The sequence below is a fragment of the Monodon monoceros genome, unplaced genomic scaffold (assembly GCF_005190385.1).
Source record: "Monodon monoceros isolate NGI ecotype Baffin Bay Population unplaced genomic scaffold, NGI_Narwhal_1 Super_Scaffold_9, whole genome shotgun sequence".
NCBI classification, from domain to species: Eukaryota; Metazoa; Chordata; class Mammalia; order Artiodactyla; family Monodontidae; genus Monodon; species Monodon monoceros.
Window position 1 is genome coordinate 27,294,811 of NW_021703786.1, and position 71,029 is coordinate 27,365,839.

The 71,029-nt window shown below is 52.2% G+C and overlaps 2 non-coding genes across 2 annotated transcripts; both read right to left on the bottom strand.

Moving 5' to 3' along the window:
• Positions 1-19,893: 19,893 nt before the first annotated feature.
• Positions 19,894-19,969, bottom strand: LOC114889825. The gene has a single exon (XR_003792127.1). It is a non-coding gene; the product is annotated as a small nucleolar RNA U2-30 (small nucleolar RNA).
• Positions 19,970-20,142: 173 nt separating this feature from the next.
• Positions 20,143-20,221, bottom strand: LOC114889827. The gene has a single exon (XR_003792129.1). It is a non-coding gene; the product is annotated as a small nucleolar RNA U2-19 (small nucleolar RNA).
• Positions 20,222-71,029: the final 50,808 nt, after the last annotated feature.

Here is a 71,029-nt window from a genome sequence, read left to right on the forward strand (position 1 = left end):
GGTCTTTTTTTTTTTTTAAGCGGACCTCTCACTGTTGCAGCCTCTCCCGTTGCGGGGCACAGGCTCCGGACACGCAGGCTCAGCGGCCATGGCTCACGGGCCCAGCCGCTCCGCGGCATGTGGGATCTCCCCAGACCGGGCCACGAACCCGTGTCCCCTGCATCGGCAGGCAGACTCCCAACCACTGCGCCACCAGGGAAGCCCTGAGTGAGGGGTCTTTAATGGGTTCTTGTGCACAGGCTGGTAGTCCTCTTCCCCGAATCTGATCATCTGCCTGCTTCCGCTACCAGGGCCCCTCGAGGTGTGCGTGGCCTCGGGGAATGTCCCTGAGCAGCACGCTCTCCACCTCCTCTGAGGGACATTTTCCCCTCCCCCCAAAGAGCTGAAAACACAAATCACACCCCCTTATTGCATTCAAGCTTCTCAAGTACAGGACCTCTGGTCATCTGATGTGGCACCGTCCCTCCTTCCCGGATTTCCTGTGCTCAGCAAGTATCTTTTTCAGGCTGGGTCTTCTTCTCTCTTAGACGAGTGTTCACAATTTTCCCTCAAGCTGAATCTCAGTGTATTTGGGAACCGCTTACCTTCCCTCCAGGTCATTTCTGCCACCCCCCATCCCCCCCGACACAAACTGCAGCGCCCGCCTGCCCGTCTCTCTGACACATCTTGCTCCCGACCTGCCTGCTGTCTTCCAGATCATTAGCTTGGATATTAAACAAGATTGGGTCCTTGCAATGGCCCGGGGGAACTCCCCTGAGACGCCCCCTCCTGCCCCACATGCTGGCCTCTGCCTTGGTCTTTGTTTATGGTTTACAAGCCTCCCTTTGGCCTTGTGACTATGTTTATACTGGAGCCAACCTCGTTCGGTTTCGCAAAGACAGTTTCTTCAGACTCCTTTGAAAATGCTTCACCGATGGCCACTCATCTGGTGGTGTGTGTGTGACAGTGTGCTGGCGGCCAGCAGCTGAGACTCATCCCAGTGGTGTCTCGGCTGCCATAGGCCCTCAGGTGCTGTCCCTTAAGGAATGTCAGGAGGCCATGTGTGGCCGGACTTCTGTCTTCTCGGTGTTTGGAGGGTGGTCCCATTCAGCATTCCCTTAGGGGAGAGGATAACAGACCACACAGTGGCTAAGAGCTTGGGCACCAGGGCCACACTGCCTGGGTTTGAACACCAGACCCATGGCTCACTCTCTGGTCCCAGTTTCCTAGGTGGGCTCTCCAAGGATGATGGAGACAGTCATGGAAAACCTCAGTTCCGGGCTTGGCACAAAGTGAGCCCTCAATGCACAGCAGCCCCTGAGGACAGAAGGCCTTGGTTCCCTCCCCTTTACCATCCAGCTGCTCTGGTAGATTCTGTGCCTGCAGAAGGAAATGAATTTCCTAGGGAATTGCCACCTGAAGGCGTTTATTTATGTGCTACACGCTTTTCAAATATTTTCCTATTTTGCCTTTTGTCAGTAAATATTTTGCCAGTCTTTTCTTTCTAGTTCATTTTTTTTTCGTGCTTACAAAGATGTTAAATTAGCATGCGTTTTTTAAAAGTAGCCATTAATTTCATATCATCCCTAATTTGTATACTTAATTTCCTCTTTCCACCCGCTCTGGATGTGTTTACAACTCCTACTTCTGTCACTCATTTTTGTTAAACTTATCTTGTACTGACTGCTCTTGCATTTTCCCTCAGCCCTTACGTTGGGCAGCCCATGCTGTGCTCTCTCCCACCAACTTCACGTCCACCCTGGTCTTGCCCCCCTGCCTGGGCCCTGAGAGCAGTGCTCTGTGATGCCAAGTGGGGTGGCTCCTCCCTCCTCCCTGCACCGAATGGAATTACTATCTGTTGTGCTCTGTGTGATGATGTCCCTCCTGTGTTCATCTCTTTGGGTTCTAAACTGGGGCCCCGCACAGGGTGAGTGCTCCGATGGTGTTTGGGGCAATGGCGGGGAGTAAGCATGGATCAGAAGATCCGTACCTAGTCTCAGCCTGGCCATAAACAGGTGTGAGACCTTGGACAAACCACTTGCCCTACTCTGGTCCTTGCTTTCCCCTTCTGTAAAATAGCGTGGTTGTGAATGGTCTTAAGAATCCTTTCCTGTTCTGAAATTTTATGATTTTCTATTCCTTCAACTCTGTGGGCATTTATTTGTCTTCCTAACGGGGCCTGTTTCTACTGTATGATGTTGGGTTTTGGTGGCATTGTGGTAACCGGAGGACTGGATGATACAATTGTTGTCACTTTCATCATCACCATCTCCACCACCATCTCCAGCGTCACGATCATTATTACCACCACTAGCTCCTGAGTGCTTACCACAGGCCAGGCATTATGCTGGGTGTTTATTTCTATCATCCCATGTAATTTTTACAACAGTCCTGTGGGGGTATGGGTGTTTTTCTCCATTTTAGAGATGAAACCACTGAGGCACAGAAAAGTTCAATTATTTGCCTTGAGTCCCACAGCTACTAGTGGTAGATCTGGATTCATACCCAAGCCTGTGCTCTAACAGGCTCATGGGCTCTCTCTGTTCCACACAGGCTGGTGTCCTTTGCTTTTTGTGATCAGCACTTAGTTAGGGGCACAGGCTTTGCGTTCATGAGTTCTGAATGATGTGACTTGGGGAAGTCCTTGACTGCTCCGAGCCCTGGTTTCCTCACTGTGAAAGGGGGAGAGCAAAACCCACCTCATGGAGTTGACTGAGGATGAGAGAAACTGATGTCCGTTGGGCATCTAGCACTGTGCCTGGCATAGAATAAATGCTCAAACGTGGGTTTTACAATTATCACCATAAAAATTTTTACCACTTCATAATGTTTTCCACATTTACTGATGACCTTTGATGTGTCAGACACTTGTGTTAAGTGCTAGACGTCCAGAGCTGCAGAGGAGTCTGACTCTGAGGAACCCAGTCCAATGGGGCAGACACACTGTCAACAAATACATCACAAGAGGGTCAGGCTCCCAGAGGGGTGTACGAAGCACCTACAATAAAGGACCAGCTGTGCCTGGCAGTGGTGAGGGTGAGGGGGGTAGAGAAAATTCACAGCCTTAAAAACTCAGTAAATGAGAGAGAATTAGAAATAAATGAATTAAGTATATGACTCGGAAAATGGACAAAAAATGATAAACTGAAGGAAAGCAGAAAGAAGGCATTAGTGATGTTAATAGATAATGAATAGGAGTCACAAAATGGAAAATGGGACTGATAAATAAAAAGCTGGTTTTTAAAACAGTGAATAGCTGAACTACTAGCTAGCGCAGGCACGGTTAAGGGGAAGAAGGCATAAGAAATACAACATAAGAAATAAGAGAGAAATATAATTTACCAAAACTGACCAATTGCATGGAAGATAGAAAGTTTTTAAGCTACTCCCACACAAAGGAGGAAGTCTGGATGGTTCCATGGGGGAATTTAAACCAAACGTTTAAAGAGCAGGTACTTCCAATGCTTATCAAACTGTACAACAGCAAACAAAAAGAAGGAAAGCATCCATGTAATTTTCTTTTTATTTATTTATTTGGTTGCACTGGGTCTTAGTTGCAGCAGGCGGGCTCCTTAGTTGCAGCGTGTGAACTCTTAGTTGCAGCATGCATGTGGGATCTAGTTCCCTGACCAGGGATTGAACCTGGGCACCCTGCATTGGGAGCATGGAGTCTTATCCACTGTGCCACCAGGGAAGTCCCCACATAATTTTCTTAAATAGAGGATAACAGTGTTTCTTAATCCGACAAAGACTGTACAAAAATAAAACTATAGGCCATTCTCACTTACGAATATTGATGCAAAATTTTAAATAAAATATTAGAAAGTAGGATTCAAGCATTACGTTAACAAGCATTACGTTAAAATAATAATACCCTATGTCCGTTTGGAGTTTATTCCAGGAGTGCAAGAATGGTTCAATATTAAGAAATCTATTTATGTAATCCATTATATTAATCAATATAAAAAGAATTATCACATGATTATCTTTTTTGATACTGAAAAGGCATTTGAGAAAAGTCAATATCCATTCTTGATAAACACTCAATAAAAATAGGTATTGATAGATACTTCCTTAACATGACCATGTGTAGTCATGTCCAAAATCCATTCTTCTTCTTAATGTGGAAACACTAACATAAGAACAAAGCAAGGATGCCTGTTATCACTAACTACTATTTCATATGGTAGCAGAAGCATCAGCCAATGCAATCAGACAAGAGAAAGAAATGAGAAGAGTGAATATTAGAAAGTAGGGAATAAAAATATTACTCTTTTGTAGATGATACAATTGTATACTAGGAAAATCTTAGAGAATCAATGAAAAACTACTACAGTCAACAAGAAGATAATCATCATTAGCATCATCTAAGGGCTTATAAGAATTACAGATGTCTGAGTCCCACCCTAGACCTGCTGAATTTCAGAATCTGCATTTTAACAGATTTTTGGGTGCTTCGTATGGACATTAAACTTCCCATCTTATTCAGCAGAAATCTAAGGCTGGAGGAAAACGGAGCTGCCCTGCTCATGTTGGTATCAGTTTCTCAAAAAGTCACCCTTCCCAACTGCCCTCAGGTAGCGCATATTCCAAACAGCCACTCAGGGAGGATCAGCATATACAAAGGTGTGTTGGAAAACTCTAGAACAGTGCTGTCCAATATGGTAACCACGAGCTGCATGTGACTGTTTAAATAAAACTAAGTATTCAGTTGCTCAGCTGCGCTAGCCACATTTCAAGTACTCAGTAGCCACATGTGGCCAGCAGCTACCGTATTGGAGGGCGCAGGTGTAGAATATTCTCATCATCCCAGAAAGTTCTAATGGGCAGCACTGATATAGACTATATCAGGTGCTAGATTTTGAGAACTTTTGAATTGCAAAGTCATGTTCTCAATGCTCTGGATTCTGAGCTCCATTTGCTTCCTTTTATGTCAACAGAGCATTATCCACCTATCCATCCATCCATCCATCCATCCACTTAAGTGGATGGTCTGGTCCATCCATCCATCCATCCGTCCATCCATCCATCCACTTAAGTCATTCAGTAATTCCACAGATGGTATTGGCATATAGTGCTATTTCAATAAGTATGAAGTCCTCAGCCCAAAGCTGGGTGCTGGACTCGTATGTGCCATGCTTCCCTGCCATGAGCATGTGGACTTGCATTTGGAACTTTCTCCCCCGATCTCTGGGACCCTATTTTACTCTATTAGTTTAGCTTTACTTGCATCGTATCCACTCAGTTCCATCAATCCTCCCTTCCCCACTGGTTCATGAGCTGGCTCCTATGGAAGAGATCTGGCTCCATGAAGTCACCCCTTTTATGAGAGTTTGTCCTACTGTTCAAGCGTTCATGGGGATGCTTCTGGGTGTGGGGGGTGCCTTCGGACCCTCTTGTTTTCCTGGTTCCAGACCCCTTCATTCCAAGCACCCTGTGCCTGACCTCTCATACACATGGGGTATTTAGCTTCATAAGCCTAACTAGGCCCTGGCTGGGGGGAGGCCTGTCTCTGACCCGTTGTTCTGGTGTAGACTTTTCCTAGTGTAGACCCCAGAAGACAGAAAGAAGAAGGATTTGAGGAGGGGATACACGAGTGCTCTCAGTGGGTGCCCAGCAGGGGCAGTCCATGTGCCTTCATTGTGCCTTGGAGGCTGCTTTCCCACAGTTTTGGGTTTTTTTGGTGTGTGTTCTTCCCAGAACACTGGGACTTTTTAGGTAAACTGCTTCATCTGTCATGTCTCTGAGCCTGGAAAATTCTTACTTTTTATGATGATTCAACTCTTCTTATTTTAAAGTTAGCTCTGCCAGGCAGAGGCTTGTGCCCACAGCTGTGGGGACTTCTCAGCTGTGATATCGGGCCACATGGTGAAGGAATATTCATGTTGTCCCCTCTCCCTTCCTCTCCCTCCTGAGGGACAGGGATGTGGAATGCGGGCAGGAATCTGCTTTCTGTTTCCTTTCTCTGTCTCATCCTCCCCTGGGGGCTCCTGTCCCTCAGCAGCACAGGAAAGCCTCAGACCTGCTCTGCCGAGCCCCCCTCATCTCCCTGGGGTGTCCTCCAAAGCCTCCCTCTGGGCTGGAGGCAGGAGTCACTGCCCCGTCTCAACACAGACACAAACCATTGCCCTGATCTCCTTAAAGAGCCTTCTGGTTACTCTAACACTGGTGTCAGTCAGATAGATCATTCTCGAATCTCCACAGAAACCTGAGCTCTGCCTGCCTCAGAGCTGCAGTTGCCTGTAACTTCTGTTGAGCTGCATCCCTGCCTGTCTCCAGTGGAAAAGGGGGGAACTATCTGCTCATTCCCAGGGCTGTCTGGGGCTCCCCCTGCCCTGGAGGAGTGGGTGACAGCCAGCTCGACAGCTGTGCTTCTTCATCGCAGGCTCCCACCTGGAGGCTGAGCCCCGTCCACCTCCATGTCGTTCCACAGCCTCCCTTAGGACTTTTTAAATGAGACAAGCCCTGCGTGGTACAGCCCAGAGACCCTGGTGAAAACCTGAGGCTTTGTTTTCTCTTGCTCACCAGCAGCCTTTCCTTAGCCTTCCTGGAAAGCAGGCAAAGGCTGGCTGGGTTAAAAGTGGCGTCAGTTCTGATCTGGGGACAAGGGACCTCGGGCAGTGCATCTCCCCATGCTGAGCCTCAGTTTTTCCATCTGCAAAACAGCGATAATAATCGTACCACCTCACGGCTTGGAGGAAAGAAAGAAACGAGATCATGCAAACAGAGTGCTCCTACAGTCAACCACATCGGTTCCTGCAATAATGATTGTCCCCAGTAGGCTAATGAGGGCTCTTGCTAGCTCACAGGGTTTTTATGAGGATAAAATGAAATGCAACAAGGAAGCATTTCTATATTCATTTCACAAATATTTATTGAGCACCTACTGCGTGCCACGCCCTGACATAGGCACTGGGACTGAAGAGATGCCCAAAGATGTATGAAAGCTGCAGGTGTGAACAGGCTATATTCTCAGGTTTAGAGAAGTCCTGTGGAGGAACAATGCCATGCCAAAGAAGCTGGGTGTCCCCTACTTCACAGAGGAGAATGGAGGCCTAGGGAGCTGAAACCTGGGGATGGGGGGCAGATCCAAGCAGACCCCTTCTCCAGGAGCTAGTGCTGCTTAACAAGCACGTTTCTGTTGGATTGGTCTGTACCACCATCCCAGGTACACCTGTGGCTCTGGGGGTGGTGACAGAGCCATGTCACAGGGCTGTGCTGGCCCTTCAGAGAGGGAAGGGAACCGCTGCCTCCCCCCACCCCTGGCAAGATGCCTGCTTGGACTTTTGAGCTCTGGGAATCTCAAATGCAAGCTGGTCCTTCTTTTCTGGGAGAGTGTGGGAGAGAGAGGGGGGAGCAGTGGGTGAGGGTGGGGGCTAAGTGTGTCTCTGGGAGTGGGCATCCTCAGACCCAGGACCCAGCACTATGGCTGCATCTAGGACGGCCTCTGGAACGACACCTGCTCTGAGCCAGGCTGGATCTTCTGGGGTCGATTCCTGGGGCCCGCCCAGAGCTGGGAGCGCCCTGTGCTGCTCCCATTCCTTTATGGCAGGGGTGGCCCACTCCCATGCGGGTAGTGGCCGCCAGCCCTGTGCGAGGCTCTTTCTGGGAGTTTGATTTTTCCCTAAGGAATTTCCTGACTAGCTCCAGGCCGTTCAGACCACAGTGAGAGAGGAGGGAAGCTGGTTTTCCTCCAGGGTTGTGGGGAGGCAGCCACCCCATGGCAAAGCCTCCCTGAATGAATTATCGGTCAAGGGGAGTGTGGGAAAAGATCAGGGTCCTTCGCCACACGTCAGGGGACGTGGGGTGCTTGGAATCTGCACACATGAGCGTGTTTGGGTGCAGCCGGACACTCAGGCCTGTTCTAGGGGGAGCACCGTGGTGGAGCACCCCCACCCCCCACTATTCCCTGAACCTCCCTGGAGCCTCCTGTCCCATCTCTCCTTTGCCTTTCTCTGTTGGCCTCATGTGCGCTGTCGGTGCTGGACAAGCAGCTGCTCGACTGGAATAAAAAGACGTCTCTCTCTTTTTCACTGAGCGGAGGTTCTCTGAAAATGCAGCATGCGCATTTCCTGCCTGTGCTCCAGATTTGTTTTGGCAAGTGGACCCCCATTCCGAGGAGAGAGTGGGTGAGAGAGCTTGTCTGGGGACTTGCTCCTGGGGTCGCATGCCTGGTTCTCCCCTGCCCTCCTCCTGCAGGCAGCAGATTTTTAATAGAAAAGGGAAAACGAGTGATGTGGGCCCTCCAGATTCTGTGACCTCTGAGCCACTGGGCAGCGGGAATGCTCCTTTTCCTGTTCTGTCATCATTCTGTGCTGTTCTCCATCGTGGCAACGGTTTGCCTGTGAGGGTCTCCCTGGTGGGGGGACAGTGCCCAACATCCAGCTTCCATTTTCAGCCCTGAGCGGGATGCCTGCCACGTACTGAACCTTAACTATGAGGACAGGATGGCTGGGAGCGCCAGCAGGGAAGTAAGGGATGCCCGGCTCTTCGTGCACCTACTCGGACAAGCCATCAGTCATCCCTCTTTAGAAAGCTTGCTCTTTGGGTGCTGGGTATCGAGGGCTTGGAGCAGAGATTGGATGAGCTCAGGTTGCAGACAGGACCACACTGGCAGTTGTGAGACCTTGGTGACAACATTTCACCTGATGGAGCCTGTTTGTCCAGCCTTGTGGCTGAGAGGGGGAGACTCTGTGAAAGACCCAGTAGGTCCTCCATAAACGTGCCTTTCTAGGGCTGAATCCCTCTGTTTTGACAGGAAAGAAGCCTGGGGTTTGGGCTTTTCCCTGCCATACTTAGAATTGTCCATGAAGGATTCACACACTCATGGCTCAGCAGTGGTGACAGGTGGGAATTTAGATCCGGGGTGATGAGAGCCTCCTGAGATCCAGACAGCAGCCGTGACCTTCCTGGACCCACCTGTAGCCTCTTGAAGACTATTTGCTTTAAATATGTTGTTATGCACATCTGTAAATTGTATCCCACACATTTGGGATTTATCTAGGTTGTAACATGATGGTTTTTGCATGTAGTATACACTCATGTGCACACACACACACACACACACACACACACACACACAGAATTAGCTATATAGGAATAATCAAAGGAGAGCCTTCCATGCCCACTAAGACCCTCCAAAGACAGTGCAGTAAGCCGAGTGAGTGAGAGGGGGAGTGAGTGTGCACCCAGACGCTGGACCAGACGGACTCTTGGCTGCATCCGGGTGTGGGCATCCAGACCAGGGCAGTGAGGACACAGAGAAGCTGAGAACACACGGAAAAGGGAACCACAGTCTCAACTGTGAGTCTGAATTGGATAACGGGAAGTGGATTAGACAGAGTCTCCTGGGGAAGAATTACGGATTTCCCTCTTGCTTTCATGGAAGCGTTTGGAAGGGAAGGCAGCCATTTAGCGCTTGGCTGGCTGGAAGGACACAGGAACCCTGGCTCCCTCACTGCCTTGAGCTTGAGGTAGGAGTGGGGAGACGTGTGTCTCCTATGATGTCTCCCATCATGTCAGGGTTCCAACGATGTAGATCTTGGCCTCTTGATCCAAAACCAAACACGGCCCCTCCTCTGTTCCATTAGATGTGCTCCTTTGTAAGGAGGGGAGTGAGGACGAGGGCAGGGGAAACTGGGGCCCCAGATGCCACTTCCTGGTACTGAATTCTAATACCCTCCCCCCACACGAATGCTGTAGGAGCGCTGGGAGCCTGTGCTCGCACCTCTGTGGAGTTCTCTCCTTTCTTTTTTAAAAATAAGAAATATCAAAGATGATTTCAGCAATGGAGATGAAAAGGCAGAGCAGCCCTCGTCTGCTCCCTCCCTGCGTTCCGCCGCCCCCCCCCCACGATTCGTTACTGTTTTTCTAGAACAAGAAGGAAAGAGTTTTATTTGTAGGAGAGTTTTTCTTGCCCTTAATGATGTGGTGGGCGGCAGTGGTAGCATGTTTTTATTTTATGTTATTTTTTATCCCCTGCTGCTTTGGGGGAGGGTGACAGTGTTTGAGTTTGGGGTGCGGTGTGTGGGGGACGGTGTTCCCTTGGAGAGGAGCGAGCGGTGCGAGCAGATGTTCCACCCCCGTGTCTAGAAGGTGGGGGGACTGGGAGGACGGCGCTGCTCGTGGGTGGGGAAGGACCCAAGTTATGTAAGAGCATCGAGGGGGTGGCTTGGGGACGCAGACAGAGCCTGAGGATGCAGGCAGACACCCTTACAGGGGCCGTCAGGGAAGGCGGCCGGGCGCTATCTGCTGGGGGCCTGGCGGCCGTATCGTGGCAGGCGCGGTGCCCGCGGGTGGTTCTCAGGGTGTCAGGTCGGCAGGGCAGGCGGGAGGCCTGGAAGGTGGAGGAGCTCCGGTAGGAGGAGCAAACTTCTTGAAGCCTGGGGAGGACTCGTTCTCTCTCTGCTCTTTCCCTCCCCTCTCTCCTCTTCGTTCCTGCTCCCCTTTCTCTAAATCAGTTCCCCAGCAACCGAGGAGACAGACCTCTTCATTTCCCGCGTTTCCTCGAGGTCTCCTTCCCCCAGCACCAGTCATCACCACGTGACAACAGAGCAGCACACGTCCTGAGCTTTACAGCATCCCAGGGGCCGACGCTGGTGCTTTTTCCTGGTACAGGTAGGGCCCCGCCTGACCCACAAGGAGGGACAAAAACCTGAGCAGGTGATATTGAAACAGCAAGTGGCTGGGGTTGGGTCCAGGCACCACCGCCAACCAGCCACTGACGCAGTATCCTCAAACCTGCTTGTGGGGCCGCTGTGAGGATGACAGCCAGGCCGCTGTGGACCTGACCCCAACCTCAGCAGGCAGGAAGGAGCCCGTCAATGCCGAGGGCGGGGGTCTGGGTGGGTGTTTGGATACATCTGTCCCATAGTGTCTTCAGCAGGCTTCTTGGCGCTCCAGCTACCCCCGTGCCCCTTTCTGTGGACACTGGCTGTGTCTTTGCTGGTCAGTCAGTCGCTCTGCGTTTTCACTGGGTGGGAGCCGGGAATCACACTGTGCTGTGGAATTCCAGCTCTGTCTCTGCACTAATGAGCTGATGCGCTTGGTACCTAAGACCACGAGGCCGAGGCCAGTGCGAGCTCGGCATGCTTAATCTTCACAGCTTGTTTTATCTTCGTTGGTTGGTATTTATCTATCTGCTTGTTTGTTTATGTTTTCCCCTTGGAGGCCCTGGGAAAGGAGGGAACATGCAGAGGCAGGAGGGTCTCGGTTTCGCCCCATGTTGAGCTGCCCCTTTCGGCCGAAGGCTGCCCAAAGTGCGAAGTAGGGGAATCCCGTGCCTGTTTGGTTCTAAGTGGTTTCTCTTTGTCAGGACGGGATATTCTGCCCTTAGAGGTTGATAAACATTGATGTTTCAGCTCCCTGATGGTTGTTAGCTCACTGTGTGATTCTGCAGCAACCCCATCACAGCCTCTGCTACCGATGGGATGTCGCAGTGATGACAGGACTTGCCTCTCAGAGCGATGCAGAGGATGTAGCAGTACGTCCCCTGCAGAGTTCTTCGCTCTTGACACAGAAGATGCCCGAGGAGTCATGGGGGTGGTGATTTTTCATTATGGTCTCATTGCGGTTTTGGAAAGTCACTAATCATGAAGGTTGTAAACATGCCTTTCTGAGCAATGGGCATATTTCCCTGCACCGGTCGGCAGCCACATGCGGCTGCATGGTTGACTTTTAGGCTTGGGGTTGTTTGTAAGTGAGACGATTGTGACACGAAGGAGTTCTGTGCTGGCGTCGCCTGAGAGGGAAGCCACTAGCCCGTGGCCCGTCCGGGTGGAGATGGGCTGTGGGTGTAGAATGCACACCGGATTTCAAACACGCAGCGTGCTGAGAAAGCATGTGAATCATCTCGTTAGTAATTTCTTATGTGGATCACATATTGACATGATAATATTTTGGATATATTGGGTTACATAAAATATATTATTAAAATTAATTTCACCCACTTAAAACATTTTTTTAATGTGGCTGCTAGAACGTGTAATGACCCTTGTGGCTGGCATGATATTTCTGTGGGGCAGGCTGATGTAAGACCCCCCCCCCCCCCCCCCCCCCCCCCCCCCGCCCACACCCCACCCACACGGATGAGCTGGATCCCTCCTGATCTCTCGGAGCCTTTATATCCTTATCTGTGAAGAGGGAGATTCCGCCAGAAGGTGCCCCGGGACTGACATTCCAGGAGTCGATGACCTTTTCCTTGCCCTGTTGACAGCACCAGGGAGCCCCTTAGCGAGGCTGAAAAGGGGACCTCAGGCAGTCTAAAGCGCTGCCTTTGAGAGAGGTCCCGGAGCTGTGTAACTCCGAGTTCTTCCCAGCTACGCACCACTGGGGTTTTCGGGAGACACCCTCCAGCTTTGTAAATATGCATTAAAAAAATAAAAATAAATCCATTATTTTGTCAACCTTCACAACAACCGAGCTTCCACAACGCCTCTCACACGGAGGTTCCAGAGCATAGCACGGTAAACAGTGCACCGGAAAGAAAAAAACAAAACTGCACGCTTGGAGAGTTCGAAGGCAGCAGAGAACTTGTTTTCGCTTCTGGCAAAAGAAATGCTAAGGTGAAGGCTGGGCAACCGGTGTGTGGGGACCCTGGAGGAGACCCCGCGGGCACGGAGGTGCCACATCTGCCCCCCAAGCTGGGGCCACGCTAACATCAGGTAACTGATATGGAAGCAAAAGAACTGAGAGGGACTTCTGGAAAGGAGGGAAGAAAGGTTAGTGATGAGCACCAGCAGGGCTAAGATAACCCGGAGTCTTACTGCAGAAGCTCCTGCAGCGAGGTCGTCTCTGGAAGCTGGGACAGACTCGGAAGAACTGACCTCTGGGCCTGGGGCTCTGGGGGCAGATGTTCTGCACCAGTGTGCAGAGCTGCAGCGCTCCTTGTCTCGGGGAAAACCCATGTTCCCTCTGCCTATCCTGGCCTTGGTCACCCAGGGCACCAAGAAGAGAGATGCTGCCCAGAGGGCTACACAGACCCGGCACCTCTGGCGTTGTGCACGCAGCGCGGGAGGCATGTCAGACGTCCCTCTTATTTTTATTTTCCATTTTTGACATTGTCCTTCAGTTCCTCCTCCACGCTCCCCATTAAGCTGTTAAATCACTCCATTTATTTAGTGCGAGTGTTTCTGAGAGCTCATTTTTATCTTGGTGAAAACCAGGCTTGCTCATGGGCATATAATGAAATTGCATAAATATACCCTTAGCTTGGAATCTAATTTATTTTTCCTGTTCATTATGGGGTAGAAGGCCATTATGAAATGTATAACTTTTTTTTTCCAGTGCTGGAATTGAAAGGCTGGGGCTTGGGCTCTTTTTATTCTGATGATTTCGTCCTGATTCAATTTAAAGCTGGTTAGAGCTCAAATACTGGAGCGTAATTGACAAAGATCAGTGTGGGTTGTAATGCTAATGTCGCGTCTGCGGCTTCCTCAGCTCGACACGATGGACAGCGGGTTAAGCAGCGATTCCATCAGGATACCTGGGCCTGCAGAGCCTCCTGGGGCTCAAGGAGAGGGCCGAGGACTTTCCTGTGGCTAGCGGTCACATTCTCTGCTTTGGGCAAGGGTGGGCTAGTGGCATACTCTGGAATAGGAGGGCTGGGGACACGTCTGACCTTAAACCCAGAAGGCTTAGAAATCCCTTTAAGAACATCTGCCCAGCCTCCACTTGTACACGTGAGGAGTTTGAGCAGCCTGCAAGCTGGCCAAGGTTGCCCCGGCTCCAGACTCCCCGTCCTCAGCCCTGGGCCTCCTCGCCCTGACAGCAAGTGAATAATGTGGAACGAGATGCAAATATAGCCTTTGGAAGCATCGGCTTAGTCCACTGTGTATGAGGTTCATGCATTGTGTGTTCAGTGCTGGGAGAGGGGGGACAGAAGGCGGACCTGGCAGATAGAACAGGTTCCAAGATGCCCACCATGGCTAAGAAGTTGGGGGGCATGACCCAGCAAAGCAACTGGCCGGAAGCTGAATGCCACACACCTTGAAGAGGGGCACCATCCTCCCTCCAGGGCATGCCTGGTCCTCTGTTAATTGGCTTCCCCCAGTTTGCTGACTGTTTTCTGTGTGCCCAGCACTGCTGGGCTTGGACACAGAATGGGAAAGGCACAGATGCTGCTCTAGGAGACTTGACGTGACATCCTGACTCTCAAGTAAGAGCCGTGACGAACGTCAGTGCGTGCAAGTCAGAGGATGCTCTTTTGGAGGGTGACGAGTGATGATCAAAACATGTGAGTGTGTGTGCATGTGCGTGTGATCACTGGGAGAAAAAAATATCGTCATGGCTATGACAGGTTTTTACGGGGAGCTAGAAGAAATGGATTTAAATTAGAGTTGCAGAGATCTTCCTTTTCCCTCCCCCTGTAACTAGGGTTGCTAGATAAAACCCGGGATGCCCAGTTAAATTTGAATTTCAGATGAAAAACGAAGAATCTTTTTGTGCAAGTATGTGCCAAATATTGCATGGGACATACTTATATTTTTTTTAAAAAAATGTTGTTTATCTGAAATTCAAACTTATCCAAAGATCCAGTGTTTTTATTTGCTAAATCTGGCAATCCCACCTATAACAGCAGGGAAGGTAGAAAGGCTTCATTTCGAAATCATTTCCATAGTCATTAAAAAAATGCAGTCACATGAGTTATAAAAGTCATTATTTATTTATTGTATTAGGTCTTACAAGACAGAAGTGTCTAAAGTGAGACGATTAGTCTCCTTTGTTCCTCCCCAGATCCAGCTCTCCGGGGTGACTTCTGACTTCTGCTAACAGTTGAAGTGTCCCCTCCCCAAATCTCCCCTTTGCTCATACTGACCCACCCATGTGCATATGCTATGTATTTTCCCAGTACTTTCTGCTTTTTTGGAGAAAATCCCCAAAGTAGAATTATTGGGGCCAAGGGCATGTATATGTTAAATTTTAATAACTACAGCTGGATTGCTTTACAAAGTTGAAAGTATTTACAGATCTCTCCACACCATGTGAGAATCCTTTATCTTACATCCATACCAGTATCAGTTATTATTATTTCTTAAAGTACTTGCCAGTCTAAGGTACAAAATATCATTTTAACTTACATTTCCTCAACTTTAGGAAGGTTCATTATCTTTTTCTGTGTTTATTGTTCATTTGCATTTGACTTCTGTGAACTATCTGTTCATGTGCTTTGTCTGTGTTTCCATGGAGTCTTTTTTCTTTATTCATTCCAGGGTGCTCTTTACATATGGGCCACTCTCAGACTTTGACTATTACATGCAGTCTTGGAGTTGCTTCTGGACCAGCTGTGTTAAACCATCACCTGATCTCGAAGCCTTAGACCATGAGCTTCTCATGGTGGTGGCCTTCTGGGTCTAATGACAATGGTAGACCTCCAGCCCCACATGGGTGCCTAAGGTCTTCTGATCTTTTTGTCTGAAACTCCTGGGTTTAAAGGAATCGTGTGTGGCTCGAGAGCCTCAGTTAGTGCTTCACTGCCCTGGTACTGCCCCAAAGACAGCCGGAAGCCCTGGATGGCTTTCAAAACCCCACCCCCACTTTATTATCCTGCTTTCTCTGCACGCACAGGAAGCTCTGCTCCAGAGGAGGGAACTGGGCGTTGGGAGGCAGCACTGAGGGTGTCCTGCTCTGATCGTGGGCATCTCCTCAACAGCCACATTCAGCATGTAATTCCACAGGGAGGCATCTCAGGGGCTGCAAGGTGGAAGGGGGAAAGATGGGAAGTCTCCAGTTCCCCCAGTCCACTTCAGCCATTAACTCATTCACTAATTCATTCATTCATTCATTCATTCATTCATTCATTCAATAAGACTTTGTCAAGCTCCAGGTACACACACAGGACCTGACCCTGCTGTCAGCCTCTGGGAGAGAAGTCATCACGCAATCACACAGATTTTATCAACAGACTGGCTGGGACCAGCTCTTCTTCCATCTGTCTCCCACACTGGGGGCCCCATAGCCCGACCTCGGGTGAGGAGCTGTCCCCATCCCCACCCCACACCCTCAGCCAGGATCCAGAGTCCCTGAACCTTGCCTCTCCAGCACTCTCAGCCTTATGCCCACAGCACCCTGTGCATGTTTGGGGAGAAGCATCTCCTCGGGGCATTTGTGGTCGGTTCTGTGTCTTGCTTTAGGACAGTCAGTGGCCAATGGGGCTGGCTCAGCTGGGGTGTGCATGGATGCACACCCATGACAGGTGGGCCCTTGAAGCTACCAGGAGACTTGGAGAGGCAGGGTGGGTGGGGATGGGCCTGCTGCCGTGCTCCACTTATTCAAAGGTCTGTCGTGGTGGAGGAGGAAGTAGGTTTGTCCCTTTGTGTTCAAAGGTAGAAAAAGGATGTGTGGGTGTAAGCTCTAGGGAGACAGAATTTGGTTCTGTCTGAGAGATGCGAGCATCAGCAGGACTCAGGAGGCCGTGAGGACTCCGCCCCGGGGCACTGGAGCAGAGGCCGGCTGGAATGTGGGTGATGGAGGGGTGTGGGGAGACAACCCTGGCACTGGTGTAAGAGCCTGTCCACCCTTCACCTGCCAGGAGAGACCTACTCTGTGCACTGCTTTGTGTCCCCATACGTCCAAGTCCTAATTCCGGGGGCCTGTGAATGAGATCTTATTTGGAAAATAGGTCTTTGTAGATTTAATCAAGTTAAGATGAGGTCATACTGGGGTAGGGTGGGCCCTAAATCCAGAGACTGGCGTCCTTATAAGAAGAGGAGAGGACATACGAAGATAGACAGCCACGTAAGGGCGGAGGCAGGGATTGCAGTGACGCAGCACAAGCCGTTCCAGAGCGCAGAGCGCTGCCGACACCTTAGTTTCGGGCTTTTGGCCTCCAGAGCTGTTCAAGAGTAAAACTGGTGTTGTTTGAAGCCGCTTAGTTTGTTACGGCGGCCCTAGGAGACAAATACGTCTGCCAAGCAGGTCAGTGTCCCACCTTCTGGGCCCCTTAGAGGATGGAGAGGACAACAGGGGACTCTCTGTGCAAAGTGCTAGGCCGGGTGCGGCCCCAGGAGCCCACGGCTGGCTCCTCTTAGAGTCTTTGGTGCCTCACTCAGCAGGAAGAAGCCAATGGCTGGCAGCCCGAGAGTCAAGGGAAGCCTGGCTTGTCCATCTGTCCATCAGCACAATGGCGCACCTTTGACAGAACTGATGTGGCCACAAGCGCATGCTTATTGAGCTACACTTAAGCAGGGCCCCTCGGCTGGCAAATTTACAGGATGTGGTGGTGCATTTTACTGGAACGCACATGTATGTTACTGGTGTTGCCAGGACTATGTGGCACAAGACAAGGGTGTGAGTTGGGTGGTGATTAGTATAATGGGGATTCTGGGGTCAAACTGTCAGGCCAAGGGGATGGTAACTTTTCCTCCCTGTCCCCCTGTGGGGTCTCTGAATTCTAGCCATGAATGGAAGTGGGAAGGGCGAGGAGAGAGAGTCTCTCGGTGCTTAGGAAGCTGTGGAGGGAGGCGCTGTGCAGACGCACCTGCGGCGGCTACTACTCACGGGCAGAGGGGGCCGGGCTTCTTGAGTGGTCTGCACGGAGGGAACCAGCCCCTTCCCCAGAGGCTGGCTTGTGATTGGGGGCTCAACTGCTCCCAGTAGAAGAGGGGCCCCTCCTACTGCCTGGCGGACCCACTGTCCGTGTGGACTCTTCCAACTCTGCTCAGCCAGTGGCCCCACAAATGCAAATCCTGCAGGCCTCCCAGGGCCCTGGCACAGGCCATCCCTGTGTTGGAATGGTCATCCCCACCCAGGCGACTTTGTCCTTGGGAGTTGACCATCCTGTCTTGCCCTGTGCCCCCCCCTAGAATGTGGCCTGACCAGGCCCTCTGGCCATGCAGCTGACCTGTGAGCCCAGGAACCCCAGAGGGGCAGCTGGGCCATTTTCTACCCTCTGGATCACCTGTGGACCCAAACGTTGGGGTGAGTGCTCTGGGGGATGAGCGAGAGGGTGAAGGTATAGTGAGAGTGAAGACAGCCGGCTCCTGGTGACATCTCCCGAGGGCAGGCAGGGAAGAGCCTTGCTGGGGAGAGGGCCCCACAGGCTGACCAGCTCCCAGAGGCATCTGGGCCCTCCCCCTTCTTCTTACTGACCTGGGCTTGGTGCAGGTGTCCATCCTCCCACCCCGTCGGGCAGGGCTAGGGAGAGTGAGGCCCACCCTGACCTCAGGGCTGAGCACTTGGTCCATGGGAGATCCTGTGCTCTTAGCCGTGACTGGTTCTGCCTAATGAGACAAGAGGAGTATCTTCCAGCAGGGAGGGTCAGCTTCCGTGAACACTTCTTGGCTTCTAAGAGAGGCCTCAGGACGTTGTTATGGATCTACCACAGCCATCCTGCTTCCAGCCTGACGGGAGGGTGCAGAGCGGGCAGGGGGCAGAACCTGTGTCCTTGTGACACAGAGAGGTGCTGAATCACCCAGCCCTGCACCAGCCGTGGCCTGGACTTCCCGCGGTGTAGCATCACTCTAGGCACCAGGAGGCCTACATATCAGCCCCTGAAGCTGTGTCTCCCGGGGCCACCAGCACCCTGAGTCCCTGAGCCCTGTTCTCCCTGGGTTCAGCCTCTAGGGAGCCACTTGTTAAAGTGGCTCCCACCTGGAAAGAGATCCTAGCTTTATTTCATACGTGGCAGGTTGGCATTTCCCTAAAGCAGCTTCCCTAAAGTGCACAGAAAAGATAAGCAATAAACCAGAAGCTACTGGTGCTTGGCGCCCATGATGCTTTACAAGCTCGGATTTGGGTCACAGTGAATCTAAGGCTGGCACAGCTTATGGCCAGTCACCCTTGGTTCTGCCCCAGGACAATCTCGTCCTTGGATTTTCAACCAAGCTGCGGGGACCAGTGGTAGGAATAGCTGCTTGCTGGTCCTGAGGCTGGACTGGGGGGTGGTTCTCAGCCCCTCCAGCACCCGGGCTCATCCTACTCTGGTGAGGGCCTGAGTCTGTGCAGAACTGCTCTCAGTGCCCCAACCCCTGGTCCCTGGAGAGGAACCCCGTGTTTTTGGCCCCAGGATTTCTCCTGACCCTGCAGGAGCCCTTTTTGTCCTTCCTGGAGTTGGCCCTGGCTCTGGCCCTTACAAGCCTGCTGGTGTTCTCCGTTCATTTCCCCCTGTTCTGTTGGGCTCACGGTGGGAGAAGAAGGCCGCAAACACGGTGAGGCCATTGTGGGAGGGAGCCCGGGAGCTCTGCCGGAGCCTCGTCCGTGAGCAGCCCTGTTGGGCCGTCCCCAAGCTCTTTGCACTTCATCTGTCGTCATCGTGAAACAGCAGACCCAGCCTGAGCTCCCATTTCATATTTGAGGGACACACCTCCTTCTGGCAGAGCAGCTGTGAGTCCTGGATTCAGGTTCCTCACTCCTCCCACCTCTGTATGTGCCCCCGGTGGGTCTCTCCTTGGGGAATGGCTTGACAAAGTCCAGATGACTGCAATCTTACCGTCCCCAAACTACCCTAGACATCTTACCTGAGGTCTTAGCCTACTTTGGCTGCCATGACAGAATACCACAGACTAGGTGGCTTAAGGAGCAGAGATTTATTTCTCACAGTTCTGGAGGCTGGAAGTCTGCGGTCAAGATGTGGTGTGGTCAGGTTCTGGTCAGGGCCCTCTTCCTGGCTTGCAGACTGCTGCCTTCTTGCTGTCCTCACATGGTGGGGAGAGGACTCTGGTGTTTCTTCCTATTAGGACACTAATCCCATCACGAGGGCCCAACCCTCATGGCCTCATCTAACCCTGATCACCTTCCAAAGGCTCGACCTCCAAATACCATCACATTGAGGGTTAGGGCTTCAACATACGAATTTTGTGGGGACACAATCATTCAGTCCATTAAACCTGCGGTAAGAGGAAGTCAAGTCAGCCCTTCAGAGCTATGAGGTTGTTTGTTTCTGAAGACATCGCCAGCCAAGGGGAGCACCCCCTACTTTGAGCTCAGATCAAGGGTAGAAATGTTCATAGTTATAGTTATAAAGGTCAGTAGCAAAACCTTTTCATCGTTGCTCAGAACTGATTACCTTTCATACACACATCCCCACCCCAATCTCACTCATCCATCAACAATCCTCAGATATCCACCATCGCCTTTATACACACACACACACACACACACACACACACACACACACACACCCCAGACATAACCCCTTATTGTTTTAAACTACTCTATACTGTTGCTTCTCAGAACTATAGGGATCACGCATAGGTAGACTAGAAGGTTCTTAGATGCTCAGATCTGGCTATTTTCATCATTGATCCATTTCAGTAAGAGAAGATCTCAGAGAAGGGGGCTCTCTTTTGAGTGTCATGTCTTTAAGTCAGGGTTGGTTTTTTTAATATTGTAGAATTTGGACTAAAGAGGAAAATAACTTTAAAAAATCATATTTTTCTGTAACTGTAGAGCTGATTTGTTGACAAAGATCATTTTCCTATTTAATGCTTAATTGCAGTATTCCATGTTATAAAATTTTACTCTCCTGTCTTCAGCTGTCCTTTTAGTATCCTTTGGCCAATTCAGCCATTTAAAAATGATGTTGTGGAAGAATACTTAGTGATTTGTTATGAGACATAGTTAAATGGAAAAAAGTTACAAAATGGAATGTACAGTATGATCCCACTTGGTACCAAAATATATATTCTATGCATAGGAAGGTCTGGGAGGGTATATATGCTCAAAATGTTAACAGGAGTTATTTCGGGGTAGTGTGATTGTGGGTTATTTTAAATTTTCTTCTTTTTGCATATGTGTAGTTTCTAAATTTTCTGCAGTGAATATGTATCACTTTTATAATAAGGACACAATTATAACTACAGATCTTGCCAAAGGCTGCTCAGACTCCCTGACCACAGGGGGCTGAGGTCGCCCCTCCTGTGCTGTACAGCTCCCATGCTCAGCCCCAGGTGCCTTGGGGGTCACACACCAAAACCTTCCCTCCCACACTCCTGGGACTCTGGGCTGTGCAGAGCTGATGCTGGTTTTCCCTAGTATTGAAGGGACCTGGAGACCCCTCCCTGACAGGTGGGTTTATCACCACCCTCCCTGACGGGCCTCTAGTCCTCTATTCTACCCATGCCAGCCAATGGGTGTGCTGGGGGCATGGCCGGGTGAGTCCAGGGACATGGCCAGGGCGTGGCCTCGGGAGGATTTCTGAGGCCTGAAACCACCATTGCTGGAGGAGGGTGCTGTCCCATCGCTAGGGTGGTCCTGTGAGAAAAACAAAGGGCAGAGGCTGTGTGGTAGAGAAGGTCAAACCCCAGTTCCCCCACCAACTAGCTCGTGGTCGACTCTCTGAGCCTCAGCTTCCTTAACCTAGAAAATGAGGGTGATGCTGTGAAAATGAGTTGAAATATGAGGGTCAAGTACCTTGGGTGGGGCTTGAAACAGGACAGGTGCTGAGCACATATGCATCCTTTTTCTGTCCTTTAAGGAATGTATAATCCAGTTGGGGATACGCCCACCCTGGTATAAACCAGTAAAGTCCACTGGGAGAGCTTCTGCGTGTCAGTGGACATTGAGCTCCAGATTGCTCAGAGCTAGTTCAACAGCAGTCACCCATTCTTTAACACACACGCGTGCGTGTACATACACGTTTTTAATAGTCGCCTGACAGAAGAAATCATGGAGCAGGAACTGGTCCCTGTGGCCTTGCTTGTGTCCTCGGAGTCTACTGTGCAGGTGATTCAACAGTAGCCACCCCTGGACAGGGCAGCAGTCATGCTCTCCAGCATCATCAAGACAGGGCCCAGAGGCCAGAGCCCCAGGATTACTCCTGGCTGGTCTGTCCTGGACAGCGGCTGCAGGAGCAGAGGGAGGCTCCCTACTTTGAAGGCGTGGGCCTCTGTCACTGGCCTCTGTCACCTTCCTCTCCTCTGACCTCCCAAATGTAGTCTTCTGCCCAGTCCACTGACCTTGGACCTTGGATCTGTCCACTTCTGTCCATCTCCTCGGCCACCAGCACCATTGTCAGCTTTCCTGTCTGCAGCCTTGATGCTTCTGTCCTGCAGAGAGGCGTCTCCCCACACTGCAAGTCTGCTTATGCTGACCCCTGCCTCACCCGCTCTGTGCTGGCCAAGGGCTCTGCACGGTCCAGCCTGGCTTTGCTGCAGGCCACCCCAGCCTGCCTTTAGGGCCATCATGTGGTGGATGTTACAACCGGGAAACTGAGTCTACCTCTCCCCCTCCCTCCCCCACTCCTGTGCAGTTCTCATGCAGATCTATCACACAGCAGAGGACACCTTGTGATGTCCTGGCGAAGCAGGTGAGAGGTGTGAGGGTGCTTCTGGTGATACCTCCCTACAAGAAATCAGATGAGGGCTAAAGAAACGCTGAGGAGAGCGCTGTGCCATCTGCCCCGCTTCCTGGAAACCTGAGCCCTGACACAGCAAAATCGAGGCGTGAGTGTTCAGATCACAAGAGGACCCTCTCTGGCTGCAGCCCCCTCTTGAATTGGTGTTTGCTCGAGCCCATTGCTGGTGAGCATGTCTGTGTATGTGGAGGGAGCTGATCAGCGAGCTGGCCAGGAGAGAAGTGTTTCTGAGATGGAGGTGAATCACTGTGAACATGATTGGATTTACAAAAATTGGTTTGACACAAACTTTCAGGAATCCATCTGCGCTCCATGAGAGGTAGAGCTATTCCCTTGTCTAGATTCCCAGGAAGCTTATGTTCTGGGGAAACTGGGTGTATTTGCTGCCAAAAGAGGCTCTATTTTTAGCCAAATGTGAGAAAGGGAAGGGGAGCCCAGAGGTGGGGGCCGAGGTACCCTGGGTAGGGACATGCTGGTGGGAATAGTGGTGAAGGGAGCAGCCCTTGGGCTGGGGATTGCGACCCGGCCTCAGAGTGTCTGCTACCTTTTTCGTTTTGGGAAAGACGTTCCCTTCTGCAAGCACCTCCGTGGGCTGGGGTGTGATGGTGCGGCCATGAGTGGATCTTTCTGTCTCCTCCCCCTACCCATGCACTAAGATGAATACCAAAAGCTACCAGCCATCACGCGTTCTAAATTTACAGGGTGCTTGTCCTTCACTGGTTGCTTAAAAGTGAAGCTGCCTTAGATGACGAGGATGCTAAAGCTGGAGGAGCATGGCAGCTGCCAGCTTCCTGGGCCCCACCTGCTGGCCTGGGCCACCCTCTGAGTGCTGCGACCTCCTCACCCCACCTGGGACCTCCTTGGCAGGGCTGCGATCAGAGGCCACGGGGAAGGGTGGGCTTGCAGCAGGAGCCCCTCCCCTGAATGCAGGCGCAGTCTGTGCGGGGACTGAGAGGTAGGGTCTGGGGACTTGGCAACGACACCGATGTTTCTCTGTGCTGCACCTTCCAGGCGGGAGCCTGCTGTTCTCTTTTCTTCACTGCCAGAACCGGCCAAGTCCTCGGTCTGGTGGAGCCCCTGGACTGCAGGGGCAACGCTCCAGGAGAGCTTGGGGGGCACAAGCAGGCACCACCAACCCCAAGCTGCTTAGGGTCCACCGCTGAAAACAGACCCTCTTAAAATGCACACGCCCTTGGAGGAGCTGCCCCCCGAGCTCCCGGAGGTCCATCATCTGTGCTCCTTCAGCACTCTGCACACGCCTTACGGTTCTGTAATGATGATCCATATGGGCTTTATCACGGTTCCCCCAGCCCTGCTGTGGGCACCCTGAGGGCTGGGACAGAGTCTCATTGTCTCTGAAGCCCCAGGGCCTACACGGGCCAGCACCCAAGGCTAGAGTGAGTGAATGAACTGGGGGCAGACCACCACCCACCCTGGTTTCTCCTGGTCTGGCTTGTAGGGCTGGCTTGCCTCTTGGTGCTGAATTTCATGGACGGATTTCATCACAACCTCAAAATAAAAGACTGTCAACTGAGCCCCAGGTGAGCAATCACTGGGCATGGGCTGAGGCACGAAGATGGAGATGGCAAGATTCTGGCCCATATGCATCTCATACGCTCATGGGGGGCTGGCAGGTGTTTATTCACAGAGAGGACCGAGGGCCAAGGCGATGAGAAAGGGTGAGGAACACGGCATTTTCAGTAAATCACCCCCTCACCATCCCTGAAACACACATGCAAAGATTCATTGCAACTCTCCATGGCAGGAAGGGCTGCTGGCCTCCCGGATGCACAAGACCAGAGGGAGGAGGCCCAGAGGCCTGGGATGCCTGGACCCTTGCAGATGCCCGGGTTCAGGGGAGGTTGGGTGCGTGTGGGCAGGAGAATGATGTGGGATTCAGACAATGGATCTAGGCAGGCTCAGTGGATGGGGCCATTGGACTCCAGGGCCAAGAAGCCCTCAGAACAGGGCCGCCTGCCTGGGTGTGAACCAGTCACCCTTGTGAGCTGGCTGGACAATCAATTGTAGATGAAAGTTTCTCCCTAGGTTTGATTTTTGTCCTAAAAATGTTCTGGCCACTTGGGTTTTTATCTTTATTCTGGAATTCTCTTAGTTTGGGCTTCCTGTCCTGAATCACATCAGAAATACTCTACCACTTCACAGCATGTTCCCTTCTCTGAAAACACAGTTTACTTCCAGGTAACAGTGCAGGTGCTTGACCCTAGCTTGGCCTCTCCAAAGGTCACAGAGTGCCTTTGCTTTGCTAGAAATGAGGTTTTCCTCCAGGGCAGGTAAGAGGAGAACACTGCCGGTGGGTCCTCTCTCCATGGTGGGGTGCATTTTTGTCTTTGCATCCCATTAAAAATCCCCCCATCCAGGCTTTGTGTAAGTTCAAACCAGCTCTCATGGAGTTGAAATGCTCTGGAGCAGGGCTCTGCAAACTTGTTCTGTCATTGGCCAGGTAGTCAGTATTTTAGGGCCAGACGGTCTCTGTCACAACAACTTAACTTGGCCGTCAGCGTGAAAGCCACCTTAGATAATATGTAAGTGAACGAACGTGACTGTGTTCCAATAACTCTGTTTATAAAACAGGTGGCGAGCTGGGTTTGGCCCCTAACCTTTATTTGCTGACCTGTTCTGGAGCTTCCAGGGACACCCAGAAGCTATCAGGCCCATCTTCCTCCCTTTGGAGAATGAAAGGCTCTTCTTCCTTTTCTCCCTCCTTCCTCCAGCTCGCTTGGAGCTCCCTTGACTGGTAACGCCCCAGACGTTCCCCGGCATCACCTCCCATGACATGTGTGTAGGTCTAGCCCATCATCTCCTTTAGAAGGTCCCTCCTCTTGCACAGACTTGCATCTGCTACCTGGGTCTGCGGCCAGCTGCTTCCACATGCCTTCCCGATTACACGGGCCACCTCTGCCCTTCAGGACTGGCCAGCTCCTGCATTGGGCACCTCGCCGGTGGCCAGCTGCCCCACCCCCACTCTAGGTCCCTCCCTTCTTTGTCTGAATCCCACTAGGCACTCCTGGCCCCCAGTACCCCTCTCTCCTGGGAGCCACAGAACTGGTTCCATGGGTGTTTGAAAAACTTAGGTTCTAAGTGACAACTTTTCTCTGAATGCCTCTCTTTACCTCTTACTGGAAGTCAGACTTTGCTTCTTGACTGTCAGACCTCAAGCCCACCTGTGAGCCAGGTGATGTACGTGGGGTGGGAGGGGGGAGAGGGGTAAGCCCTTGTTGGGCTTTGCAGCATCTTGTCAAACAAAAAGAAAATGATCTTTTTTCCCCCTAACTTGTTTTTGGAAATAACTGTAGACTTGCAGGAAATTGAAAAATCAGTGCACAGAATCCTAGGTACCCTTCACTGGGGTGAGAGTGAGTTTTTGATGGCAAGAGTATCCTTTGGGTACTAAGAGAGGTCTTAAAAGAAACAGTTTGGAGTTGACTCCGAGTGATGTTTTCCTGTCCCATCTGCACCTGCTCACTGTGCTACCTGGGGGCAGTTACTTAGCCCTCCTACCTTCATTCTGCCAGGTAGTTTTTGAGCATCTACCCCGAGGCCCTGAAGCAGGGGCTGGGGGCACAACGGGCAAGGAAAATAAACACCACCCCAGTTACACCAACACCTATGAAGTCGCAGGTGGGAAGGAGAGGCCCTTGGAGGGGCTGTGATGGGGAGGTGTCTGCAGGGCCCCGTTCCCCTGAAACCTCTAGGGGAGAATCTTTCCTGGCCTCTTCTGGTTTCCGTTGGTTGCTAGCAGCCCTCGGCGTTTCTCGGCTTGTAGCTGCATCACTCCAGCCTCTGCCTCCATCGTCACATGGCCTTCTCCCTGACTCTGTGTCCTCTCTCTTCTTGTAAGGACACCCATATATTGGATTAAATGCCCTACTCCAATTATGACCTCACCTTAACTTACATCTTATTATATCTACAAAGACCCTGTTTTCAAATAAGGTCACATTGAGAGGTACCAGGCGTAGGGGCTTCAACATATATTTTGGGGGGGGACACAATTTGACCCACGACAAACACCGACCAAGCAGAAAGAGGGAGAGGCCAGGATTCCGTGTTCCACTCTGCTCCACTGGGACCCCGCTGTGCCCTCTCCCCTCTTCTTGGAGCCCCTCCCGGCTTGTTTTAATGAGGTGCTGCCTAACAGCAGACTCAGTGAGAGGCAGTAACAGGCGCACTCTTCTATTATTGTGGCTGCCAGCACTCCAGGACCAACTGGGTTTACAAAAATAAAGTTGTGTCATCTGCTGCATGTACCGCATCCCCTAGAACAGGTTATTAAGGGGAAGTGGGGAATATCGGAAGCAGATGGAGGAGTCTTTGATTTGCATAAGGTGCCATTTGCATGGCTCAGAAGCCTCCAGGGAGGGAATAATGTATAGAAATACACATACGTAAGCCCTTGGTTGGGAAACAGAGGCACACTGATCAACCACAAAAATAGATGCGCGAGAGACCGGGCTGGAGGGAGGGGGAGGCGGGCGGAGAGGATAACAAGCAAAACTAGTGCCCAGCACAGAACTCCAGGCGCAGCTGCGGGGCGGCCCTCCCTCCAGCTTCTTTTCCAGCACTGTGATTTCAGAACTGATGGATTTTATACATGCAACGGCAGGATGGTATTTCCAAAAGATCTGGCTTTTCTTCTCTCTCCCAGAAGGGCAATTGGTTAAAAAAAAAAAAAAGAAAGACAAGGAAAAGAAGAGCATAGTTACCAGCAAGCTGGCTGGATGACCCTGGCAGACAGGAGTTTGTGCGTGCTTTCCGGGTCCCCCGGTGCAGAAGAGAGATAGTCCTGTGCACAGAAGCCGAGAGTGAGGGGTTCAGAGAGCGGTGATCCCGCCAGGAGAGGAGAGGAGAGGAGAGGGTGGGCTCAGGATGGCGATACCTGACCTTGGGATTGGCCACTGGTGTGGAGGGCCTGGCAGGTGCTCTGTGGGTCTGCCACCTGTGAGGTCCTTCTGTGTCCCAGCCCCTCGCCGTCCTCAGCCTTGCTGGCCGCAGTGCTAAGAGCAGGAGGGGCTGGCTGGTGTCACACAGTGGTTTTGTTTCACACCTTCTCAAGTGCCTCGTTCTCTCACCAACACAGGTGTCAGGGGAAGATGGGAGGTGGGTCCCTGTCTGCACAGGGCCCTCTGCAGGCCTGGTTCATCTGCGCCTGATCTTTTATTTATTTATTTATTTATGGCTGTGTTGGGTCTTCGTTTCTGTGCATGGGCTTTCTCTAGTTGCGGCGAGCGGGGGCCGCTCTTCATCGCGGTGCGCGGGCCTCTTGCTGTCGCGGCCTCTCTTGTTGCGGAGCACAGGCTCCAGACGCGCAGGCTCAGTAGTTGTGGCTCACGGGCCTGTTGCTCCGCGGCATGTGGGATCTTCCCAGACCAGGGCTCGAACCCGTGTCCCCTGCATTGGCAGGCAGATTCTCAACCACTGTGCCACCAGGGAAGCCCCTGATCTTTTTTTGTGGTACGCGGGCCTCTCACTGTTGTGGCCTCTCCCGTTGCGGAGCACAGGCTCCGGACGCGCAGGCTTAGCGGCCATGGCTCACGGGCCCAGCCGCTCTGCGGCATGTGGGATCTTCCCGGACCGGGGCACGAACCCGTGTCCCTTGTATCGGCAGGCGGACTCTCAACCACTGCACCACCAGGGAAGCCGCCCCTGATCTTTTAATTGTATGTACCAGGGTGACAGAATTGAGAGCCAGTGTCCGTTTCATGTCCAGCCACTGGGACATGGTTTAGCCAGAACAGAATTACCCCCACCTCCCACCCACCTTTGATTTGTCAATTCCAGTGTCCTCCGCTCTGACCATTCTGAACTCTGCAGATCAGGCGCTTCCTATTTTATGACCTGTTTCAGTAGTGGGGCTGGGGGCCGCTCCTTGGCTGGGCATGTGGGCTGCTGTCCTACCCTCACTTTCTGTTAGTGCCTGTCGATGTGGGAGTAGCACCCACCTAACTCCGTGGGACTTAATACTATGACAAAGGTGACAAAAAATATGGACGACAGTTAGGGTCACCTCTCCTTTGGGAAGGAAGCCACTTGGCTCAATGCCACAGTCCAGTTTCATAGATGAGGCCGGCCTCCTCCCGAGCCATGTGAGTGCTGCCCACTGGCTCGCTGACCGAGGCGGCTGGCTGAACACCGTGGGGCTGGGCTCCCCTCTTGGTGCCTAGTTGTTGCTGGAAGGAGGCCGCCCAGCAGGGCTACACTCCCCAGGCCTCGCGCTCCTGGGGGTCACGTGACTAGTTCTCCCTGGTGGGCTGTGAGTGGAAGTGACGCCTGTCACTTCCGGGCAAGGGGGTGAATACTGGTGGGGGGGGCAACCTCCTTCCCCTGGGCTGTGGCTGAGAGACACCAGGGAGACTGTGGGTCCCTGGGTCCCTGCGTGGAGGCCAGGCTTCAAGCTGAGTCTGACTGCAAGGGGTGTTGGGACGTGAGGACCCTTGTACAGCAGTTGGCTTGTCCTGGTGAAAACAGCCACTTTCCTTGTGCTTTTCTACCAGGCTGGAGGTCAGCCATTTTCATCCTGGGTGGGCGACATCCCCAGCATTTTGCCAGTTATCTCAAGAGATTTTGTAAAAATTTTAAATAAAAACGAGTTTCCATGCCTTTTGGCTTGAAATTTATACACATAGGGTATATACTCAGACAAGAAAAGAGATTTCCATTACAATACTCCAAGCTTAGAAAAATAGATGGTGATGAGTGATATTACAATATACTTCTCAGAGAATTCCAGCCAGGTGCCTTCAGGTGTTGAGATCCTGACGAGCGTAAAAACTTCAATTTGCGGCTTCCCTGGTGGCGCAGTGGTTGGGAATCCGCCTGCCGATGCAGGGGACACGGGTTCGTGCCCCAGTCCGGGAGAATCCCACGTGCCGCGGAGCGGCTAGGCCCGTGAGCCGTGGCCGCTGAGCCTGTGCGTCCGGAGCCTGTGCTCCGCAACGGGAGAGGCCACAGCAGTGAGAGGCCCGCGTACCACAAACAAACAAACAAACTTCAATTTGACTTACACGTTTGTGATTAGAGAGAGCTTCAGAGGTACAGATAGTCCTTCCCCATTGGGGTGGAAATGGGGGTAAGAGAGAGCTCTGTCGTTAGAAATGAAACTGAAATTGCCAGGGCACAGCCCCTCTGGAAAGAATAGGAATCATTTTCTTGGAAATGAGGACAGCGGGCTTTCTTCCTTGTTGGGAAAGTCATTGGTGAATCCAAGTAATCGCAGTAGAGGGGCCTGCTGGGTGATGTGGAGGTCTTTGCCTTCTGGCTCACCTGGTCTGTGGCAGACTAGAGATTCTTGCCACCTGATGTACCTGTGGTCCTTTAATTTACAGCAGCCTTGTCAACCAGGGGAGGTTTTGCTCCCAGGGGACGTTTGGCATTGTCTGGAGACATCTTTGTCACAGCTTGGGGGGCAGTGGTGGTGCTCTGGCATCTAGAGGGTGGAGGCCACAGATGCTGCTCAACACCTTACTGTGCCCAGGACAGCCCCACCTGTCAGTGGTGCTGAGGCTGAGAAACCTTGATTTACAGGGGCAACTGGCAAGGTTGGGAGGTGCTGGAGGGTCCTTTCCATGCTAAAGCCATGAAGACAGCATTCTTTAAGCATCACGATGGGCACTTATCCGATGGTGAATTATATGCCAGAATCCTTGTTATCCAGTTATGTGACTATGTCGGTCCTGAGCTCGTGGTGCCTGGAGAGATTCTGTGGGAGGGGTGACTTCTCTACCTCTCAAGGCACGAGACAAAACAGGGCTGCTTTTACAGTTGCTCCTCCAGGAGAGGCGTTTGCTTCCAGATGTGATGCCCTTGTGCTCAGTCCAGACTCAACACTTCCCTGGGGGCAGCAGTCCTGGACCCAGCGTTCTGCACATTGTTGGGGGGAGCAGCTTTCACCACTTGAAGCTGACATCCCAGGGAGGGGGGCCTTGCTGCATATTCAAGAACACTGCTTTGCAATGGAACCCCAGGGAGGACATGCTGGGCAGGAGAGAGAAGCCGTTGTCTTTCTGCTGTTTCTCCTCTTTAAAACCACTGAAAGGCTGGAGCAGAGCTCTGGTGCCTCCACCAAGCTGAGCGGGGGGAGGAGAGGCTGAGTTAGACGCACAGGAAGCCGCTTGCCCACGTTAATGCTGAGACTGTTTGTAAATATTGGTTCTAGGGAACCGGCTCTAACCTACAGTTTGTCTGCCGTGTGTTGGTAAACCTGCCTGAACATCACCCTCTGCAATACCCTTCTGCCAAACTCTTTTTTTTTCCAAGTGGGGAATAGAATTATTTTATTAGCTCAGAACTCTCCAGAATCCTGGGCTCCCCTCCCTGGTGGGAGAGTGGAAGGTCCCCATCACAGAATGGGGTCCTGGGGATCATTTAACCCGACTTTGGTTTTAACGGAGGAGAAACTGAGGCCCAGAAGGGAAAATCAATGAGATGGTCCCAAGTGCAGGACTGAAATCCCAGCCTTTCATCTCCCAGGACAATGCCTACTCCCCCTGAGGAGGTGAAACCCCACGACCCCTTAGTGACGTCAACTCATTTTGGTGGCACTGAGGCTGGAAGGGGAGTAGGAGATTCAGGACACGGAAACTGTGGGAGGTAAGATATCAGGATGCTGGATATCCTGATGTTGGCAGCTTTGAAAGGTTTGACTTTGATTAGTTTTGCATTTCATCAAATTGCATTTAATTTGTGTGTTTGGGCTTCCCTGGTGGTGCAGTGGTTGAGAGTCCGCCTGCCGATGCAGGGGATGCGGGTTCGTGCCCCAGTCCGGGAAGATCCCACATGCCGCAGAGCGCTTGGGCCCGTGAACCATGACCGCTGAGCCTGCGTGTCTGGAGCCTGTGCTCCGCAATGGGAGAGGCCACAACGGTGAGAGGCCTTAGTACCGGAAAAAAAAAAAAAAAATTTGTGTGTTTGCCAGTCTTTCTCTCTCTCGTTGGGCAGACAGCTGTCCCACCCCTGGTTGTACTCCTGGCATCTGGGCTTGCCCAATGCTCGGGGCTCAGGCTCAGTAACTCCTGTTGAATGAACCAATGGATTCCTTGATCACCTCTCTTTGATCAGCTCATGGGGACACTTAACTTGGAAGAGAGAAACTCATTGACTAGAACTTTGGTCTTTTCACTGCGATGTTGTGACTGAATGTTTGCAACCTCCCGATATTCATGTCTTTAAAATGAATCCCTAGTGTGCTGGTATGAAGAGGTGAGGGCCTTTGGGAAGTGATTAGGTAGTAAGGGTGGAACCCCCACGAATGGGGTTAGTGCCTTGTAAAAGAGACCTCAGAGAGCTCCCTCGCTCCTACCGTGTGATGACACAGGAGAAGATGGACATCTATGAACCAGAAAGAGTGCTCTCACCAGATACTGAATCTGCCAACACCTTCATCTTGGACTTCCAGCCTCCAGAAACCGTGAGAAATAAATGTCCCAGTCTATGGTATTTTTGTTATAGAAGCCGGAGCTGACTAAGAAGTCATGGAAGCCTCAGGGCCTCTGTGAGCACAGGATGATCTTTCTTTCCTCCCAACCCATTTCCAGGCGCCCAAACATGCAGAACCCCGGTGGGGTTGGTGGTGCCTGGTGACATTTAGACAAGTTTAATTCCTATCATACTGGAAACACTTCAACTTAAAATTGTGGTAAAATACATGTAACGTAAAGCTTACCATCTTAACATGTGTCCAGTTCAGTGACACTAAGGACATTCATGTCGTTGTGCAGCCATCACCACCATCCGTCTCCAGAACACGTTTTCCTTTTGCAAAACGGAAACTCTTTGCCCATTCAACACTAACTCCCCACTCCCACTTCCCCAGCTCCTGGCAACCACCATTCTACTTTCTGTCTCTATGAATTTGACTAGGTATTTCACATAAGTGAAACCATGCAATATTTGTCCTTTTGTGAGTGGCTTATTTAACTCAGCATAATGTCCTCAAGGTCCATCCATGTTGTAGCCTGTGTCAGAATTTCATTCCCTTTTGAAACTGAATAATATTCCATTGTATGGATGGACCACATTTTGGTTATCCATTCATGTATCTATGGACACTTGGGTTGCTTCCACCTTTTGGTGATTTCGAATAATTCTGCTATGAACCTGGGCGTACAACTGTCTCCTCAAGATCCCACTTTCGATTCTTTTGGGCATATACGCAGTTATGGAATTGCTGGATAAAACATTTAAACTTTCTATTATAATCTTTTATTTCTGTGTCTGGAAATTGATTAATTCATCACGTGGGAGATACAAGTATCTGTACTTCTGGTTCAAACATTTACTGTGCGCCTTCTACAAGTCACTCTTTTGGGGGCTGTGGAGATGCAGAAATGTGGAAGAGGCAGTTGGGCCTCAAGCAGCTCAGCGTCTAATAAAAGAGATGAGACTCAAGCACCGAATGATGAATGCCAGGGAGGACACTGATAAGGGCTGGGATGCGCAGGGGCGAGCTGGGAGGGTTTCCTGGGCAAGCTGGCATTTCACATAGCTTCTGAGAGGAGGTGGGATTTGGACACATGAGGTTGGGTTGTCAGAGATCCTTCTCTAGAGCAAAAGAGCTTTCACTCAAGAAACTCTTTACATAGTGTATTTTCTCTTCTGGATAAATACTAACATGAGGACATTCTCTTCTATACTGTAGATGAGATTCAACATCCCCGAGGTGAGCTCCATAACCTCCCTGGGGTTAGGGGTGGAGTCTGTGTTCGTGCATGTGTGTGTCCGGACTTTGGTTAAAGACGACACTGCCTTAATATGACAGGAGATATCATAAGACACCTGGAAATGGTTGATGGGAGCAGATGGATAAAAGGTAACCGGGGCAGGGGAGGGGGGTATCTCAGTCAGCTCCTGCTGCTGGGACAAGAATCCCATAGACTCGGTGGCTTAAACAACAAACATTCTATCTCACAGTTCTGGAAAGTCTGAGATCAAGGTGCTGGCAGACTCTGTGTCTCGTAAAGGATTCTCTTCCTGGCCTGTAGACTCCTCACCGTGTCCTCAAGTGGCTGAGAAAGAGACCATCTCTCTGGGGTGTTTTCTTTCAAGGGCACTAAACCCATCATGAAGGCTCCACCCTCATGACTGACTCACCCTGCAAAGGCCCCACCTCCAGATACCATCTCACTGAATGTGGGGGGACACACACATTCAGTCCACGGGGTGGGGGTGGCCCCTCCTGGCCCTGGTGTCAGCAGGAGAGTTTCTGTGTCGGGAGACGGTTGCGGACTTGTAGCTACTGAGGAGTGGTTTCTAAGGAGGAAGAGACTCTTGGACTCGGGGCACGGCGATGCCTTCAGCGTGGCCTCACTACGCCGGGCCTCTGCAGTCAGAGCAGTTTTCAGGACAGGCGTCAGAGAGCAAAGACACCTGGAGACTGGGAGTCCTGTGGGGTACCCAGTGCCTCCTAAACTCCATTTTCCAGCCTTGGAGGCATGCACACTTCTTAGGAGCGTTTCCAGGTCCTCCTCTCCATCGTGGCCTTAGTTGATCCCTGTCTCCCCCTGTGCCTGAGATTGGCCCCCCAATCGTGGTGGGAGTAATAGGAGGGCTCCCTTCCCAGGTCCTGGAGCAGTAACTTTGTCGAAAAACCCGCATGTCTACTTCACCCTGAATGGGAATTTGTCAGGCTATACAGTTAAAGGTTAAACTATATAGAATTTTCAATGACCTGAAATAATCCACCTGTTTATATTAGCAAAAAGGTAAATTGAGAGTATATAAATATCAAGTTCCAGTAGGACTGTATAAAAATACTCATTGCTCAAGGTATCCTTTCAACAGTGGGTTCTGCCAGTATGTAATGGATTATAAACTGGATAATGCCCATCGATCCTGTAATCCCATTTCAGGAAGCACGGAGCACAGAAGTTGCTAAAAATGCCCAGTCTTACTTGTGCAAGGATGTTTATATCTGCAGTAACAGCGGGAAGAATTTAAACTGTTAATACTGCGTTGTTGTCAAGAATGATAAATTTGCTGATTATATATTTCATAGAAGAGCCTATTGAAATAATATCAAATTAAAATCACATCACATAAAACAGATTCCTGACAATTGCGAATGCAGGTCGATGATGGGAGAACTGGGAGCCTTTCTGTTCGTCCAGTGGCTTTTGTCTGAGTTGCTGCCATGGACAAGGCCCTGTGAGGCTGGGACACGGGACAGTGAGCCCAGAGGCAGATCCCTGCCCTGAAGGGCCTGCTGACTAGCGGTTGGCGGAGTCAGCTAAGTCAACAGCTGGAATTCCAGGGTGAGTGACCAGTGCTCAGCAGGGCGAGGACAGGGGGCTGTGGGCGCCCCTAGGAAAACTCACAACCTGTCCTGGCGATCATTCCTGGAGGGTGGATGGCTAGGAGAAGGGTGAGTGTGTGTGTATGAGGGCGGGACATGTGGGGTGCACAGACGCCCAGGGTGGGACAAAGGAGAACGCGTGGCATGATGGGGGGACCTGCCTGAGGGTTGTGTGACAGAGGAAGAGATGGGCAGTGAGAGGTGGAGATAGAGGCAGGCTGGTCATCCAGACCAGCAGTGGGCACCTGCTGCTTTTGCATTAGTTAGTTTGACTATCTCAAAAGAAAATTTTTTTGATAACAGCTTTAACGAGATATATACTCACACACCATACAACACACTCATTAAAAGCATACCATTCAACGGTTTTGAGTATATTCAGAGGTGTGCAACCATCACCGCAATCCATTTTAGAACACTTTGTCCCCCCCTAAAAAAACCCCATGCCCTTTAGCTGTCACCTTCCAATCCTCCCCTCCCCCCAGCCCCTGGCAATCACGAATCCACTTTCTGTCTCTACAGATTTGCCTGTTCTGGATTTTTCATGTAAATGGGATCATGTGACTGGCTTCTCTCACTTAACATAATGTTTTTATATGTTATTTTTTAATTGACACAAAAATCCAATTTGGTACTAAAGTGTTCTTCAGAGAAAAATAATATGAGTCCTTCCTGGCTAGGAAAAGGAAATTCAACTTCCCTAAATTAAAAACAAACAAACAAAAAAGTAGCCATGTATTAGACTGCGGGGGTTGCTGGAGAACGCTGTTGAAGATCCAGAGACTGAATTTTCTCCCTTCATTAGTCTCTCAAAACCGGTGCCCCCAGGCCTGTGACTTGGGGAGAGGTGGGAGGCATGGTGGGAGGGCTGCTCTGGAGCCCTCTGGCTCAGGTCATGGGAGGTCACAAGTGGAGAAGGGGTGTAGCTTCCTGAGTGAGGGAGCCACGCTGCTGCCCTCCTCCCCACCATTCCTACCTTGCACCCGAGCTCTCTGGTCCCTGCGCCCGAGAACCAGCATTGTCTATGGCGTGGCCGCCCCGCAGGGCAGGAGGGAGGGTGGATTCCAGAGAAGGGGGTGTCTGGGCATTAATTAAACACAGACCACCGTGTACCCCGTTGCCATGGGCTGTGTTTTTTTCTTATTTCCTCCCTGTCACTTTGCCCGCCCCCCTTCCTGCCCCCCCCCCCGCTGGTACCCCCTCCTGTGCTGGACCCGCAAGAGCTTGTCCCAGCGTCTGCGGGCTGCTCGCTACCCTCTGCTCATGCATTTCCTTTATCTAGCCATTTGCTCCTCCTGGTTCCAGGATGAAGATTCTAGCCTTAGCTCATTCCACAGTCCTGGCACCAGAGGTACAGAGAGGGGAAGTTACCTGCTCAGGGCTCACAGATCCCGAATTACGGCCCCACAACTGGAACCCAGCCCCTCTGACCTGCAGTCCTGGAGGCCTTACTGTCACCCCGCCCCCATCCCGGACTCGACGGAGCTCTTTTATCCCCATCCCAGTTTAGGGTACCTGCATGAAAAATAAAGCTCTTATTCTTACATTGTTTTTCCTATTAAGACATTATACTTATTGTAGAAAAATGGAACAATACCAAACATCAGAAAGAAAAGAATTCAGCTATCGTCCTGCTACCCCAAAACATAAATAAACGTGGATCTCTCTGTATTTATGCAGATTTTACACGTGCCTGTGCTCTCTCTTCCTCTGTGACCACAGAGTCCTGTTTCTGTTCCTGGTCCTGGTACTTGCTGGCTTTCTTCCTGGTCCTGTACTTCAGGAAGAGCCTCCGGCTTGGCCGTGATGGCAGGAAATGAAAAGCAACATTTTTCCTTAAAGTCTTTCAATAGTTATTTACCGAGCACCTACTGTGTCCCTGGTGCTGTTCTAGGTGCTGGGGGAAACAGAGGGATCTGGCTCACCCTGCTGGGAGTTCCGGCCATTGGCCGTGGTGGGCTCATGTTTTTGTGTGATGAACCAGACCAGGAGCTCCAGGCGCTAACACCCCTCACGTCTTAGGTCCCAGGTCAGGCACTTTCCTGCCTGGTCTCATGGACAGTGGGCTCCAGCATCCGTGTTGTTGGGTGCCCATGCCTCTACTTCGTCATGTGAGCTGGAGGCAGGGGCTGTTTTAGTCCTTTTACGTTCTGTAATTGCTGCAATTAAATGACGCCGTGAACTGACGTCCACTCGCCCAGAACTCTTTATTATGCTCCAAGCGCTCAAGTGCTCTCAAAGACCTGGGAGGTGGTTTTTTGTTCTTTTTTTAAACATTTCATGGAAGCGTAGTTGACTTACAGTATTGCGTTAGTTTCAGGTGTATGGCATGGTGATCCAGTTATTTTTTTGGCAAATTACTTTCCATTATAGGTTATTACAAGATATTGAATATAATTCCCTGTGCTATACAGTAAATCCTGTTGCTTATCTATTTTGTGAACAGTAGTTTCTATCTGTTAATCCCATGCTCCTAATTTGTCCCTCCTCCCCTCCCCCTAGGAGGTGGTTTTTAAGCTTCTGGTGCAGGAGGCCAATGAGTTCTGTTTTCGCAAGTGGTATCCCCCAGGGGTCGGGGGCACAGGCTTGGAAGGCCCTGCCCAGCCCAGCCATTCCCCAGCTCCATCACCCTGGACAACCGCATGCCCTTTCTGAGCGTCTTGGAAGCAGAAGAGCATGTCCTGCCCCAGGCCGGGCTCCAGAACCAGAGCACAGGGCACAACTGTGAGGTCCTTGCTCTTACTGAGACATGGGTCAGGGCTAGTAATACAGACCTGCAAGGAGAGGAAGGTCCTGGTACAGAACCTCCACTGTCCACTGAGAACCTCCTGGGGAGGGAAGTCCAGGCAGCTTTTTGGCCTCTCTTAGCCTTCAGTTCCTTCCCCATCTGCTAATGGAGGGAGTCAGACTAGCTGGTCTCCCAGCACCTTCTAGCTCTGGGACCTCAGGTTCTGGGCCAGAGGGCTGAGCCCATCTGCTCGCCCATCTTTTGGGGAATTGGCCCTCTGGGCGCTCTCTGGGACAGCTGCTCCTCGACGTCAGCTGTGCTGTCATTTCAGCCAACACTTACCTGGACTTAGTGTCTCCCGAGTGTCAGAGGGAGGCTCTGAGTGTGTGTGTGCGCGTGTGCATGCACTGAGTTGCTGTGTTGTTTCTTTCTTAAAAAGATTAATTAATTAATTAATTTTTGGCTGCGTTGGGTCTCCGTTGCTGTGTGCAGGCTTTCTCTAGTTGCGGCGAGCGGGGGCTACTCCTCCTTGCGGTGCGCGGGCTTCTCACTGTGGTGGAGCACGGGCTCTAGGTGCACGGGCTTCAGTAGTTGTGGCACGTGGGCTCAGTAGTTGTGGCTCAGGACCAGCTTTGCTCCTGTGCCACCTGGAAAGCTGTGCAGGGTCCCAGGCTCGGAAGGGCTGGCGCTTGACTTAAAGCTCTGCTGTTGCTATCCGAAATGTGAACAAGGGCCTCACATTTTCATTTTGTTCTGAGGCCTGCAACTCATGTGGCCTGTCCTGGTGGGGCCCCCCTCCCACAAAGAGTGATGCATCAAGTAGAAGCCCCGTCTGGAAGAGGCCCCTCCATGCTCTTTCCTGCAGCCTTGGAGGGGATCCCAACATTAATCCCGCCCTCACACCTGGCCACCCGAGGCTGAGGGGCAGGTGCTGGCCTCTTGGTGCTGTGACGCTGGATGCCTCCCGGCCCAGGTGCCAGGCTGAAGTGGCAGAGGACATTAATCACTCTCAGGTCTGCGTCCCTTTGCTTTGGGCAGGGCAGAGGGAAGCTGGCTGCTGGGCTGGCGTCTGAGCGGTGGGGAGGGCAATGTGGAGCGTGTGAGTCTGCACCTGGGAGCATGTGCTGGGGTTTTAATTAGCATCCCTGCCTCCTGCCCCCGGGGCCCCAGCATGTGCACTGGGGAGGGCGGCCCGGTTTGCTGTGGCTCCAGGCTGCTCCCTATCTTGGCCCAACACTCTCCTCATCCCCAGTGCCGACCCTCGGGACAGAAGGCCGTGGCAGCCACTCTGCTCCTTCGCCATCTCTGGCCAGTGGGGACCAGCCGTAGTGCCCGCATCTCCCCTTTTCCCCCTCTCACTCATTCAGTCTGCTGACACACTGCCCAGTGAGGCCTTCCCTTGGGGAAGGCAATAAGGATGAAAGCTGGAAGGGGGAAGGCCCTGTCCCAGGGAGGGGACACTGGTCCCAGCCCACTTCCCATGGCCCTACACGACCTTGGGCAGCTCCCTTAACCCCAGTCTCATTTTCCTCAACTGCACGGGTAGAGTTGGACACGATGATTCCTAATATGCCTTGTGAACCACTACAGCTCAGAGGGCCCCGAGACCACCCCCAGGTCCAGTGATTCACTGGAGGAACTCAGCAAAGCCGTTACACTCCCACGAGTACAGTCTATCACAGGGAAAGGACACAAATAAAAATCAGCAGTGGTGAGGACACGGGGAGGGGGAAGGGTAAGCTGGGACGAGGTGAGAGAGTGGCATGGACATATACACACTGCCAAATGTAAAATGTAGATAGCTAGTGGGAAGCAGCCGCATAGCACAGGGAGATCAGCTCGGTGCTTTGTGTCCACCTAGAGGGGTGGGATAGGGAGGGTGGGAGGGAGACACAAAAGGGAGGAGATATGGGGACATATGTATATGTATAGCTGATTCACTTTGTTATACAGCAGAAACTAACACACCATTGTAAAGCAATTATACTCCAATAAAGATGTCTAAATAAATAAATAAATAAAAGTCAGCAGTGGGAAGAGGCGCCCAGGGCAGCGTCCGGGGCGAGACCAGGGGTGAATATCCAGGTTCCTCTCCCAGTGCAGCCATGTGGACGGCCCTCAATCCTTTCAAAACAGTGTTTGACAGTGCTCACCACCTAGGGTTGCTCCCCTGAGCGTTGGGGTCCAGAGTGTTCATTGGGAGGTGATCACGTAGACATCACTGACCACCCACGTGGCTGCCCTTTGTCTGTGGCCCCCCAAGAGGTCAAACTGATATAGCACGGCCCCAGGCCCCCTTCCCAAATCACACTGTCAGCATAGTGCGACTATCTGGCTGCCCAAGACCCCCAGGTAAACAAAGACACTTATTGGTCAGGACCTTCCAAGGGCTCAGAGGTGACTTCCCAGGAACCAGAGGCAAGGGCCAAACCTTTTTTGGGGCAAAGCTAACCCTTTACTGCACAGGCCCCAAGATGATTCTGGCAGTGCAGACAGGAGAGGTAAAGGGAAGACGATCCAGGAGAGAGAGGGCCACCCCCATTCTTAGCGCAGGGGATGGTGTGCAGGAATGGCAGAGGGGGAAGGAGGAGGGGCTGAGCCCCAGGGGAGTGGCCCCTCTGCCGGTTCTCTGAGGGCCTTGCCTCAGGCATATCCTGGGAGACTTGGGCCTGACTCTGGGCTGGGCTGTGAAGTCAAGGCCATCCTTGAATGAGAGGGCTTAGGAGACAGCTGGATGTGCCTTTTCTCACCCATCACCTGGCTCATCTCTCCTGCCTTGCTTTCCCCTTCTGGCCGTCCCCTGGCACCTGCCTGAGAGCGTGGCAGCTGGCCTTGGTTCGGCAAGTGAGCCCTGGGGCAGCAGTGGGGTGTGTGGGCTCCCAGGGGCAGCCCCATCTGCCGAAAGGGCTGTCTGCCCTTCAGGAGAGCAGCAGAGTGGAGGCGGCCTTTGTCTCTTCCTTTTTTATGCCGAGTTCAAAGCTCAGCCTTCCCCCCAACTCCTGAGCTCCCCCGTTTACCTCCTGAGCATCCGTTTAGGTGCCCCCAGGGCTTTAGGGGATCCACCAGCCCTGGGTCTTCTCCCAGCAGTTCCTGGGCTCAGCATCCTGAAGATGGTGCCTCCCCTGGGCCAGCCTCCTCCTTCCCAGCGCTTCTGAGCTCTTTGCCCCAGCAGCCCTGGGCCCCGCTTCGTTTGGAGGAAATGTTCCACGTGTGCCATCTCCACCCCCCACACAATGGGAAAACAATTTTTCGAAATTGTTTCTCTTGAAAGCAGGAAACCAGGAATACGGCTTGCTGGGCCTGGCGCCAGCCACTCGGCATCTCCACGCTCCATACTTCCCAAAGACTTTCCTGCCCACTTGCTCATTTCATCCTCACGTGGTTCTGGGGGGGTGCATGGCAGGTTGCGTCACCCCCAGTTTGTAGATGGGGACACTGAGGCCTGGCTGATTCTTGCAGGGCTCCTTCCTGGGGCTTGTCCTCGCAGCCCCACCCTTCTGTGTTGAGGAAAATGGTGAGAATCACACAGATTCTCCCTCTGACCCCTGGGCCCAAGCCCCCCTGGCCTTGGGGGATCCTTCTCACGCTTCTCTGTGGGTGTGAGCCTCGCCTCAGGGACACCTTGAACAAGCCCAGTGAGACTCAGATGCAGACCTCTTTCCAGCACAATGTGACGTGGAGGAAGCGGGTCCTTGGCCTGGCCATCACTCGGACCTCAGCTAGGAGCCCCCTCTTTCCCTGGCCTCTCCCTTCTCCCAAACAGCGTTACCTCTACATTTTCCAGCTGCTATAATAGATTTTATACAGTCGGTCAGTGCACTTTAGCGAGTGATAGATCACTTTCATTGCTTTGCTTCGTGATTAATTTCCCATAATAAGTCCTCTCTAACACCAAGGCGAAAAGAGGAGAGAGAGAAAAAAACCTACATGATCCACTTTGTGCTTCGAGTATAAATGAATTAGATTTAATTTCTGTTTAATTGTTTCCATAGCTCAACCTCTGCTGACTTCACAGGATAATTTATTTTGCAGTCTTGGGGAAAAGGAGGAGGGGGCGGGGGGACAGAGGCTGTAGCCGAGTGGTCTGCCTGTGGACACTGTTTAATTATACCTAATGGTCTTATCTCCTTGTAATTATTGGAGGTTTGTTGGGCTTCTCTGGCGGCCTCCCGTCCGCACGGAGGATTGATTCCTGGTCAGACCTCAGGCCAGCTGCTTTCAAGAAGTCCAGCCATTTGCAGGGAGTGTGGTGTGGAGTTGAGAACAGCAGAGGGGGTTCCTGAAGTTGCTGGTGGGGAGGCTGGATGCAGGGTAACGTGTCTTTGGAAGTGGAAATTTCCTGATGTTACTGTTGATGTTACAAAAAAGATGACTCCCAGCAGTGCAGCAACACAGTGGGTTTTTTCCCCAACTCTCCCTCTCTAGAGCCAGTGAGAGGCCAGGGTGGGCAGGCGGGGTTTCCACTGCCCCTCTTCCGAAGCCGGTTGTTAGAGCTGTGTTGACAGCAGGTCCTCTCTGCCCAGTAACTGAAGCACTTAGTGCTTGGCCAGCAGAATGGGGACCCCTCCTGCACCCCCCTTCTCACCCCCCTCTTTTCCTAGAGAGTCCAGCATGCTGCTTTCTCTTTTTTGAGATTCATTGTAGTAAAATACATATGATGTAAAATGTATCATTTTAGCCATTTTTAAGTGTTCAGGTCAGTGGCATCAAGGACATTCACACTGTCGTGCAACCGTCACCACCATCTACTTCCAGAACTTTTCATCGTCCCCAAGTAAAACTCTGCCTGTTAACCAACAACTCCCCATTCCCCCTCCCCCAGCCCCTGGTAAACCTCTGTTCTACGTTCTGTCTCTGTGGATTTGCCTATTCTAGGGATGTCATACAAGTGGAATCATACATCATTTATCCTTTTGTGTCTGGATTACTTCACTTAGTAAGTTTTTAAGGTTCATCCATGTTGTAACCTGTGTCAGTGCTTCACTCCTTTTTAAGGCTAAATAATATTCTATCGTGTGGATGGACCACACTTTGTTTATCCTTTCACGGGCGATGGACATGGTTGTTCTAGTGGGCTTTGGGATGGTCCAGAGTCCATGGCCCCATCTAGATGATCTAAACTCCTCATCCAAGTTACCTGAGCATTCCCCTCCTCCCCGCCGTGTCATCTCTGCCAGTCAGAGAATAAGGTCCCCGGGCCCTCTCTGTAGATGCCCTCCAACTTAGGACTCCAGCAGAGCCTTGAGTTAGAGGTTCCTCTGGCCTGGGTATGAATATTCATGAAGCAGCTCTTCCTGGGCCATCTTCATTTCATCCTCTCAATAGACCCATAAAGAGAGGATGGTACCTCCATTTACAGATGGAGAAAGCAAGGTCAAGGGACATCAAGGGATCTGGTCAAAGTCCCTCTGGAAGGGTCAGCACCAAGTCCCAAGACCACATCTTCTGGATCCCAAAGCCTGTCGTGTTTCTATTATCCAGCACTGCCTGGTGGCTCCATCTTACTCCACCCTTACCAGATGGAATCAAGACACCACTGTGCCTGCAGACTTCTGTCTGTAGCTGTGAAAACTGCTCTGCAATGCCCCATCTCCTCTGCCTCCTTGAGAATCCCCCTGGGGGCATGGTGCTGATGGAGGCCCTGGTTGGGGGGTGGCAGGGGGCAGCCACAGGTCCAATGGTTCCCAGCGCGACACTATGGTGCATCCAGCCTTGGTCAGGGGTTCACAGTGGTCCTGGGGGCAGGGGAGGGGAGTCCTGGCAAAGGACTGGTCACTCCCAAAACAGGTTACTGCCTTCTGTGTTTCAACATCTCTCATCCTTGGCAGAATTACAAGCTTGTGGGGGCAGAAAACTCTAATTTGTATCCAGCTCCTGGCACACAGGAAAAGCCTTAGAAGTGCTGCAGACAGGACCCAGGTGGAAAGGGTGGGTCCTCAGGTGGCGTTCCCTTAGAACAGGAGGGAAGATGGGTGGGGCTCCACGTTCAGATCTGTCTGCCCAGCCTCCACGCTTGCAGGAACTTGGAGGGGAGAGTGGCGGCCACCAGAGGGAAAGGCAGGTTTACACTGCGCTGAGATCCCTCCCTGAAGTTCACAGTGAGGATGGTGCGTCCCTCAGGAATGATTTCTGTTAAATGCCCACCGCAGGCTGCCTGTCTTGCGTGCATGGACACGTCCCCACACCTTACGTTTGACCAGCGCTCTCTTCTGCCTCATTGCCACTGCACACTGCCAAGGCCATCTCTCCAGGGGCAGCCTCCTGGCCTTGCACTCAGTGGCGCAGGATAGATGCACACAGGGAAAGGGTGAGGGGACATCCAGGGAAGGCAGGGAGCTGAGGGACGGGAGGAGGTGCCCGGGGAGGGGCTTGGCAGGCTAACTTGTCCCTTCTCACTTTGCATCTTAAACCCTATGGGGATGGGAATGTTTTCGGCAATGGAAATAGTTCATTTTTCTTCATTTGTTGTGTTGAGCGTTTGTCCTGCCCGGGATACTGGCTGACACGGCAGCAGCTGACACTCCTGGCCGGCCAGAGCTCGCTCTAGCTCTCTCTCTGTTGTCCTGGGGAAATGTTCTTGGCTGTGGGCACATGGAACCGTGGACCCAAGGCTAGTCCTAGTCAAGGGGAGAAGGCCTTGGTTTAAGTCCTCAGTGGGAGCACCTCAGTGGAAGCCAGGTTTCCGGAAGGAAGAGGGTGCAGCTTGGACCTGGCTGGTTCAGGGCACCTGGAGTATGTGTATGGCGGTGCAAAGGTGGCCTCCCGGGCCGTGAAGTGGGGCGGGTCTGGAATCTACCCCTGTGGGGGCTCGTGAGGTGCCCTGCGCACACTGGTGCTGGCAGTGCCCACGCGTGCGAATGGTCATCCGTGGGCGATTGCCGAGTGTGTTGTGTGTGCCTGTCCCAAATCTCCCAGGTGCAAGTTTCAAATGCCCGCCTCTGTTGCTCGCGTGATTGGGAGTGCGGGAGTGAGCCTGCCCCCGGGTGCCTGGATGTGGGGACTCAGCAGGGGTAGAGGGCCCCTGCATGTTGGCTGCGTCCCAACAACTTCCCTGCTCCGTTCAGGTTGGAGGTGGAAGAGGCATGCCCTCAGTAAGTCTGGATGCCCTTCATGTAGGTCTAGCGACTCCAGGGAGTGGAGGGCCTCTCCCCACTGCCCTTTAGTAAGTAAAAACTCCAGGGACTGTCTGGGAAGGTCTGGCTGGGGTCACAGGTGAACCCGTGGACCAGTCACAGTGCCATGAGGATGGGCAGGATGTTTTGGTTGGAATAGAGGAAGCAGTGATTCGCCAATAGCAGGGGTGATCAGGTTACTGAACGAAGAGGGGAAGTCAGGGTAGACCCACCCAGAGGTCCACTAGGGTGTGTGCCCAGATAGACACCGAGGGACACACCCACGGGGGGAACCACTCTGGGCACTGGCCCCACGGGAGCTTGCGAGGTGCTGACACGTGTGCTGTGTCCTTCTAAGAGGCGGGAGCTCCTGTCATTCCCGTGGACAGTAGAGGGACTGAAGCCCAGGAAGAGCCCGAGACCACACAGCTAGCATGTGGCTGCGCTGGGCTGTGAACCCAAGCAGCCTGTGCTATCTCACCGTGAGGACTGGGGTCCAGGTGAGGACCGGGGCCTGGCCGCGGTGGCCATGTCCGTGGTGATGTGTGCCTGGCACCAGTCACGTGACAGATAAATCCCCAGCTGAGTTCACGGTTCATCTCGGGGTCACCTCTCTCTTTTGCCCTTCCTGCCCCTGTCCCTGTCCCACAGGTCCGACCCGTGACGCCTGTGGGCTGCCTATGCAGGCCTCATCCTCAGAGCCCTCGGGTATTTATCAAGTTGGCATGACCATCTTCTCTGTGAGACCAAGAGCCTCTTGGGCAGGACTTGGTCCTTCAATACCTGTGTCCCAGCACCTCATACGGAGACAGGAGGTGGTCTAACCCTGAAAGAATAGGTAACCTGTTGCACTGTGTCAGCCCACCACACACACGCACACACACACACACGCACCGTGTGCTATTTCACCTGCATGGGTGTCAGCACATCCACGTACCTGCAAACACCCATTTCGCCGGGAGTGTCTTCCCCCTCGCCTTTCCCCTTCATCCTTAGGAGGTGCCCCCCGCCACAGGCTCCTCCATTCCCTCGGCCAGCTGAGCAGACGTTCTCCTTGACTTGGGCACCCTTGCAGGGATGGCGACCGTCCTGGCAGGAGCGTCTGCCTGTTAGAGGAGGCCCGAGTGTTACCTGGGGCGCTGGAGGGGAGGGGTGGCCACGGATTCCACGTGGTTTGATGAAGGGCTGAGTCGTCTGATGTTTGTGGGCCCTGTGGACTTGGCCTTCCTCTGCCTCTGCGCCATGGAGAAGCCGCTGCCCCGGGGTCCTCTGCAGCCTGGGGAAGGCAGAGCGAGGCCTGCGCCTTCCCTGGGGCTCGGGTGCTCTGCCTCAAGTCCTGGCTGCCCTCCCTTTTTCCGCACCTGGCCTGCACGGTGACCGCCAAGAGAAAAAAGCTCGGTGACGGGTGCCAGGGAAACGTCCCCACTCTCGTCCCCTCCATTAATCACCAGCTTCCAGGGCACCGGGGCCCCTGTTTAAGACGCACCGGTGGTTCTGAGGTGAGCGCAGGCACTCCCAACCTCGGCTGTTAATCTCTCCCTCTGAGACAGGCTACCTCGGCCTGTTAATCACTTGCTGTAATTACAGCCCCAACTTTTGCACAGGGAATGTTAATTGACGCGTTGGATGGAGGGGCTGTGCACGCACCGCGTCCTTCTCCCGTGGCCCCCAAATGCCAAGGTCATGGGATTTGGCGGGGCTGACAGTGCATGGAAATGAGCGTCATTGAGGGTGGGATGGCTGGCTGCCAGCAGCGGCTGTGCTCCTCGCCCCTCCCGGTGTCCTGCACGCCTGCCAGACAGGCAGTGGGTAGGAGGTGGGGCACTGTGGATAGCGAGGGCCGGGGCTTGGCTGGCCCGGGTTGGGAGCCAAGCTCCCAGGAGGCCTGCTGGCCCACCTGTGGTATGGCCACGGACATCCTGCCTGCAGGGTGAGCTCAGCAACTTTTCTGTGGTCCCTCTGTCCATACCAGGCAATTCTGCTGCTTTGTCCCCTGGGGGAAACTTGGCTGGCTGACCATCAGGGCCGACCTCTGGCTGTTCTCTGAGCTGTGTGAGGCCATTCATGCCACCCTTTGGGGCCCAGAGGTAATTTTATGGCCTTCACTGCAATTTACTCCTGTCATGAAGTTTGTTTTTCTCCAATTATAAAAATAATATATGCTTATTAGAAGATACCTGGCAGCGCCTCCTTTTTTTCAGGCTTTTGTGCCCAACAGTAGGATGGAGGGGATTCTGCTGATTCCCTAGTGCCGGCCCATCCTGACAGTTGGGAAACTGAGGCTCAGAAAGGGATGGAGTGGCCAGCCCAGAGTCCACGGGCCAGTGGAAGCACAGGCTGGGACCCTCCTTCTGATCAGGATCCTACCTGCACTGCCTGGGGAGCTCCCAGCCCCTGGGCCCTAACCTTGGATTCTGGCTTGAGAGTTCCCAGAGGAGCTGGAGAGATGAATGGAATGATGGAATTATAAAGGCCTGGAGGGGAAGGAAGGGGCAGGTCACTGGACTCCTGCGGATGGTGTGGCAGGGACGATGCCCTGTCAGGCGTCTTGGTGGTCCTAGCTGCTCACAATGCCCTTGGGGACCTGAGGGCAGTTGGGGCATGGAGCCAGGGTTGCAATGAACAGAAACATTCTCATAATCTGAGCATGGCCTCTTGGGGTCTGCCGGGGGCGTGGGGCCAGGTGGAGCAGGTGGTAGGAAGGACAGGAGGGCCCTTTGATCCGGGGGTGTGTTGAGTTTTGTGTCTGTGATGCTGAGGGAAAGTCAAGGACTTGGGCATACATCGCAGAAGTGGAGGGGCACGGGGTGGGGACTGTCACCCAGGGCGCCCCTGTGCTCTGCAGTGGGGCAAGGGGCTGCGCGGCGGCAGGCCGGTGAGGAGGACGGAGCTGGTGGGGAGGATGGGTTGGCAGGGAGGACAGGCCTGGGAGGCCACGGCAGGGGTGCCCGCCTCAACCCCAGTGGAGTCATTAAAACCCCAGTCAGCTTCAGCAGAGCCAGAGCAGGGAGGCCCTGAGCGCTGCTATGGGGTGACAGCAGGGAGGGGCAAGGGTGCAGAGAGAGAAAGGAGGGAGCTGAGGAGAATGACAAAAAGGGAGCTGATGGCTGAGGGGCCGTGCAGGGCAGGGTGACGCTCCCGTCCCAAAGGACCCGCAATGGAGAGGTAGCAGAGGAGGTCTGGGTCCAGCACAGGATGCCCCCAAATCCCCGTCAGGGGCCCCAACCCAGGAAAGGGTGTGACAAGCCAGTGACACTGACTTGGTGGTGATGTCCCCTGTCCGCCCCAGCTGGGTGATCGTCCCACTGCGGTCCCCTTTTGCCACCCCACACACTCTCATTATTGACCCCAGTGGTCAGGCTGTGGGAGCTCTTTCCAGCAAAAATGAGTAAATGACAGATAAAATCCACCACCAGCCCAGAAGGCTCCCAGGTTGCTGTGGGAATGTCCCCTTAGGGGTTAATGACGTCTGCCCTCCGCAGTGCCCCTGTCTACCGGGTTCTCCCGCATGCTCCCCCTTCTTCTTTTTTTTTTTTTTTTTTTTTGCGGTTCGCGGGCCTCTCGCTGTTGCGGCCTCTCCCGTTGCGGAGCACAGGCTCCGGACGCGCAGGCTCAGTGGCCATGGCTCACGGGCCCAGCCGCTGCGCGGCATGTGGGATCCTCCCAGACCAGGGCACGAACCCGCGTCCCCTGCATCAGCAGGCGGACTCTCAACCACTGCGCCACCAGGGAAGCCCCAGCTCCCCCTTCTTATCCACACACCCCGCCTTCACTGTAACCTCTGAGGTCTGCCAGTATCCTTGTTACCAGCCAATTTGAAAGCCTGTCCCATGAAGCTCTGGCCGCGTGGTTTAAATCTGGGTGGGACGTGATCCTTTTCCAAGGTAACTGCAGCCAGGGTTCCTCAGGCCCATCTGAGGTCTTTGATGAGGAGAACTAGAGCAAAGCTGTTTGGTGGGTGTCCTGGTGGGAAAACTCTGGAATTTGAGACTTTCTCGCTTGGTCCCATTGCCGTGATGGGAGTGGGTGGGGCAGGAGCAGGTAGAATCTGCCTTTCAGGGGGATGGGGAGGGGTGTTTCCTGGCCTGCTCTGTGGGGCTGTGCTGACACCAGGCCTCCCATTTCTCACCTGTAAAGGAAAGAAGATATTCCTCCCCCTTCCCTTTGTGGAGTGGCAGTTAGAGAAGTCTCTGGAACCTTCTAGAAAGATCCTGTTAGCACTGAAGATATTCATGAATGTCTCCTCCAGGGGCTGCAGGATACAGCCAACTTATGAGAAGCAGTGATGATGCTTGCCCCAAGCAGAGGGTCTCGTCTGAACCCCAGACGTGGAGTCAATGGTGTATTACGGTTCAACATGAGGGGGCCTCTTTGCTGCGTAAGAAGCAGCCATTTAGAGCACACTGTAATCTTGAGTCGCATGTGTGGGTGGTGGAGCCATCAGAGACATGGGGTGAGGCATTCCCCCTGGGTCTAGGGGGGCAGGGCTTCTGTTTGCCCTGAATCCATTTTGACCACTGGAATGACTGCACAATCAAGGGGTGGCTGGCAGGACTGTCCCCTCTCTCACCCCAAGGCTGAGATCGGACCTTTGCCAACATACCCACGTGACGTGTGGGTCAGGATTGCCAGGCCAGAGCCCCATCCTCCTCAGGCCGGTGCTGCTGGGAGGGGCCCCCGAGGACATCAGAAGGAAGCTTCCACTTCCCCTTCTGGAGGTCCTGTGAGTGGCAGGCAGTGTGGGTGTGTGTCGGAGCTCTGACAACAGCGGGGTTAGAAAGGTCCAGCGCCTGCACCCTCAGCCCGGGTTGTCTGAGGGGCACCTTGTGAGAAGGGGTCTTCCCAGGGTCGGACAGCAGGACTGGATCTGATAGGGCCGGCCCGTCTGAAATAAGAACTGAGGGCCTGGAAGTGACAGCGTCTGACTCCAAACGTGGGGCGAGAAGCAGGCAGGGCAGAGAGGTCACCTCCACAGGCCCCAGGCTGCTCCCCAGGCACTTGCCTCCTCCTGGCTCCACAGAGGTGGGGTTCTGGAGCTGCAGCCCCACCCTGGCCCCCACCACACGGCCAGGAGCTCAGGACCAGGCTCCTCTGCTCTCCCGCCTCTCAGATTCCACCGAAGGGTGCTGACCATTTTCTGGGGGCACAGGGGGCTTCTTTATCTTCTCAGGCAGCCGCTTGACAGCCAGTGCTGTCCCAGAACGCCAGTCACAGGCTCAGCCCTTCACTGCCGTGAAGTGATGACGTGCCTAGTGGAGAAGCCTGGAGACTCTAGATCCTCTCCATCCTGGGGCCTTCACTGGGCAACATCCAGAATGGTCCTCATAGGGAACGGTCCCTGTGCTCCTCCACCCGCCCTTCCAGGTCTACTTCTCTGTGACCTCATGCTTCCGTCCTGCCAGGACTTGCTGAGCTGGCAGATGCCACGCCTGCCCCACCCTTACCTTCCCAACCTGTGACAAACAGGACGGAGCCAGGGGCAGGCCCAGCACAGCCCCTCCATCCCCGCCGCCCTCGACATAGCCTTCCTCTCACTGTCCGGGATTTGGTCTTTGTTTACCAGGCTGAATTGCTCTGTGGCTGGGGCAGCGCTGCCGGAACGTGGGGCTGCCTGGGTCCCCGCTTGAGAAGCTTGACAGCACTTGGACCCAAGGATGGGCCAGGACATGGAGGTCACTCAAGCCAGCTTCCTGCCCAGCGGGCCTCTGCTTCCCAGCGCCCCATGACAGATGGCCACGCAGCAGGTCCTCCAATGTTCCCATGATTCGTGATTTAGTGATCAGGGGAGCCAGGTGACAGCTGAGAGCCCTCAGCCCTTCTGCATGCCCTCAGAAGGGTCCTACAGTCCAGCTGGGCAGGAAACTGGCATCCCCGGGTCCCTCCTGCTGCTTCCTCCCTCCTGCTTCCGCTCCGCTCTGGGGAGAGGCAGCTTCCAAGTGGAGACCTTGGGGTCACTCTTGGTCTGCAGGAACTCGGGATCTCTATTTCCTCATTCCTCGTCTGGGTTTCTCTTTTTTCCCTCAAATGCCTGCTTCCTCTGGTTATCTTCATCCACAGCCTGAGAACTTCACAAAGTCAGCTGTAAGCATTCATGTGTTTGGTTTGGATGAGAGCGGGGAATGGGGAGCCCCTGGGCTTCAGTCCACCCTCGGCCTCTTGCTAGTGGTGTGGCCTTGGCTGGGATGTGCTCTCGGCCTTGGTTTCCTCCACCATAAAATGGGGACAACAGCAGAAGCTCTTGGTTATGTGGGTTCAATGACATGTGCAGGTAAAGCATCCAGCGCCTCTCCTAGCCTTTAGTAAATAGTTAGCGGGTGACAGTGATACAGGTCAGTTTCGTTGTCAAAATGCTCATCGTAAGCTCGGCGCAGCGATCCAGCACTGCCCTGTTCAGCCACCTCCTTGGGTCCACTTCGTCCCAGACACCTCCAGGCTGGCCCAGCTCTGCTTCTGGCTGTGCCTCCCTGGTGTTCTGACAGTGCCTGTGTCTCTGTCTGGGGGCTCCCAGGAGCAGACCCTGAGATAAGGTGGTCAAGGACAGGCAGTGATGGGGAGGAAGGGGAGTGAGGGGGGGGCAGGGAGAGAGGCAGCCCACGGCCTTGAGGGCAACTGGAGCCTATCCCACTGGGACTCTGGGGGCCAGTGAGAACATGCCCCCCAGGGCTGTCTCACCATGGGGAGGAGGTGGGGTCTGTGTACGCTCACCTCTGCCATTCCTTCTCGAGACTGCTCAGGGAGCATAATGCCTGGACTCCAGGCCCTCAGGCCTGGCAGACACAGAGCCCCAGGCAGGGGCTGGCGGTTCTTTAGGGGGACATAGCTGTGCCCTCTCCACAAGGTCTGGATCTCGGCCTGGGGGTGAGGGTGGGGGATCCCCTTCCTTGGAGTCTCTTCTAGCTCAGACCTAGGAGTAATGGCAGATCCTCATATCTGCTGATCTCATGTTTCTAGAGTTCTCTTTCCCTCTCGCTAGCCAATCCCCGTTTATCTCAATTCCCTGTGGTAGTTAATAATTCTTTATATGAAGCATCCCCTGTAATTTCGAGGCAAAATGAATGTGGGGTTTTGCCTCCTGATTGGGCTCTGATTGATAAAGAGTTGGTACACTGGGGGTGGTCCTAGGAAGTAGAAGGGTTGGCCACTGATATGTTAGGGGTGAGGGAATGTGGCAGGGCCTGGGCGGTGTCTTCTGTAGACCCTTACCTGAAGTGGTGATGATGGCTGATGATACAGAGCACTTTGGTGGTGCCCCACCTGGACAACTTTGGGGTGGCCCTCCGCAGGGAGTGATGGACCTCTCTGCCCACCTGGCCTTAGGGCCTGGGCTGTGGGGACGGTCAGCAGCAGTTGCCCCGCCGGGGGGTCCTTCACCTTGCTGGCTAAGGACTAAGTTGGCACCTCCCCAAGAACGATTTCCTGTGGCACGTGGCCAGCTTTGTCACCAGGGAATGAATCTATCTGATCCAGTCTACTCAAATCTAACCTGATCCCTACATGCATATGTTTATTGACATATGGTTTTGGTGTCATATGGTATCTGTTGTCGGCTGAATAATGGGCTCCTGAAAGATACCCATGTCCCAATCCCTAGAATCCTTGAATTTTACTTTGTGTGACAAAACCAGATTGCGCAGTGTGGTTAATTTGAGGATCCCGTGATGGGGAGATTATTCTTCTTTATCCAGGTGGGCCCTAAAGGCAATCTCAGATGTCCTCCCAAGAGGGGGGCAGAGGGAGATTTGACACAAACAGAAGAGAAGGCCTGTGAGTGACAAAAGAGGCAGAGACTGGAGCGATGCAGCCAAAAGCTAAGGAGCGCTTGAGGCCGTCAGAAGCTGGAGAAGGCAGGCGATGGATTCCCCCCTAGAGCCTGTGGTGGGAGTGCAGCCCTGCCGCACCTTGATTTCAGCCCCGTGAAGTTGCCTTCGGACTTCTGGCCTCCTCTGTGAGAGGATAGACTTCTGTTGGGTTTTGCCACCCAGTTTGTGGTCATTTATGGCAGCAGAAACTCACACAGTGTCATAACCAAATGCACCACGTGGATAGCAAGTGAGCTACACTAGATATGAGGGAATTCTCTCCCATGGCTGTCCTCTGACTTGGCAATGGAGAAGCCTTGGTTTTTAAACATAGGCTGTAAGTGACTCTGTTACAGATATTTCCCTCTCATTTCCTCCTCCACCTGTTCTGATTGGGGTACACGTCATACATCAAAGCTTTAGTGACTGGGCACTTACTTACGCAGGCAGCCCCTGAGGGGCTGATGACCTTGCTCAGGCCCCAGTCCTAGGAGCTCTGTCAAGGGAGGGCACTCAAGAGCTCAAGATGAGGGGTCCAGGCACCCACACACGTGTCCTTTCCTCTTTCCTGTCTGAAGTCACTAAGCTGGGTGGGCATGAGGGGTCAAGGTGAGCACAGGGCTCTGCTGGATTCTAGCTCTGGATGAAGGGTTTTGTGCCCTGTCCTGGCCCAGGAGCCCCTGTTGATCCCACAGGGCCAGCACCTTCCTTCAGAGAGCTCGCATTCTGACAGTGGCCGTGGAGGAGTTTGTGGGAGCCAGGCAGAGGACAGTCCTTCCCGCTGGTCAGCTCCCAGGACCGGGTGACCCTGCTTCTTCTCATTAGATTTTCCTGATGGACCACTGCAAACGTAGTGGGTCCCACTTTTCTGTCGTGTGCCTGTAGGACATGGAGGAAGCCCTGAGTGGCACCATCCAATATGGCGGCCACAACCACACAGGGCTGTTGGACACAGAACTGTGGGTAGTTTGGGGCTGAGATGTTGTGAACATGGAAAATGCACATTGGATCTCAAAGACTCAGCACAGAAAAGGTAAAATTTCTCATGGATCATTTTTATATGGATGTCGAAATGATACTATTTTTTTTTCTTTTTTTTTTAACATCTTTATTGGAGTATAATTGCTCTACAATGGGGTGTTAGTTTGTGCTTTATAACAAGGTGAATCAGCCATACATATACATATATCCCCATATCTCCTCCCTCTTGCGTCTCCCTCCCACCCTCCCTATCCCACCCCTCTAGGGGTTTACAAAGCACCGAGCTGATCTCCCTGTGCTAGAGATTGTGTTAAATTTAAAAAATCATAAAAATCACTTTTGCTTGTTTCTTTCTAATTGTTTTAAAACTAGAAAATGTGGCAACTAGAAAATGTAAGCTTATACAGGAGGCTCACACGAAGTTTCTGTTGGACCAGACAGCTCCAGAGGTTGACAGATGCTCTCACTGCCCTCTGCCCACTTCTAGGCAAAGGGCACTAGTTTGTTGGCCCCTTATCAGAAGGGACTTTCATACGTTTGTTCTCTATGTCTGTGTCTCTATTTCTGCTTTGTAAATAAGATCGTCTATACCAATTTTTTCAGATTCCACATATATGCATTAATATATGATATCTTTCTCTTTCTGACTAAAGGTGGGGTGGGATGAATTGGGAGACTGAGATTGACATATATACAATATTGATACTATATATAAAATAGATAACTAGTGAGAACCTACTGTATAGTACAGGGAACTCTACTCAGTGCTCTGTGGTGACCTAAATGGGAAGGAAATCCAAAAAAGAAGGGATATATGTATATGTATAGCTGATTCACTTTGCTGTACAGTAGAAACTAACACAATATTATAAAGCAACTATAGTCCAATAAAAATTAAAAAAAAAAAAAAAAAAAAGAAGGGGCTTTCAAAGGAATCACCGTGAAACCCCAGGAGAGGTTGGCCAGGATGGTGGTGGCAGTGTCTCCTGTCTTGAAAGCCTGCCTAGACCCAAGTGGACAGGGAGTCAGGACGACTGGCCTCCCTGCTCAGTCTGTGTTCCCTGCTCAGGAGCACAAGCAGTCGTGGGGAAGACAGGAATAGGCAATGCAAGGAACAGAAGCACATTTTTTCCAGTTCAGAAGCAGGATTTGAGCTCTTTGGGCAACAGAGACCCCAGTGCCCAAACAGGTGTTGATTTTTGAGGGTGGATGTGTGAGACAGAATGCTCATAAAAGATTACTTTCTTATCGGGCCTACAGGTTAATCATTATAGCATCACTTTGCATTTTTATAATAGTCAAACATTTTAAAATTTTCTTATTGTGGTAAAATATATATAACATAAATGTTCCCTCTTTAACCATTTCTAAGTGTATGGTTCTGTGACATTAAAGACGTTCACATTGCTGTGTAGCCATCACCAGCATCATCTCCAGAACTTCTTCATCTTCCCCAGATAAAACTCTCTCCCCATCAAATGCTAACTCCCCACGTCCCCTCCTCCAGCCCCTGGCAACCACCGTCCCACTTTCCATCTCTATGAATTTGCTTATTCTAGGTGCCTCAAATAAGTGGAATCAAACACTGTCCTTTTGTGGCTGGCTTATTCACTCAGCCTGTTGTCCTCAAGGTTCAGCCATGTTGCAGCAGGTGTTAGAATAGAGTTTAATGTTTTTAAAGACCTTCCATGTAGCCAGTCTTGCTGCATTCTCCCGATCCTCTACACAGGTTATATTAGCCCCATTTTGCAGATGAAGACACCGAGGCTCACCATGGAGACTCACTGAGACATGCCTTGTCACACGGCCAGTGAATGGGGGCGATGACATAGGTTTTCTGACCTCCCCCCTGGGCTCTGCCCACTTCACCCTGGCCAGGTGACACTGGCAGGTCCGCAGCTTTGCCAACACACTCCATCCACCATTTTAATAACAACTGTCACGTAAGTAGAAAATAAAATCAGTTCTGGAAGAAAACCTTCTCACTCTCAGTGTCTCCCCTCTTTTCCCTCTCCCTCTCTCTTGAGATGAGGCAGGGTGGTTTCTAAGAATAACTCCAAGTGATGGGACAGGTCAGTTTATAAATACTGTATAACCTGAGATGATGGGTCCAATTTGAAGCCTGTTGACAGTGAGGCTTTGAAGGATGGGCTCCAGGCGGGGTGTGTGCACGCGCATGGAATACGAATCAATAATTTATAAGGAGAAGGGCATGTTATGCAAATTCAAGGTATTGGCATTGTGTCTGCAACAGATAAATGCTAGGATTCCGTAGAGGGAGGGGTGAGCTGGAGCAAATCCTCAGCCCCTGGGCTCTCATGGGTTCAAACTCGTGTCTGTGGATGGTGATGACCAGGAGGGGTCGGCGTGGAAGGGGACTCAGAAGCAAAAGTGGCCTGTCCCCAGGGGCTCTAGTTCCCCGGAGCCGTTGGATGCCCTTATTCTTTGGTAGCTGGGAGGGTTCCCGAGCACTTTAGATACCCAGTCTCTGTGGCCGGAGAGTTTTCTGGTGTCAGCGAGATGAAGAGCCCAGGACCTTCCACCTTTAGGGGGAGGCATGGTAGGGTGGCCGGAGCCACCCTCTTACCTGGCTAATCTGTCTTCCAAGCAACCGGCATGGGCCAAGGTATATTGCATAATCAACCTCATTAGTGTTGTGCACTTAGCAGCTCAGAGGAAGATAATACCTTTCAGGTTTGACCCAATTTTAGTTTTTGTTGTCATAACCATGGAAAATCGACCTTTGGCCCCTCAGCAGCGGGCCTAAATGGGAAGTGATTTACAGTGAGCGTGCCATGTGGAATCCCTAATGCTCTTGCAGGAGAGAGCCACGCACCCTCCGTCGCAGCCCTAATCTCCGCTGAGCAGCAGTTTCCACGACAAATTCTTATTCTTCCCTGACACTGAGAGCCCAGCTCCCTGGAGATTCTGAAAATTGCGTTACCTCGACTTCAAAGTAGACAGATAGACAGACAGACAGACAAATCCCTTTCACTGGCATCTGCATTTCCAGGCAACGGACAACCTTGCTGAACTTCTCTCAATGGTCATTCCTCTGCCTGAGCTGTGAGCTGCAATGTCACTTCCTGTTTCCAGTGAGGTAGCAGGGGTTGTAGGCAGGGAATTGAGGCTTCACGTGATCTGCTTGCAGAAGTCTTTCCTTTTCTGGCTTTGTAGGAGAGACATAATTAGAAGTTATATAATGTCTTTGATACAGAGACAGGAGAAGGCGGTAGAGAAATCAAAGGGGAAAAGGTGTATTAGTTAGCTACTGCTGTATAACAAACTGCCTTCAAGATCAGTTGCTTAAAACAAGAATCATTTCTTTTCATTGCTCACAGGTCCCTGGGTCTGTTGGGGGGTCAGCTGATCTTGGCTAGGCTCCCCTGTGGGTCTGCAGATTGACTCAGTGGCTCTGCTCCAGGCTGGGTCAAGCTGGGGCAGCCCTGCTTCATGTATCTTTCATCCCTGTTCTGGGACCAGGGGCCCAACCGTAGCAACAGCAGAGGCACAAGAGAAAAATGGAAACAAACAAGGTTTCTTCTAGCCTCGGCTTGGAAATAGCTCACTATCTCCTCTGCCTCATTCTATTGGCCAAACTCACATGGTTGAGCCCAGATTCACAGAGGTTGGGACAAGAGAATTCACCCTTTTAGCAGGAAGAACTGCAAAGTCACATTATTTACTTAGTGCTTACCATGGACTAGTAACTAAATTAAGCATTCTGTATACATGATCTTATTTGTTCTTTATAGTAACCCAATAAGAGAATTATTATTACCTAATTTATACGTGAGCAAACTGAGGTTGACAAAGGTTAGTGACAAGGGAGCCAGGATTTTGATCCAAGTTTATCTGACTCCCAAGGCCAGACTCTAAGGTACTTACTCTACATTTTAGTCTTGTAGCACTGCCCTCCAGCCCCTGCCCCTGTTCTGGGCCTTCTCTGCCCCTCACTGGGGTTACTTTGTGGATGGATGGATGAATGGATGAGTGGGTGGGTAGGTTGATGGATGAGTGGATGAGTGAATGGATGGATGGATGAATGGATGGGCAGAGAGATGGATGGCAGATATACAGATGGTTGAGTAGACAAATGGAATTGATGTTTCCAGGGACCTTAACCTCTTCTTTTTTTTAAATTTTATTGAAGTATGGTTGATTTACAATGTTGTGTTAGTTTCTGGTGTACAGCAAAGTGATTCAGTTTTATATATATATATATATATATATATATATATATATATATATATATTCTTTTTCATATTCTTTTCCATTATGGTTTATCCCAGGATATTGATTATAGTTCCCTGTGCTCTACAGTTAGGCCTTGTTGTTTACCCCTCCTATATATAATAGTTTGTATCTGCTAATCCCAAATTCCCAATCCTTCCCTTCCCCACCCTTCCCTCCATCTTGGCAAGCACAAGTCTGTTCTCTATGTCCGTGAGTCTATTTCTGTTTTGTAGATATGTTCATTTGTGTCATATTTTAGATTCCACATATAAGTGATATCATATGGTATTTGTCTGTTTCTTTCTGACTTACCTCGCTTAGTATGATAATCTCTAGGTCCATCCATGTTGCTGCAAATGGCATTATTTTGTTCTTTTTTATGGCTGAGTACTATTCCATTGTATATATGTACCACATCTTCTTTATCCATTCATCTGTTGATGGACATTTAGGTTGCTTCCATGTCTTGTCTACTGTAAATTGTGCTGCTATGAACATAGGGGTGTATGTGTCTTTTTGAATTATAGTTCTGTCTGGGTGTATGCCCAGGAGTGGGATCGCTGGATCATATGGCAACTTTATTTTTAGTTTTTTGAGGAACCTACATACTGTTTTCCATAGTGGCTGCACCATTTTACATTCTCACCAACAGTGTAAGAGGGTTCCCTTTTCTCCACAACCTCTCCAGCATTTATTATTTGCAGGGACCTTAGCCTCTTTCTGATGTATACTCCTAGTTTCACCAAGCCATGCTGCCTCTGGAGAGGTCTTCCTTTCCTCATGAGCTAAAACTTATATCCTGGGTAGTAAGAATGCTGCCCAAAGGAGCTCTGAAGGAAAGTGAGGTCCTAGGAAGACAGATGTCGTGGCCAGGATCACTCAGGGAGAGCAGACTGAAGGCCATAGCAGGGTCCGGGTTGACCTGAGCTTGCACAGAGAGGCCTCCTCCCTGCCAGACCTTGGTCAAAGTTTCACATCCAGAAGGTGGGGCAGGAGGTAGGCAGGACAGCTTCTTGCCAAGGAAGCAAATGGGGAGAGAGGAAGCAGGTTGTGGTGGCCCTCGCTTCTCCAGCCAGCGTCTCTCCCATCCGCTCTCGTCTGCTCCTCAGCAGCACCAGCTGTTCTGACTGTGACCCTCCTGGGCCCCCCTGCACATCGGCTTCACCAAGGAGGCCTGGCTGAGACCAGGGCCCTGTGGCTGCCAGAGGGAGAGGAGAGGCCTCTGCAGTCCTGCATCCCCGGTGGTGATGAGGTGGCCACTGTGCTCCCGAAGGAAAGGGGGCAGCTATGGGTTTGCCCCACCTCTCAATGCCCCCAGCCCTGTGCGTGGTGTGTCCATCTCCACCTGGGACTCATCAGAGGAGGCCAGGCGTGGATTCCGGTCCCTGCTGCAGGTGTGCAAGGTGGCCAGGGTGGGGTCTGAGGCGAGGACACTTCCTGTGTTGTCACGTTCCCCCCTTTCTTCTCACGGCCAGAGAGCTGATGAGGGAAGACTGAGGCTTTGGGTGACAGCGTGCTGACAGCTGTGGCCCTCCTGCCACTGCTGGTAGAAGCCCCCTGGGGCAAGTCTCTCAGCCCCAAGCATGGGACACCCGCAGTATCATTACACTGATTATTGCTTCTTTCCAGGCGTATTGATCTAGCTCCTGTCGCTGACTCTGGTGAGTCGAAAGGCTCCGAAGCCTCAGGGACCTGAGAGAGTGGGTGTAACTCAGGATCTACTGTCAGTCCAGGAGGTGACATATTTTTTAATTAAAAAAATTGAGACTTATTTACATACTATGAAATCTATAGGTCTTAGTACAGACCAAGCAGTTTTGACAAATGTATGCACCTGTTTAACCATTACCTAGACTGAGATATGGAACTTCCCCATCTCTTGAGAAAGTTCCTTGTTTCGGCAGGGGGTACCGAAGTGCCTGGGTGGGGTGATGCGATGCAGGCAGGTGAACACAGGACTTAGTTGTAGCCTTAGCAAGACTCTCAGGACGGCCTCAACCAATGCAGGCCTGTGAGAACCCAGCTCCTTTGGGCTAATGGCTTGGCTGAGAGGGGCCAGCAAAGGGACAGACAGCCAGGAGAAGGGTCCTCGGCTGGAAAGCACCAGGCAAAATCATCAGCTCATTCCCCACCTCCATGCACGTCACACTCAGGTCCCCCAGGAAGATGTCCTTGTCCTATGTGGCAGGCACTCCCGACTTGTGGCGGGGCAGATAGGCATTGGCATTCATGTGACAATCTTGTGAACACCTGAGACCATTTGAGGGAGGCTCAGAGGTGGGCATCGATGTGTGCCGGGTTGTCAAGAGAAGGGATATGTGACACCTCGCCCTGGGTGGGGATTCAATGCTGTGTCCCGCCCAGGAATCCTTCGGTTCACTGTTTCTGCCCCAAATCCCTCTTGCTACATCTGCCCCTGTTTGCCTCCTGTGCTCAGGGGAGGTGGGGGTGGCCGAGGACCAGTACCCATACCAGGATCAGGCGACTTTCTCCAAGTGGCCAAATTATTCCACAGCAGGGCCTTTGGGGAATTCTTGGAATGTTTGTGCAAAGGTCATGTGGTTAACGGTAGCTAGCGATATATATTTTTAAAGCATGTTACCATTTTAAGTTAGTTCCCTGAAGCTCAGGCTGGAACTGCACTCCCTGTGCCCAGGGAGGGAGGTGTGGCTCAACAGGGGGAACATTTAAAAACCTTCCAGGAGACACAGTCGGGCCCGGGCAAACCCCTAGACCTGTGAGTGCACAACAGAATGGAGGTCTCAGGGCCAGGTCAGGGGACCCCAAGGACCCCAGGTCCGAAAGGGGTCTTGGGGGAAGCAGTGATTCCGGTTCCTGCACTGGGAGAGCAAGGACCGAGTCTTCCCTCAGGCCCATTGGCTTTTATGACCCAGAGGCCACAACACCCCCCTGAGATCCCCAGTGCCTCTCCCATCGGCACCCCAAAATGCCAGTCCATGCGGGCACTGAGGCGTCCTCAGGAGGGAACCCTAGGAGCCCTTATTCCGCCCTTTCCTTACCTCTCCACTTTCCAAAATTTAGAATCCTATTAAGATCTCAGCCCCCTCCACTTGTGACGTAAAGCCAGTCTGGAGAACACGTCAGCTGTTCAGCATCAAAATCCTATAACCAAATGCCCTGTTTCCACCACGCTGATACCAGGCAGCGCAGAGATAAGTGAAAAAGAGCCTCTGATTGCTGCTGGCATTGTGCTATCTGCCGGGCCCAGCTGCGTGGGGCGGGAGCAACTGCGGACAGTCTCATCACCACCCCCCAGCCCCTAGCCCGTCCACCCCAGATGTCTCCTCCTACCCTGCCCGCCATGCTCTCCCCCACCTCCCTCCACCTAGTTCCCACCTTCTTCGCACCTCCCCTGCTCACCCCTTCTGCCCTTCGAGCTCTCTCCCTCCCACCCCTTCCCTCTTCCCCATCCCTCTCGGCCATGCCCCTCCCTCACTCCCTGCACTCCATCCTGCCTCCTCTGTCCCCTCCCTCATGTCTACACGCCCTGCAACCCTACCCATCTACCTGCACCCCTGTCCCTACCCGGTGCACCCAGTCTCCAGATGTCTCAGCCCCCTGTGTTCCTCCCACATCTCCTTTTGCCCTGCGCCAGCCACCGCCCCCCCATACCCTCTCCCCTTCCCACATCTCCATCCTCTGAGCTGCCTCTACACCTCCCTTTGCCCCTGAATCCCCCACTCCCTTGACTCCTGAAGCCCTGCATTCCCAGGGACTCCTTCATAGCTGGTGTTCCTGGCCCCTCCCATCAGGCCCTCTAGATGGGGGAACTCCCCTGTCCCTGTCCCTCCCAAGGAGGGCATCCCTGAGCTGGTGTCTCTGGCCTGCAAGAGGGCAGAAGAAAGGGGACCGGTGTGGGGAGGGGGCTTTGACCCTTTACTGGGCGTGGGCTGTGGGTAATACCCAGGGAAGCAGTGTGAGGATTAACTGTGGGGAATGGGCTGCCCTTCATCCCGGGCCCAAATCACAGAGTCTTCTCTGTGAACAGACATGGCCTGAAGATGGAGCTGACATGGTCGGCTCCAGGCTCTCTCCTTGTGCCTGTCCATCTCCTTAGTTCTGATGAAAAGATCACCGACCTTCAGTTCTGTGATCCTGGGGTGGGTTCCCTCCAAGTGTGTCTGTTGGAGGGGCTGTCTTTTGATACATGCCACTGGCCGAACGACTCCCCTGCAGGCAGGTTGGGCTAATTCTTCAGTGAGCCGTTTGGGACCTTCAACCCCCAGCAGCCCTGTCTGTCCTGCCACCTGCCCTGTGCTCAGGCCTCCTCACCTTGGCTGGTGAGGCTCTCCTCCCTGACCTCCTTCCTACATTTCTGCTCCACTCTTTCTGCTCGGCTCTGCTGTTACTTCCTTCAGAAAGCCAGTCACATCCCAGCCCACTCCCACCCTTCCTGTGTCCACAGTGCTCTGTGCACCCCCTCTGTAGCATCCATCAGAGTGTATTATAATTGCCTGTTTAAATCATGGCAGTGCACACCTATGCTCCTGCCCAGGCCCCAGTGTTTGCAGGTGATGGGCAAAAGGTGGTGCTATCACCACCTGTGTGGTTTGAGTAGCCCCTCATGGGTGAGCTGCTGAAGGAAGGAGAGGTTATGCGACTTGCCCAGGGTCTCCCAGGTAGAGGTGGCAAGGTGGGGAACACTCAGCCTCCCAGCCTCACCCCTTAGACACCCCTGTCTGGTTGCCCACTTCCCCACTAGACTGTGAACTGCTAAGGGGCCACATAGGATGTACCCTTTGTTCCCATCACCTATAGCTCGATGTGGCACAGGCTCTTCAGATTTGTTGAATACCTGGAGGAAGTATGGCGGCCACTTGGGCTTCCTCCAGACTCTTCCCCAAGAGCCCATCAGGGTTACTTTCAGAGTCTTCTCTCTTTCCTCACCTCCTTCTGCATGCAGCTGTGTTTTCCTTCACAGCCAAGGGGCCCCGCCACCCATAGCGGTGTGTGGTGAAATGGAGGGGTGAAGGGGGAAGGGATGGTTTGTCCACCAGTTAACCTGGGCCACTAGGTGATAATCAGGGTTTTAGTCTTTCCATTCATTTGTTCATTCATTCGATTATTTGTTCCTCCAACAAATATAAAGAACCTACTATATGTCAGGTACTGGATTTACAGTGGTGAATAAAACATTTCCCAGCTCTCACAGACCATGGTTGAGTAAAGAAATAAATCAAAATATCATTAGTTTGCAACAAGTACCAAGGAGAGTGACCAGGGAACTGGGGTGGGGACTACGTTAGCTTTGGTGGTTGAGAAAGGCCTCTCATCAGAGATGTGATTTCCACTTGAGGACGAGAGACAGGATGGAGCCAGCAGTCTCACAAGGAAGCAGTGAGTGAGAAGGTCTCACCTGGGGGGTGAAGGATAACTGGATCCCTTAGAAGTCCAGTCCTGCTGGACCTCTTTGAAGCATCCAATGCCCTCCTTCCTTGGGCTTTTGTGGTATTTTGCAATCTCATCTTCCTTCTCTTTGGGGCCTCTCCTTGTTCCTCCTTTCTCTCCCACAAACTCCTGGGGTGTCCCAGGTATGCCCTCTCATTACCTTTTCTGTACTCCTATTCCACCTTCTCACGAGGTGTTCTTATCCATGCCCATGGCTTCAGCCACCAGTTATGTTTATATTTTGGTAATTCCTGCGTTAGTTATCTATTGCTCTGTAATGGATTACACTGAAATGTAGTGGCTTCCAGCAACAGTCATTTATTAGCTCATAGTTTCTGGGGTTCAGGAATCTGGAGGTGGCTGAGCTGAGTGCTTTTAGCTCAGGGTCTTTCATGAGGTTGCAGCATGTTGGCTGTTGGTGGGAGGCCTCAGTTCCTCACATGTGGATCTCTCCCTATGGCTGCTTGAGTGTCCTTATGACATGGCGGCCAACTTCCCCCAGAGTAAGTATGACCTGATCTCAGAATCAATGCACCATCACTTCTGCCATGTTCTAGTGGTTACTCAGACCAGCGCTGGTCTGATGTGGGCAGGGGCTACATAAGGGGACAGGAGGTGAGAATTGTAGGGGCCACCTTGGAGGCGGGCTGCCACAATCTCCAAAGCAGATGACTGTTTCCTAAGCCTTAGACCCTAGTACCCAACCATCTACAAAGTATCACCCCCTACACATATCAGGGGCTCTTTGAACACATGTCAAAATCTGAACTCGATTCCACAAGCCTGGAAAAATTGTATAACGTAATTGTTAACATATACAAAGGTGTAAAGAATAACTTATAAACTACATTATCAACCCAGCTGAAGCCCCCTCAGTGTAACCTTCCCTCAGTCCTGTGCATCACACAAATTCTCCATCTGCCCTTTCCTAAATCTTAATTTCTCACTTGATTCCTGGCGGCAGCCTCCTGATTAAGATTCCTGCCTTGGTTTTTACCCCCTCCATCCTGTCCACATTGGCACGAGAATGAGCTTCCTAAGACATGCATCTGCATCGTTTCCGGCTTCAAATTCTTCAAGTGGCCTTTTAAAGTCCTTGGCGTGACATTCAAGGTGCATCATGGTCTGATTCCTGACTTATCGGCCAGTGTCATCTTCCAGTACATCAAATCCCACACCTCCTGCCCCATTGTTTGCATCCCTGGGAGACATCTTGCCTGCTCTTCCTTCCTGGCTCTGCACCTGCTGTCCCCTCCTCTCCCCTCGAGTCTCTGACTCACTCCAGGGTTGGCACCTGGGAGCAAGAAAACCCTCACAGCATGAGTGAGGAGCCTCTGCTCAGGGTTCCACACATCCTTTGTCCACCTCTCTTGTCACTGGTACTTTATTCCTTCATTCTGTCACTCAGACATATTCCTTTAACACCTATGTGCCAGGCACTGTTCTAGATGCCGGGAACATGGCATTGAGCAAAACTAAGGCCTGCCCTGTGGAGCTTGCCATCTGTGGCCTCACCCCACCTCTGCTGGGATTTTTGGTTTATTGTCATCTGTCCCTCTGTACCACAAGCCCCTTGGGTACAGGTCAGTGTGGCGTTTCTTATCTGTGTCTCCAGCATCTAGCACAGGAGGGACTTGATGGACGTTTGGCGCAGGAATGGTGCTTTCTGGAAGGGCCAGAATGCGGGAACCAGATGACCTGAAGTCCCCTGACGTGTCTGGAACAGGCCCAGTTAACCATCCCGGGGTTTCGGTCATCGATTCCTAGACATAGGAACCCCGGTTTGGCGAGGGAGGCAGGGAAATGGACAGCAGAGCCTGAGAACGCTTTGGATCATGCCTTGGCAACGCCATCTCATCAAGAGTTGCTCGAAACCCAAGCAGCCTAGCAATCCAGCAGTATACTGGAGTTCTCCTGTATTTGGGGAATATTTCTGGTTTGGGGCCCGGAGTCCCTTGGCCACTGGTCCCGGCCTCACGTCAGGGGTTCTGAGCCCCCAGCTTGAGCCCGGCTGTCACTCGGGTCACACCGTCTCCAGCCACTCCAATTTTCCCTGACCTTGGGGAAAATTGCTTCCCAAATGACACCCCTCCATTTCACAAGCTTTAAGCACAGTGCCGAGGACACATAAATTACATGAGGCCCTTCCCATTCCCGTTGGATACGTTGAATAATGTAACATTTCAACAATGCCTAAAGGTACACTATTATTAAAACACACTGGTGTTAAAAAAAGAAGAAGCAACACCAGTAGAGCTACAGTAAAATTGTCACAGACTCCCACTAGATGCCAGAATAATAAAACCCAAATTATTTTTGCCAGAGACAGGATTCATAAGGCATGAGAGGAGTCAGGAACAAAGCTGGTTTCACAAGAGTGGTTTAAAAATGGGAGGAGGAGATTCATTTATTCAGAATATTACATATCCCCTATAATCTTTACTACTGAAATGAGATGCTTCACATTCTTCTCTTGGTTAAAGAAATAGCAAGTTTCGCTTTCTTAGCTTGAGTCCCATTTTAAGCTCTGATTTTGGTTATTAGCTCATGTTTTGGGGGAAGCAGACTGAGAAGGAATTGGTGTGATGAGAAATCGAGGGGAACGCCGCCAGCATCTCTGAAAGATGCCTCGAGAGAGATTGAAGAGAGAAGATGGGAGAAGGGATGCTGGCACACAGGGAGGAGCGGGTTTCAGAGAAAAATAAGGAAGGAATACAGTGCCTTGCTGAACTACAAAGCAGGCAAATGAATGAGGACTCCACGTTTTAACGAATGGGTATAGTTAGCAGGATAAGCAGCTCTGTTTGGTTTGGAAATTTGGATGGTTTTTAAAAACGAAAACCGAATCCCTGCCATTACTTTGAATTTTTTCCCAGTTTTATTGAGATATAATTGACATATATAACTTTGTATTTGTTTAAGATGTACAACATAATAATTTGATATTTGTATTTACTACAAAATGATCACCATAATTAGTCTGGTTAACATCCATCACCTCACATAGTTACATTTTTTTTCTTGTGATGAGAACTTTTAAGATATGCTCTTAGCATCTTTCAAAAGCATATCTGTAGCACTGTTAACTAGTGTCACCATGCTGTGCATTACACCCCCAGAGCATATTCATATTATAACTGGAAGTTTGTCCCTACTGACCACCTTCACCATTTCCCCCACTCCCCACCCCCTGCCTCTGGTAACCACCAATCTATTCTCTGTTTCTATGGAAAATCTGTGCCATTACTCTGAATTTCTTTTACTTTCTGCCAGGCAGAACTGGAGGACTAAAAATCTCCATTTTCTGCAATGAAATGCAGCAGAAAGGTGTGATGTGGGAAGAAAAGCCCATTTCTAAGATATGTATGTTGAGTCCTCTGGGATTCTGCTGATGCCATTTCTGGAGTCCCTTTGGGAAGCTACACAAGAATGCAGGCACATCTCTGGCAATGTTTGTATCCTCATTAAAACAAACAAAGTGCAACAAACTCCCCAAAACTTGATTTCTGAAGATTTCAGAGTCCTTTGGGAAAACCTTTGCCGTAAGCAATGGGGTCCCCTATACTCCATCCTGCCCCCCTTAGGCGGCTCCTGGGGTCCATAGCTGACCTTTATGAAGAGGCCTGTGGCTCTAGGGGCCCTGAGAGGTCATTTGACTACTTGAGGCATTAGGAGAAAATGCCTCTGATTTAGTGCAAAGCCTTCGGAATGTATTAGCCCTGTGCCTCTTGGGGGAGCAGGTCAGGTGATATTCCAGACACCACACCTCTTGGAACCTCCAGCTCCTGGGTCTGTGTCTATACACAGTAGGCTCTTCATACGATGGGGCAAAGGGTCAGAGACATTCATTTGGCTTGTCCCGGGTCACACAGTATGTCGGAGATGGGGCTGGAGGAGAACATGCTCCAAACTGTTCCACCCCAATGCCCCAGAGTCTCCAGGAATGTCACCCAGTCTGTCATGGAGGGCAGCGACTATGTGCCTTGTTCCAAGGAGGAGATGAAGGGATCCCGAATTCGAGACCTGCACTTGCAGGGCTGCACATGCCCAGAGGGGGCGCTGTTGTCTTAAAGAGCCTCCCCGCACCCCCACCCCCACCCCAACCCACAACGGTGCGGATGTGCTGGCAGCGGACCCAGAGAGGGCACTACAGGGAGGGCTCCATGTTAGCTCATGGGCTGTCTCTGCTTCTCTGTGTTGCCTCAACCTAAGTCCTGTAAATAAAAACACATCCTCAGGTGACCTGTACTTTATAAAGGACTGTTGTCCCAGCCTGTTTGTGGGCCCTAAAGTCCAAGTGCACCTTTCTCTTGGAGATTTGGAAGCAAATCCAGAATGTCTGCTTGGCTGCTGGGCCTTCTTTCTGCAAGAGAAGCTGTGAGTGTGAGGGGCTTGTGTGGGCTCGGATTGCTGGCTTTGCTGTGTAGAACGTGAAGGTCATTCTACCTCTGGGAGTCGGAGACCATCCCGCTGACAGACCCAAATTAAGAACAGTTAATTCCATGTGTTGGTTTTAAGGTTGGCTGGGAATTTTAATGAGAAACGTTACTCGCCTGCATACTGGTCAACCGGATGTGCCTTCCTCTCCTTCTTTGTCATTGTTCACTTACTGACTGAGCACCTACTGTGTGCAGTACTGGGCCAGGTACCAGGAGCCATGGTGAGCAAAGATCAACACAGGTCTGCCCTTGTGGGACTACTTTCAGTCCTATTTCAGTGATGATGATTCAGACAGGTTCTCCCCCTCCTTCCCTCCCCCCTGCCTCCCTCCTCCAGTCCCTTCATCTCTCCCCACCTCCTCACTCCCCTCCCCGCTTCCTCCTGGACCCCTCTGCTCAGCCCCTCGGGACAGAGTCCAGCTGCACGGTGGGCAGAGGACAGGGGCCCTCAGAGAGGAATGGAGGGGCTGACTGCCCAGTCCCTGGCTGTGTAACTGCTTGTCAGAAGGGTTGGAGTTTGAGGGTGGCCAGAGGACCTTGTCATCCATGCAAGTCTGTTCTTGAAGGAGCCTCCGCTGGGGCCTGTGCCCCTTTCTGTGTTGGCTTATTTTTTGCAGAAGACACCTTTTAAAAGCCCAGGTGTTAATTTTTCGGTCTTCTCTCCCCAGTGGCAAGAATCCAACAGGAGGCCTTTTGGGGCCAGAGCACAAAAGGCAGCCCCCAGCTTCCTGCCTCCTTGGGAGCAAAGCTGGGAGCCGGGCTGGCTCAGCAGCTGCCATGGGCTGGAGTAGTCAGACTGGGCCACAGGCCTGGGAGACTTCAGTTCACAGCTGAGATGTGGGGAAGCAGGCAGAGGGAATGGGCTCTTTACTGCCCTCTGAGACTCAGCCCTCCCTCCCGCCCAGGCTCCCTGCCCTCGCCCTTGGCACTTTCCAGATCCAGGGCCTTCTCTGTATCACATCTCCAGCCTTCCTGGGATATAAGCCTCTGTCAATCCCCAAATTATTTTGAGGGCACCCGCCACTAATGCCAGGGGTGTGGATCCTGAAGCAGGTAGGGGGAGCAGGGAAGAGTCCTAGCCCACAGTGAGCCCTTGTGCCCTGGTGACCCTGGGGTTCTGGAATGGGTGTGGGCAGGGGTGGGGGTGGGGCCTCAGAATCCTCCCCCTCTGCCTGCCTCCCTGCAGTGGGAGGGGCGAGGAGCCCTCGCAGATTGCAGGGCAGCAGTGGGAGGCCCCTGCCTGCCTCCTGCGCAGGGTGTGCTCTGGCAAAGCCTGGAACCACGGGTGCCTGGCACCGAGCTTGGTACATGGTCGGGCGCAAGAAATATAATTCCGAGAATGAGGAAGACGCAGATCGCTCCTGTGACCTAGCCAACCCTTTTGCCTCAGAGCCCAGAGTCCGAGATGACAGGCTATAGCCTTGACCCTGAGCCTGGCCCTGGGCAGGCTTGGCCTTCTGCTCTTTTCTTTTTGCCTTATCAACCGAGCCAACCTTGTGGGCCTTGAGAGAGGCATCCTGGCGACTTCATTGCTTGGCCTTTTGCCTCCACCCACGCTGGGCTCCGTGGGCAGGATGGGACCAGTTCCTTCCCCTGGCATCCCGGGGAGCTGGGGCACCCCATCTGGGTGAGCCCTGTGGTCCCTGAAACTGCGGGCCTGGCTTCTGCTCTGTGGGTGATGGATGGTGTTTCCTACTGTGGAGTGAGGGAAAATGTGCCGCTGCAATCAGGGACAAGCTATTAGATAATCTCCCATTCAGCTCGGGTGGAGGAAAACAAATGAAGTGGGGAGAGGGGCCCCCCTCGGGCCCTGGCCCTGCTCTCGGCAGGCACTTCATGTGCGGCAGAGTTAGGGCGCCAGGTGGGTGGGGGATGCGGAGGCATTTGCCCCTGGAGAAGGTGGCCTGGATTTGGGGATAGTCCATAACGATCAGGGTGCTGGGGACTGGAGGAGTTTGGGGGCATCCCTTGGATTCTTATTGCCTGTCCCCCCTATTTTTGCACCCTTTCCTTTGTCACTTTCTTTCCCGGGTTTAGGTACCGGGGACACGGGCTGTGGTGCCTGGCTGGGCAGCATCCACAGCCCTACGTGGCTCCTGTTCCAGCGGGTCTGGTAGAAAATGAACACCAGCCCTTGCCTTTTAGGCTGGCTGCTGAGAATCAAGCATTTAGTTGTAAGAGAAGCCAGCCTACCTGCCTTCTAGCCCCGCCACTGGGGTTACCACCTGGAGCCGCCTCTACCTGGGCTCCCTCCACTTCCGCCTGAGCCCCTTTTTCTCCCCCAGCCCCTCCCCCAGCCAGCCCTCTCATTGCATTTAGCCCACTGACCTAGGAGAATCAGATCACACACTTGTTTCTCCCCTTGAAAAGTGGCCTGTGGAGCTCAGGGCTGTTCCTGGGCTCTCCCATGCCCAGCTCCTGGCTCTGTGCATGGCACGGATGGTCACTGGAAAGGCACATGTGCCCAGGCATGTCTCTACAGTTGGCAGCGCTCTGTGAGTTTGGCCCTGCCATTTGGGATGGGGCAGTGCTCCCTTAAGTAACCAGATTTTAGAAAAATAAAATAACTGGTAATTTTTTCTTTATTATTTTAAAAAATCTCTGTGGTGAGATTTCTGGGGATGTGCCAACGGGGGCCTTTCCGCTGGGGGTGGGGTGGGGCAGAGCGCAACCATTCCCTGGACAACATGATCTCACAACCCTGGCCCAAAGCCAGTCTCTGCAGGATGAGCAGAATGGATCCCCTAAATGGTTTTGTGTCCTGTTTGCCTGATGGCACACACACTCGGTTAGAGTAAATTAAGCAAAAAAAAAAAAAAAAAAAAAAAAAAATTCAAGGCCCAGGTGCCTCCTACCCCTGCAGAACCCAACCGGACACCACCAACAAAATGAACAGAAACAACCAGCTCCCTTCTGTTTCCTGGGAATTCCTGCTCTAGAGACTGACACGGGAGGCTATTCTAAGTAAACCTAAGAGTGTGAAACAGGAGAATAAAAGGTGGGGGGGGTTCTTTCATTCATTCATTTATTCACTCGATGAATACTGAGTGAGCTCCAACGATGTGCCAGGCGTGTTCCAGGCCCTGGAGATGGAGTTGAATAAAACAGATCAAGTGCCCGCAGGACGCTGGCATTCCGGGGTGGGGGAGGGGCAAAGAAAGACCACAGGAAACAAGTGCATTTGTGTGACACCAGATTCGATAATTTCTGGGAAATTATCCGTGTAACAGCTGGTGCAAAGGCTTGATGTAGGGGGGATGCAGGTGCTTGAGTGTGGAGGGACAGCCAGGAGGCCCAGGGGCTGCAGGGGGTGGGGAATGGTTGGAGGAGGGGCCAGTGGTGCAGCAGGAGGCCAGACTGCTTAGGGTCCTGTGGGTAGAGGAGGATTTACCATGAAGTTATGCAGCCATGGGCCCCGTGTAAGACCCTGCATCTTACTTTTGCATCCACCATCTTGTCTTATTTTCTTAGAAAGCCCCCTGAATCATATACGCTTCAGAGTCCCCAAACCTGGATTGACCCGGCTTGCAGGCAAATCTGGGTGTTTCCTCCCAGTGAAGTAGGACACCTTTGGAGGGATGCCTCAGGAGAGTGAAATCACCTGAGGAATCTGTTAAAAAGAGAGGGACAAGGCACTTGCCGCGGTGGTGGCAGGGATAGGTCCTGGAATCTGAACTGGGTGAGACGGCAAGTAAGAGCAGGAGAGGGCATGAGACAAGGTGGTTTGGGACCAGCACAGAGGGATCAA